Here is a 71,850-nt window from a genome sequence, read left to right as displayed (position 1 = left end):
GTTCTTTGACAACAATGGGTGCGCACGGCTGAGGGCGCTTGCACTTCAAAATATTCCACAGGCTCATATAACGATAGATAAACTATATTTCAAATAACTATAATACAAGCCAATAATATTATCAAACCATCCGTGCACTTTAAATCCATTAAATCCATCGATCAAATTTGTCGTCCTCTGTCAACATCGCCGCGCGTGCGCCCTGACGTCAGCCTCGTCTTTATTCCACAGATCTACTATATAACTATATTGTAGCGTTAACAAAGTACAAGGATAGATGTGGGTTTGGTAAACGGCTCTTTATTAAACAAAACAAACTTCCAAGCGTGTGGCGGCGTGGACTTCCAGACACGAGAGCTCCATAGCATAGGACCGGGCGTGCGTAATGGCCATGTCCGAGCCCCACGCACCGTTCGCGGACAGCCACTCGGCCGAGCGCCGGTCCCCGACTCAGTAGAGCAGGACCGGGCGTGCGTAAAAGCCATAATAGTTTTTCAAACCTTCTATGTCACTCCAAATCCTTAATTCCTTCAAACTCTTTGTCCTCCGTGTCACTTAGAAATGATCACCGCTAACGATGCCGGTAGTCCTTATGTGGGCACGTTTGTATGTAAACAACCGCCGCGCCGCGCCACTGACGTCACTTGAAATAGTAATCCATTGGTACATCACGGTTCTCCAAACTTTCTTTCTGCTGCTCGATTACTGTTTTCAGCTGCATATTTTACAACTTGAAGTTTGTAACCTGCAAAATATGAGTTTCTTTTTGGTGCCATTTTTCTTAAGCCCACCCAGTTGATGAGTCACGGCCAACGGTGAAATTTAGAGCGCCCTCATCCAGTTTCGTCTGAAAATATATATTTTTTTTGGTTGTTTTATCAAAGTCAAAGTCTGCTTTATCGTCGATTTTTTTTTTATATACTAAGACACACAAAGAGATTGAAATTACGTTCCCACTATCCCTCGGTGAGATAGTACACATATGCATACAAGCAACACAAAAAAACCCAAGAAGGCACAAACAATGAATAAATAAGTGTTGAATAAATGATAAATAAACAAATAATAATAAATAATAATAATAAATATGAGAGGAGCAAAAATGGAGCAAGTGTACATACAGCAGACAGTGGACTTGGATATGGTGCTTTAAAGTGTTAATTGCTTTATTTGATGTTTTCTCTATTTTTTATGTTTTGAATATGTTCAAGATAAAGATATAAAAGCATGTGAAGTGATCAACTATACTAAAAATAACATGGGAAGTGGTCAACTATACTTGTAAGCCAGTGATGTCTTAATGATCAAGTAAAAATTTGTGAAAAAAAACATATATAAGTCGCTCCTGGGTATAAGTCGCCCCACCACCCAAACTATGAAAAAAAACGCGACTTATAGTCCGGATATTACGGTACTTTTAAGCTGCTCTGGCCTGACATCCCCGTTGGCTGGCTTTTTTTTCTCTCAATCTCCGCACCACCGCCAGCTCCCTCCTGAGGCAGCACTTCGGTCACATTGGTTATTAATACGCTGCGTCACCCAGCAAGTGTGCTCAGCACTGGAGTGAAAACATCTGACACAGGCTATTTATAGAGCCTGCAGGCAGACGGGTAGGAATCCACGGCAACGCCATCCAGCCTTTTCTGGAGTCCTGTTCCACAAGAAAAGGCCTCGGCGGGAAAGCGGCGCGGGTCAACGGTGGAGCTTTTCGCCATGAAAGGGAAAGCGTGCAAAGCGGAAGCACCTGCTTGGGGCTCGGCGACCCATCAAGAATATTTTCACACCTTCTTTCATATCACTGGTATGAAAGACGCATGTTCAAGTGGAACGTGACGCAACGTGAGCGTAGGTGTGTGCGTATGTGTCACTCGCGCCGCCTGCCTCACGATGGTCCCGTGATGACATCCTGAAGGAATGTGTGTGTTGTTATGAGCTCATGCTTCTCAGCAGGCCCGTGTTTAAATTGCATGGCAACTGCCTCAGGCCAAGAATGTCGTGTCACAGGCAGGTCAGCTCGCTATGCGGCACCAAAAACGTAGCCCATTTAAATTGCCAATAAAAAAAAAAAAAATCTGATTTCTGGATTTTATGTGTTGACAATTTTCCTCCCCGATTTGCTCCGAAAACATTTAAACAGACAAAGGTCTTCCCCTGTGGTACCAGATGTCTTGCTAAAATAAAGAATTAAGATTAATAGGCATCTAAGGGGCTAACCCTGCTCCGTATTGATTATTATATTGCTTGGGAGACCTCTCCCAATAGGGTTATCCATTCGGTAAATGGTATGTATGGATAACCCTGCCGCCACCAAAGATGTTTCCTGTTAACGTGGCACCCCTGGGAATACTCAGCAGAATTTTTGTCAAACTGTCAGGCTTTTAATGCCGAGTGGTAAAGGAGATACATATATTATGCTTTTTTTTTTTTTTTTTTTTTTTTTTTTTTACACAAATTAAATCAATTCCCGGGTGTCTTAATGAATTGTCTATCATGTTTTTCGATCACAGAGACACTGGAGTAAAAATTTGGGGAAGCAGTCGCGACAGGTAGACAATAGGCCATAATGCCAAAGGACTAGTTTTGTCTAAATGAAGTTCATGCCCCCCTGTACTTTTGTACCATATGTCGCCACGTAGATCTGTTTCATAAACGACCTTTTTCCCTGTCGCTGTGTCCTCTTTTTTGCTGTTGTAGCGCAACTGGATTGATGTTCAGTGCTTGTGACACATCTGTTGCCCCCTTGTAGTCCACCCTTCTCCTCCTTCTGCGCCTCTCTTTTTTAAATACACACACAATCTACTTTGTGACACACACACAGCGGCGAGCAGACGGACTGTCAGATGGCACATCTTCCTTTTGTGGTGACGACGCCGTGTACTTGCAGGCCCGAGCACGTGGAGCGAGTCACGTGTTTGCGTCATGCCTGTCTGCTCACCTGGTGGTTGCCATGGGAACAGCCAGACAGTGGCAGACCTTGCACCCGCCTCCGCCCCGCTACCCCCGGGGGGATTGTGAGAACACAGAGGAGGTATAGGGTCGAGGAATCACTCTGGGAGTTTGCAATAGAGGGGAGGGGGCGAGCGGTGGAAATTTTCTTTGCTTGTGCATTTTAAAGCCGTTAAATCTGTGACTGTGTGTCTTTTGACTGCTATTGAAAGAGACATCTTAGTTATTTTACAGCTTCCAGGTGTTTTAAAAAACATGACATGCTCTCGAAACATGCTCCTCACTGTTATGTCACACTGAGGTAGAAGTGCAGAACAGCTCAGTTAGATATTTTCCAAAGTCCAATTCTTGCGCTCGTGGGTTCAATGCGGGCCCTTTATTTTGATTTGAGGGCCGGACATAACGATTTGGTCCACTAGCAGTTTTTGCCGAAATGGTCATCACAAGACTGTGTTGAGGAATGTTGTCTTTGAGTAGATAAGGACAAAGGTGCTAATGTTAGCACATAATGGAGACCTCGCAGTAATGGAATAAACACAAATGCTTTGTTGTCTTTAAGTGCTGTCGCTGTCTCATCATTTGCATCCTTTAAAGAAAAGGAGCAAACACAATATTTTTCCTGCACCACCGTGTCCTGACAGAAACCCACAACTGGCCTTTTTTTTTTTTTTTTTTTAAATTTTAAAACGCTCAGCACTGCTGCACACTTGTTCATAGGGTTGTTCCCCCCCCATCCTTTAATTATGCTTCCATTTTTTTTTTTTTTATGCTGACGCCTGAATAGCAAGATGTTTCAGGCTTTATCGCACCAGTTGCACACTTCTCTCCTTTGTGTTTTACCAGCTGCCCTCCGAGAAGGAGGAGGCGGTGCGGAGAGTTGAATGTGGCTCTTGTGTGCTATGTGTATGTGCAGTGTATGAGGTTAATGGCGTGTAGTAAATGATGTTAAGGCTATCCCAATAGATTTGTTGTTTTAAAGCACAGCTGATGTCCCATGAGAGCCCCTAAACATTGGACTCCTTAATTTATAATCCATAAACATTTTATCAAATTATATCTTTCCCTAAGAAGTGTATATTAAAAAGGCAAGATTTTTTTTAATATCAATGTGTTATGTTGTCAGGCTTTTTTGTCACACAATAAAACAATAAAAAAATCTCAAATGTGTAATGAAAATATGATAGCAAATATTGTAAATATACACGTGTTTATAAAAGAAAATGTCAAATAATCCCAAGCAAAAAAGTATATAAACTTATTTAAATATTATGCACAGGTGCAACAAAATATTGCTAACAGTTAAAAATACAAATATGCAAAAAAAGTCAAACCATTTTTTTTTTTACAAATTAACACAAAAAGAAAAAAAAGTACCCAAAAGATTCCTGTGCTGCTAATGATCCACTAACATTGTAAACTAATGCTAATCCATGCATCTCATTGCAGCTCTGTTTACGTTTTGGTTTTGACATGATAAACTGGGGGTGTTTCACCCATGGGTGCTGTCACTTGTTTTGCATGACAATGCCTCAGACAGTGCAGGTCCCCCAGGGACTGCTAAAATCGAAGGTTTTCTCAGATGTTTCAAAAACCTTGACCCGGATGTCCACTTAGTAGTTTAGGTGGTGCTTTTTCTCAGCCTTTTATTTGCTTGGCTGTATTCCTCCCCCATCGCAGCTGCGAGCCGCCGACATCCTTGGCCGAAGTGGCGGCAGCAGGAATGCAAAGTGGGACGGAAGAGGAAGGGAGTTTTTTTTTTTAGCTAACGGAGACTCAAACAAAGGAGATCAGATTGATACAGCGTGGTAGCATTCGTTTTACCGTATGAGATGACCACATGCGCGAAAAGCACGAGCGAGGCATCCCCCCCCGGTGGAGATACTCTTACATAAAATAGCTCTCATCACAATCTCACATGGGGGAACATGTGAGCGACACTGTGACTCTCCTTCCCACCGCTTTGTCTCGCACTGTGCCAGACAGCCACACAAACATTCCGGCCGGCCGGCCAGCCAGCATCTCCTCCGAAACACAGCCGCTTGCTCTTCCCAAAAAGTTGCCCTTATTACTTGCTCTCTCTTCCCTGACCTGTGTTGGGATGGCTGGAGGTCACCGTGATGTTCAGCTGCGAGAGCGACACCAGGATAGGGAGGGTTAGGGAGTTCAGAAAGTGCTGACTGCACAGGAAAAGGGCCACCCACGTGACGGCACGCTCGCGGCATTGTGTCTGTGCCAGACTCCAGTGTTTCCTCTAGGACGTTCCCCTCTCTCGCCTGCAGGGAAAACCACTCTGCTTGGAACATGAGCACAAGCAAGCGGAGAATGTAGTATGTCAAGACTGTAGAAGTCGGTTAGGGTTATGGAGCTTTTACAAGCCATTGTTGAGTTGATACGATTTGGATAGTCCTTGGTTTACCAACAGTCCTGACGCAGGGTATTTCAAGGCTACGAGCGGCGCGTGGAATGAGTAAACATGGTCACACATGCCGGTCATAACCTGTAATGCCAGTTGTAAATAGTTGTATGAAAAACACTTGTCGGCAATACTCGAGATTAGATAGTGAAAACGTCTCCAAAAGATAGGCCAATTCTTGCTTAAAGACATTTACCGTATTTGCCGGTGTATTGGTCGACCTTTTTCGATCCAAAATCGACCGAAAAAAATCGACCTCGACTTATACACCGAGTCATAAAATTTAACTTCGTATTCATCGCTTCAAATGTGATGGTAACCAAGGCCGTTTCTCATGCATCTCATTGTGCGTGGGTGTGCGTCCGTCAGGCTCATCAAACAGCGAGAAACTGAATCATTATAAAGCGTTCGTCGCTTTAACACGCATCCTCAGCAACAATTTCAAATATTCTCACCTCAATAACGGACATCGAAAGCCAGACAGCGACGATGACTGCTAGGGGGAAGTACTGGGTATTGAGCGAATGTGCGAGTCATCACGCGTCAAGCAACGACAATAACTACCGAAACGTAAACATTCAATCGCCATGTCTAAATGAATGTCGTTGGCACTTAGAAAATATTCGCCAAACTTGGCCAGACTTCCAGGGGAAGAGGCCGAATTTTCACTTGTTCTGGCCGACCGGAGGAACCAGCCGAGGCGGACACTTTACGGCGGTTGAGTCGTTAGCACTTAGAAAATATTCGCCAAACTTGGCCGGACTTCCAGGGGAAGAGGCCGAATTTTCACTTGTTATGGCCGACATGGGGAACCAGCCGAGGCGGACACTTTACGGCGGCTGAGTCGTTCGCACTTTGAAAATATTCGCCAAACTTGGCCAGACTTCCAGGGGAAGAGGCCGAATTTTCACTTGTTATGGCCGACATGGGGAACCAGCCGAGGCGGACACTTTACGGCGGCTGAGTCGTTCGCACTTTGAAAATATTCGCCAAACTTGGCCAGACTTCCAGGGGAAGAGGCCGAATTTTCACTTGTGGTGGCCGACATGGGGAACCAGCCGAGGCGGACTCTTTATGGCGCAAGAGCCGTTGGCACTTAGAAAATTTAACCGGGCGGCGTGCGCGAGTGCGCGGTCCGCTGGAAGTCAAATGAGGCTCCGCGATTTCATCCGCGGTGCTTCTAAAGTGCCGATCCGCTCGGCGGGAGCTATTTTCGGCCACTTAGCGCGTGCGCACGGCCTCCCGGATGTGCCGGGCGGCGTGCGCGAGCTCGCCGGCCGCTGGAAGTCGAATGAGGCTCCGCGATCTCCTCCGCGGTGCTTTCAACAGCCGATCCGCTCGGCGGGAGCTATTTTCGGCCACTTGGCGCGTGCACACGGCCTCCCGGATGTGCCGGGCGGCGTGCGCGAGCTCGCCGGCCGCTGGCAGTCGAATGAGGCACCGCGATTTCATCCGCGGTGCTTATAAAGTGCCGATCCGCTCGGTGGGAGCTATTTTCGGCCACTTGGCGCGTGCGCACGGCCTCCCCGATGTGCCGGGCGGCGTGCGCGAGCTTGCCGGCCGCTGGAAGTCGAATGAGGCTCCGCGATCTCCTCCGCGGTGCTTATAAACAGCCGATCCGCTCGGCTGGAGCTATTTCCGGCCACTGCGCATGCGCACGGCCTCCCGGAATTTGAACACATTTCGTCAATAAATTTTGCATATTTCTGATTGAAATTTGAAGTTTAATATAATGCAACAATTGAGCTCGACTTATACAAGGGTATATCATAAAATCGTAAATTTCCGTCGAATTTTAGGGGGTCGACTTATACACCGAGTCGACTTATACACCGGCAAATACGGTATTTTCTCTCCTGGTTAAAGTTGACTGTAAAACTAAGGGACAGGGAATGCCACGTTGTGTGTTCACTAGCTAACTTAAATGCTAACACACAGTGCTAATGAGACCTGCTAGTGTGAATGTGGCTGTAAGACACATTTCTGTTGGCTCACTAGTTGCTGGCCATCTTTGCGCTCGTCATGTTATACTTCTGTAGGGACTTTGGCAGCTAGCCAGTAGCATGAGCCAACACTTCACTGTTCTTTCTCCATAAGTAGGTCTAATTGACATCAAGAGTGAATTAATCCACTGTTCTTCCAAGAGGGGTGAAACAAGGAAGCATCTGCGCCGCTTCCCGTTACCTATCCAGACAGACAGTCAGCTATTCTGCCTGCGAGAGAAAGATCCCCGAGATTGTTTTGGGTCTGTACACACATTCTGGGCGCGCTTCCCAGTCGGCAGGACGCCCTTGGCACAGATGCGGATTCGGGAGCGTTCCTTCCCAACGGCCGTTCCCCGCTAACCCCGCTAACCACGCTCCAGCGGGCCTCGCCACTAGCCCAGCGAGGCACTCTCGCCCAGGCAAATACAGCAAACTAGACGGATTATCTTTGTCGAGGGAAGAGATCGAGACAGATTATCACATAAGCGTTCCCACCATCAGCATTCTGACTCCCTCCAGGGAACCTTACAACAGTCTCTTGATTTGTGCGGATGATTAGCAGTGGAATACAGCAGCGAGGATGCTCTCCGAAAAGGAGATATCACTGGGGTAAAAAAATGACAGCCATCCGCAATCGGACTGATAATCTAATTTCTGATTGTCTGACATAAATTGCCGGAACGTGACTATGAATATTTGATGAGAATGTGGGAATTAAAGCAGCTTCAGCATGGCCAGCCTTTTCTTTTAATCTCAACAGAGAACATTGTCAGCATTTTTTTTTCTCACCGTACCCCCCCTCCTGCCTTCGTTTACCACCATTGGCCTGGGAAAACACACTTGCATTGTAGCAGCCATTATAAGCGCGTGTTTGCAGTTCATAAGAAAGCTGGCGCTACCTCGGCACCTTAAGTCAAGAGGTCAGATTTATCCTTTCAAACAAAATTCTGTGCATCACGAGCAGCTTTTACTTCGGAATGTGAATCGAGTTGTCGTAAAGCTGTTTGCGTACCGTGCCAAACGGTCCTCTGAGGATGCCATCTGCTCTGCCCTCCACTCGGCCCTCATCCACCTGGAGAGAAAGGACTCATATGTGAGGTTGCTGTTTGTGGACTTCAGCTCTGCCTTCAACACCATTGTGCCGCAGCGACTCATCTGCAAACTCAACGAGCTGGGCCTCAGTACCTCCCTCTGCAACTGGCTACTGGACTTCCTCTGTCAGAGGCCTCAGGTGGTGCGTGTTGGCGACAAAATCTCCGCCAGCATCACGCTGAGCACGCGGGCCCCCCAGGGCTGCGTGCTCAGTCCACTGCTCTTCACCCTGCTGACGCATGACTGCACTGCGACCTACAGCGACAACCGCATAGTGAAGTTTGCTGACGACACGACTCTGGTGGGTCTCATCACGGAGGGCGACGAGACTCGGTACAGGTCGGAGGTTGACCTTCTGACCACGTGGTGCAGGGACAACAACCTCCTGCTGAACGTCAACAAGACCAAGGAAATCGTTGTTGACTTCCGGAGGGGTCAAGCAAAACACCATTCGCTGATCATCGACGGTGCTGTGGTGGAGAGGTTGAGCAGCACCAAGTTCCTGGGGGTGCACATCAGTGAGGACCTCTCCTGGTCGGCAAACACCGCGTCACTGGCAAAGAAAGCTCAGCGCCCACTGTACTTCCTGCGGAAACTCAGGCGTGCTTGTGCTCCTCAGGCAGTCCTGTCTACATTCTACCGTGGCACTATTGAGAGCGTCCTCTCCAGTTGCATCTCTGTCTGGGGTGGTAGCTGCACTGACCAGAACTTGAAGGCCCTGCAGCGCATAGTGAATACGGCTGGTAAGATTATTGGTGCTTCGCTCCCCTCCCTGAAGGACATTTACACCTCCCATCTCACCTGCAAGGTAACCGATTGTGAGTGATGTGAGTCACCCAGCTCACTCTTTGTTTGACCTTCTGCCCTCTGGGAAGAGGTACAGGAGCCTGCGCTCCCGCACCACCAGACTCGCCAACAGCTTCATTCTCCAGGCTGTTAGGACCCTGAACTCGCTACCCCCTTCTGCGTAGCGTGCTGCACTTTTGCGCCATTTTCTGGAATGTCTGCTGTACGCTCACTTGCTCCTTTTTGCTCCTTTTTGCTCCTCTTATTTATTTGTTGTGTTATTTATTCATTATTTATTCAGCACGCTGTTGTTTACTTGATTGTCTATTGTGTGCCATGTCTTGTCACCGTGGGATAGCGGGGAACGAAATTTCGGTTTCTTTGTGTGTCTTTGGCATGTGAAGAAATTGACAATAAAGCTGACTTTGACTTTGACTTTGACTAATGGCAGATGTGAGTGCGGTGCAGTCGTTTTTGCTGGTCGCACCATTTCAAAGGAAGTGCAAGGCAACACGGAGGGTAGAGAATGAGAAAGTCACTGTCTTGGATGGAAACAAGCTTTTGACCGCATAATAAAGTGACAAGTGCAACGTATGAGACATATACCGTAATTTCCGGACTATAAGTCGCGTTTTTTTTCATAGTTTGGGTGGGGGGGGGGGCGACTTATACTCAGAAGCGACTTATATATGTTTTTTTTCACAAATTTTTACTTGATCATTAAGACATCACTTACAAGTATAGTTGACCACTTCCCATGTTATTTTTAGTATAGTTGATCACTTCACATGCTTTTATATCTTTATCTTGAACATATTCAAAACATAAAAAATAGAGAAAACATCAAATAAAGCAATTAACACTTTAAAGTACCATATCCAAGTCCACTGTCTGCTGTATGTACACTTGCTCCATTTTTGCTCCTCTTATATTTATTATTATTATTTATTATTATTTGTTTATTTATCATTTATTCAACACTCTTATTTATTCATTGTTAGTGCCTTCTTGTTTTTTTTTTGTGTTGCTTGTATGCATATGTGTACTATCTCACCGAGGGATAGTGGAAACGTAATTTCAATCTCTTTGTGTGTCTTAGTATATAAAAAAAAAAAAAAAAAATCGACGGTAAAGCACACTTTGACTTTGATAAAACAACCAAAAAAAATTATATTTTCAGACGAAACTGGATGAGGGCGCTCTAAATTTTACCGTTGGCCGTGACTCATCAACTGGGTGGGTTTAAGAAAAATGGCACCAAAAAGAAACTCATATTTTGCAGGTTACAAACTTCAAGTTGTAAAATATGCAGCTGAAAACAGTAATCGAGCAGCAGAAAGAAAGTTTGGAGAACCATGATGTACCAATGGATTACTATTTCAAGTGACGTCAGTAGCGCGGCGCGCCGGTTGTTTACATACAAAGTGCCCACACAAGGACTACCGGCATCATTAGCGGTGATCATTTCTAAGTGACACGGAGGACAAAGAGTTTGAAGGAATTAAGGATTTGGAGTGACATAGAAGGTTTGAAAAACTATTATGGCTTTTACGCGCGCCCGGTCTCCGCTTAGTCGGGGGCCGGCGCTCGGCCGAGTGGCTGTCCGCGAACGGTGCGCGGGGCTCGGACATGGCCATTACGCACGCCCGGTCTGTCTGGAAGTCCACGCCGCCACACGCTTGGAAGTTTGTTTTGTTTAATAAAGAGCCGTTTACCAAACCCACGTCTATCCTTGTATTTTGTTAACGCTACAATATAGTTATATAGTAGATCTGTGGAATAAAGACGAGGCTGACGTCAGGGCGCACGCGCGGCGATGTTGACAGAGGACGACAAATTTGATCGATGGATTTAATGGAATTAAAGTGCACGGATGGTTTGATAATATTATTGGCTTGTATTATAGTTATTTGAAATATAGTTTATCTATCGTTATATGAGCCTGTGGAATATTTTGAAGTGCAAGCGCCCTCAGCCGTGCGCACCCATTGTTGACAAAGAACGATCGATGGATTTAATGAATTGGAGTGACACCGATGGTTTTATAAACATGTTATTCATGTAATAGTTGTCCTTAATCACTCTATATGTTACGTCAGGCCCGTTCTCAGCTCTTTGTTTGTGTTTGTCACGTTAGCATACCTATCGTTTAGCCTGTTGTTGCTATCGTTTAGCCTGTTGTTGCTCGTTCATGACTGTTTTTGGTGTGGGATTTTGTCGAATAAATTGCCCCCAAAATGCGACTTATACTCCGGAGCGACTTATATATGTTTTTTTTCACTTTTTGGGGCATTTTATGGCTGGTGCGACTTATACTCCGGAGCGACTTATAGTCCGGAAAATACGGTAGTCGGTAATGGGCCAGGCGTTGACACAAAGTGGAGAGAGAAATAATGTTGCTGTAAATCTTGTCCCACGTTCTCCTTGTGGAATTTTAAGTACACTGGAAAGTCACAAACGTAAAGTCACCGTGTCTCGAAGGGCGACAGCGCACCGAGCACCGCGACTTAACTGAAAAATCGTAAAGCAATTACAGTCGGCGTCTCCCCGCGGCACTTCTGTTCGCAACTGAAAAACTGCAACCCCGGTGTTGTGAGCGGTAAATGAACCACTTTCTGAGGTGTGAATTACTAAATTGTATATTTTGATTGCACTAAAAACATGGTGCAATTGTAAAGAAGGAACACAGATCACCCTAGAAAAATAAAGGAGAGATCATCTGAAAATCTACTGGCAAAGCAAGCCCCATTCGTTCACTTTTGTGTCAGTGACAGAGACTCTCCACGCTTCGCTTTTTTACCCACAAGCACATAAAAAATGAATAAAGTTAATTATTCTTTTAAAACGCAATATAAAACAATATTTTTTATTCCTTTTTTTTCAAAAGGGACATTCTGCCTGTAACACACACACACACACACCCCACCTTAACAGCTTCATTATCTCAAATTCAATTTCTTACCGATAAGAAAAATATTTTTAAAAGAAAAAAGGCCAAATGTGTTGATAGTGCTGCTGGTGCTGCTGGCTGGTGAAAAAGTCTCATAGATTGTTAACAGTGGTGAAGAGTTATGGCGTCTCGGTCATACGGTTGCCGCAGCAACTGTGACATTGGTGCAGACATTGTGATGCATGAAAAACTCTTAAAAGCGAAAAGTGGGAGGCGGGGGGACACTTACTCGACTACTCGGACTCAAGGCTGTCACGGGGGTTGACCACCAAGGTCTCATGAGTTAGGGGACCAAATGACTCAATTAAGTTTGCAGTTTCAAATAAAGTGAAGATAAATAAAATGATCTCGGGACCATTGTATCACACTGCTCCACTTTTACACCAAAGATAAAGTTTTTTTGTTCCATTTGCCAATGTATTTATTCTGATCCTGTTAATGAATTGCGAACATTGTGTAACCTGTTACGTAAATGCAAATACAAGCTACTGACAGAGCGAGAGACACACTCCAGACAAGTCTTAGAGCCGTGGCCTTGCATCCCATGATATTAACATAGTCGAGGATGACTAGAGCTATGTTGCGTAATGGTATGAGGCTTAGGTTTGACACTTTCAGTGCACCTATTGTGAAGCACAGTGGGACATTTCATAAAGTTATTTCATTGAGCATTGTTGAGTTGCCTTTCTTTAGCAGTTCTGTTTCTGTATGTAACCTGTGTGCAGACGTATCAAGGTGCAAGTATGACTCAGACTCAGACCCTCTAACAATAGATGAACAGCTGATGTGATGCTGTCAGAGAGCACTTGAGTCAGAAATGGAGCATTTTATGAATGGCGACTCACTCACGAAGCTAATTAGTGAGGGAGTCATGATTACAGGGTTAGTCATCGCAGTCGGTATGATGAGCATAACACAGCGCAAAACTATGGAGGGCCTAAACTACCAAACAAAAAGCAAATAAATGTAAAAATAAATATAATAAAATGACAAATAAATTAAAGATATATATTGATATTGATATTTAATTATTTCTATATTTTGTGTTTATCCATAAATTTATTTTGTAACTTTTTTTCACTTTTATTTTGCAGCACATAGTATGTTTTATTTTCTTTATTTCCAAAACTTTCATTTCAGTTTTTGATATTCATTTTATTTTTCTTAAATTAGCAAAATAAATGTGGGAAGAAATACTAAATTAAATAAATATACTATATAATTAAAGATCTATGTATATTTTTCAATCATAGAGTTTATATTTGTTTTTATTAATTTTCTATTCTGCCAGTTTAGTTCCTCCATACAAAACAAATCCAAAGAGCGTGTGCCAGAAACGGAACAAATTTGTGTCCCACTTTTGAGCCTTGGGCTTGAACATCTGTCCGATCCTGACGGGTATGTGGCATCATGTGCTTGACCTTATTGAGCAACAGATGCCAAAAGTGAGAAGTTTAAAAAAGGAAGCTCTCAATGGAAGATGGAAGCGCTTATGTCATCCTTATGACTCGGGGCGAGTCTATTTATAGCGTGTGCACAGGGGCCCTTGCATATCAGCGCCAGCCTCAGTGGCCTTTTTAGCCTCCGCAAACAGCGTAGCCTTAACGATGGCTTGTTGATGCTGCCGCAATTTAGCGACTGTAAATGACGATGCCCCTGAAATAGATTTAAACTTTTTCGGGAGAACTATTTTTGAGACTAGCCACTGGCTATTGTCTATAGCAGTTCCAAAAGAATAATATTGAAATATTACCCATAGTTCCCGTATGTATTAGATTCTTAAAGAAAACAAGTAAAAGTGGACCTCCTGCCACATAGCCGTTAGCAAACATGTCACTTTGGCCTGCTTGTTTATGCTCTGCAACACGATAGCTCTTTTGGGATCCGCTCCGCCGTGGGATGTCTCGGGAACAGAAGGCGGCACGTCGCTCTCACCTTCTCGTTATTATTCTGCCAACTGCCCTGCTGGTTACCATGACACCATAGGGGAGACTCCGGGAAGCCACCCCTCTGCGCATTAGGGACAAAACACCTTATGGACAAAAAAATAAATAATAATAACCACCTAGCGTCCTGCATGGATTCGGTTTCCATGGAAACTACATGCTTGCATCTCTACCAATCTAAAATAATTTTTAGAAAGGTATCATAAAAGTATTTTTCAGACTATAAGGTACTTCGGATTATAAAATGGAGTTTCAAAAACAGAGCAAAACTCAGGTAGACCTGAGCTAAGCCCACTTGTACTGCACTTGTCTCTGGCGCTAACCGCGTCTGTTAGAGATTCGCTCACTCCAACTTATTTTGCAAGAACCATAGGGGAGACAAGTAAGTCCTTTTACACACCTGCAGGTGGAGAGTCCATTCGTCGCTGTACGTACAGCGATGTTCGAATGGAGGTCTGACTCTGGACTCCTGCAAGAGCATTTTTATTAAGAGAAACAGGGTGGGGGTAAGAGTAAGCTGAATAGGAAGCCCTTGTCCTCTAGTCAAAACATATCAGGGGGTGTTTTACGACGTTGTGTAGGATGGGACAAGCTAGGTTATTTATTACCGGTTACATTCCAACATAATCATACGATAAGGATAATCTGAAAAACCCTGACAGCGTCAATCCTCATCTGAACTCTCAGCAGTGACTCACGTGCCTCCCCACAATGCCCAAACTCGGACCGATTCATGACTTGCCGATTGGCGGCCAGCTTTGCGGTGTGGTGCGGCGCATGCCTCCTCCTCCTCCTCCGTTTTGTGCTTTTATCATCACTTCTGCATATGCCCGAACGTACTGTTCTTCAGGGAGAGTTGTTAGATGAAACTTTTTTTGTGCATATAAGGTACAAACAAGGCATTGTGAACAATAACGGAACGTTTTTTGTAAGCTACGTCATTCCTCTCATACCTGGCTGTTCACTCGTCAACCACTGATTTGAGTTCCTCAACTTATTTTTTTTTTGACAGATAGTCGACCACCGTAAGCAGTAAACAAGTATAGATGGGCAAACATACAAAAGCAGCAGGAGCCAATCAATTATTGTCCGTTTTTTTCTGTATCTTGGTGCCTGTGTAAATACACAGTTTTCTTTTCTGCTGGGTGTCGCGTTTGACTCATTTGTTCCTCCGACCGACTTTGATGCGTTTATGAGGATTGCCCGGCAACGACTAAAACAGTGTAAACTTTTCACGGGACTTAGAGTGCTCTTGTTTTATCGGGCGTGTGAATGATTCATAAATGATTTTCCTAAAATAAAGTCGTGATGACGTGATGGTTGGGCTTGCTTGGAGTTGAGTAAAATCCTGGCGAAAATGAGTCTTCATGGTCGGAGTTGCCAGGATTTGTGTGTCATTGTGCTAAAAACAACTCAAAAGCACGTGGCCCAGGTTTTCATAATCACCGTTGCTATAACACCGTGGGAGGCTGCAGCTTTTGATTGCGTAAGATTCCCCGCGGCTGCAAATCAGCTACTCTAAAATATTAGCAAGCCCTTAACCCTTGAAATATACCCTTATGAAGAGCGAGGGTGCCATTTTTTATTTTATGAAGAGCGTCCTCTTTGCCTGCATAAAATAGGTTTATAGTCTCTCCTCGAAGGGCTTGTCAAATATATTTCATGTGTATTATTCATAACTGAAATCTATTCCTGACTCCTTGAATGTTATTTTGCATGTTTTATTGACCAATGGTGTGGTCGGTGCCACCTGCAATGGAGTCATCACCGAATGACGCCCGCTCCATTAGCTGATATGGAAAACCGGGTCAGAGTTCAGACATCAGGCTCCTGGTGAGGCAAAAGGGAGGGGGGGGAGAGAAGATTATTTTGTCATTTTTTGAAAACCTTTGGAAAGGGGTCGGGGCATGGGCCAAAGAAGACATTTTTATACGGATAGCAGGATCTTGTCTGGTTTTGCGGCTTGTCACAGAGCCCAGACGGCGTCGGCAGCCTCCCTTGCGGCGTCTAGAGGGGGGAAAGCTCTTCTTATGCTTTGCGGAATGTGTGAATAAAGAATGTCCACCTCCGCCTCTCCATGGGCGCCCACATGTTGCAAAAAAGTACTCACGAATGAGAAAAACAACCAAACACTTCTTAAGTCCCAATTGCCACCTAGGAAAATATTATGCTTTAATTTGATTTATTTACCTGTTATGACCGATATGCGTCTGGAAAATTACCCGAATATCTAAAAGTGTAACGAGAGGATTTAGCGCCAAGCTACCGCCGACCTGGACAACCATTTATCTGAGATGGGCTAAAAAAAAAAATGTCAGCACGCTTGTGACCTACAAAGGAATTGAGGGATGCGTTTCCTGTGACAACACAGATGGACAGTGTGGGAGGAGGAGGGCAAAATGGAGATCTGCAGGTTTTCTCGGAACCGCCTGAGGCTGCTGTTTTTTTTTTCCCCTTTTAATCTATCAGAGGTCAAGATTTGCCGTGAGCGTGCACGGGCATTCTTTTTACGTTTCCCCCCCACTGCGGATATGATATATCAAAAGCATGCGGCAATCACAGACAAGGAGAGTAATCAGCCAGGCGACGGGAGGACATATGGCCGGATGATTAGACTCGCGGAGCCGATTGAGATGCTGGATGACATCCACATCCATCTCTCTCTTGTGTTTAGAATTCAGGGTCATGCCAAGGAGGAGTACGCATCGGCTTACGTGCGGCGTTTTGTGGTTTTGTAACAGGCTTTGGTTGTGTAGATGTAAGTGGCCCAGGCAGTGTGGGTCAGCACACCTAATCCGCTGTGTGATCCGGAGCCATTTGATTGACTTAGCAACGAGGAGACTAGTGCTGACCTGGCATACTTTTGTTTAAATGAGCGTTGATACTTGGAAGACGCGACGTCCAACGAGACAACTTTTCAGACTCGTGTTTTGATCGTAACAATCGAGTCCCGCCTTGTAGTTACCTCATTTCTTCCCTTTTGATGTAATGTGAGCGTTGGAGTCCTGAATGACCCTTCCTCACTGGGGGGGGAGGGCTTCGCATTCCCTCAAGAGGACATGCCATCACTCCTTATTACACACTCTGTGGGGGAAATAAGTAGGCCGCGCCGGCATTATGTGTGTTTTCCCTTGCCAGCGAGTGCCTTTGGAGCAAAGACGACAAGGGCTGTACGTCCGCCGGGGATGTCAGAGGTGGTAAATAGACAATGGCATGTCTTAATATGCACCTCACTTACACTCTCCGTGGGAAAGTACAGTGAACCGCCCTTTTTTTTTTTTTTTTTTTTTTTTAACGGAGACAGGTTTACGAAATATAGTTTTATCCATATCCGTGCTTGCTAATAGCTGACCAAGCAAATATTCCACATCTGAGCTGTCCGTATTATTATTTAGCTCGTGCTAACCAGCTTGCTGTTTTTACATGTGTTCATCCTGGGAATGCCTTCAAAGCGCTCCGAGGCAGCTGATAGTCAACAGATGCACCGTTGACCTCCCAATATGCCTTTTTAGGAGAAGATCTCTCCATTACTGTTTATTATTCCGTACGCGCTAGCTTCGTTGGCACACATCCCGCCGCTCCTTGCATCTGTCTCAGTAGTAGACAACGCCTATAGCCAAGGAGCCCAATGTGAATATGATCCAGTTTTTAACTAAATATTATATTTTGTCAAATATTGCTAGGGAGTCTTTTGTCTGCTAATCTCTGCTAATCTTTGCGGAAATCCTTCAGTATCTACTTGGATTAAGTATTCAGATGAAGATCCAGCTGGCTGTTATTAAATGTTAAAAGAGTCTAAAGCCTAATTAGGCCAAGGAACCCACTCCTGGGATGGTCCTTGGCAACATTCCTGACCACCAAACAGAGAAAGGACTGCATATAACGTCTTGTGAATGCAGACCCCTCCCCTACCCATCCTATCCGCTTCAGGAAAATGCTGGTATGTGCCGAAGAGTGCTTATTTTTCTCATCCATTACCAGATTAATTAAAGTGTGGCTCTTGCCAATGCCCAGATGGATCCTCAATACTTCAAATGAGCTTAATCACCATGCACTCGCTAATCTCGGGCTCATTTAAGGAATTGCCTGGACCATACAGATGACTGGACTTTTGCAATTTTGTACCAGAAAAGCTTTATCTGGACGAGTTCTGCTCTGGCGCTCCATCAAGTCACGTCAGTGCCTCCCCAGTCATGAACCTCACTGCATGTCACTGCTCCAGGAAAACACAAAGCCAGCCTATTGTGCTTATTTCGCACTTGGTGTAGCGGCGTGGTGGCTAATCCAATACGCTAGGCCCGCTGAAGAGTCATGGATTTAATCAACACGGGGAAATGTCGAGTTTATTTTGTGGTTTAAGTCAGGGATTCTCCAATTTTTTGAGAACAGGGGACATTTTTGGTATGTAATATTCAGCAAGATTCACCCTAGCTAGTTATATTTGTTTACTATGTTGTGTCATTTAATTATTCCCATGCCCACAATATTATTTATATCTCTAGGCTATGTTATAATTCCAGGGTAGGTAGAGTAAATAAATAATGGATTGAGTAATCTCTCCGGTTAAAAGTTTGTGCAAATAATAATATATTTAGATTTTCTATTCCCAGTTTGGGGCCTTGATACTGGGTGGCCCGGGGGTGGGGTGGTGGGGTCTTCAACATCCCTGTCCTGATTTAAGCAATGTGCTGGCTGTCTCTTGCCTGTTCAACAATTTCTCACCAGTTTTTTCCCCCGTGTCTTTGTCGGGGATAGATTTGTTTAAATTGGAAAATTGGCTGATTCATCAGAAAAGGACAAAAGCCCTATTGACGCCATCCATCTCTGACAGTAGCAAAGCCGCAGGAATAAATCATTCATCCCGCTGTCAGTTAATGTAACATGCATGCACAGGACACTTAATGGATCCCTGTTGTTGTAAGAGGTGGTGGGGGGGGAATCGACTCGTCCTAGAAGCCTTCAAAATGGACCGGGCGGGTTAACGTCGCTCGTGACTGTTTGCGAACGCCATTGGCTTTGCCTTTGCTTTCTGCGTGGCTGACCGTGTTCAAGCCCCGCGGGGCATTGCAAGAGAGAACGGGGTCACATTCTGCAAGCCGACCGGGTCTGATGTGCTGCGATCACCCCCACCAAGGCTCAGGTAGAAGAACCTTCCCTCCCCCATCTGCTTCTCCACCACGGAGCAACCCAGGATGGGGGCAGATGGGGGCGGGTCGTAATGTGCACCCCCTCAAATGTATCTCATGAAACAAGATTTTTTTTTACGCCCAAATCCGCCATGTACATGCTGTCGGACATTAGATCCCGATTAACACAACGCGGGGAATGTAATGGCCTATTCAGACTCCCGCTGAGGTTTGGGATGGAACGACGGCACAGCCTGACACAATCTAATCCCACTTTTAACAAAACACAAGCAGCGGAGGAGGTGCAGATGATTGTTCATTAGCGCACTCAGTGGGGGTGTCTACCAAAGAGCCAACATTTGGATTTCCTGTAAAAGCGTTCGCTTGCGAATGCTAGTTTTCGAGAGCATCCATTTTGTTTGTAAACAAAGGAATCATTTATTTTGTAGTGCAAAGCGCACACCAGTCGAGCCTAAAGTTATTGATGTTAATGCATGTGTGTGTATGCGTGCGTGTGCTAGCATTCCCCACGTGGCGCTATATATAGGGCCATAATGATAGCCGGCTCGGGGAGATGAGAGCAGTGAATTAATAAGCTTGGCAGAAGATCTCCCCAACCCAGTCTCTAGACAATGCCCTCTGCGGGGAAAACGGAGGAGAGATGAGATATTAAGAGCCTTCTTTTTCATCATTCTTGACCCCCCCCCCATCCCCCCCCCCACCCCCCCCCCACCCCCCCCTCACCCACTCCGGTTGAAAGCTGGAAATGAATTGAATTCAGGCAGGAGGCACAAATGGTTCCATTTGAGCCAGAATTTTATTTCTGGCCCCCAAATTGTGAAGCGAAGGTATGATTTATTGATGAGCTCGGTGACCGTTCTTAACTTTGCAGGTCACATGGTGATGAATAGAGCGTGAGGGCTAAAATGTTCGCCATCAGTGCCCATTTTAGGTTAGATAAATATTTTAATTTAAAAGCATATAATATAATGGCTAATCGATTTTTTCTTTTTATATGAAGTGTATATTCGCAACAGGTTTGTGTGCTGCATCCTCTTTTTTTTTTTTCCCCTATAAGCTGTTTTTAATGAGAGGACAGAATTCATCAGAACGGACCCTTTTTAATAAAACTCATTTTATGCATTGTGTGCATGTATATGAAGTCTTAATTCCTGTCTTTAAGTCATATATCACAGCAACAATGAGAAAAAAAAGCCAGCGTGATCCCGCACGTGGCGCTGAGCCCGGCAATTTAGTCGGCACTTCCTCTTTAGGAGTTTGAACCGTCATCAGTCATGAGAGAACTGCGGAGGGAGGGATGCGGTGTGAATGCACTTTTAAGCTGGCGAGGAAAAAGCCATCCGTTTTCCAAAGCGCTTGTCCTCATTAGGGTCACGGATAACCCGAGCTAGATGCGAGATGCAGGGTACATCCTGGACTAGTAATTTTTCAACTAATAACATCATGTGTTATGCTTACATTTGTGTCATTGCCTTTCACTACCATTGACGGATATAGACGTCAAAAATCAATTTTCCCTGAGCCAGCAGTGAATGAGTTAATTGGGTGTGATTTAACAACTAGAACCCCTCCCTACATTTGCGATGGCGCTGATGTGGAGCCACATGAGCCAATGTCCAACTAAGCTCGGGTTGATCTGAGGAGAAGATGCCTGCGTTGCACGGAGTGAGCGACTGTCTGCGTTTCCCTCCAGTGTGTGTGTGTGTGTGTGTGTGTGTGTGTGTGTGTGTGTGTGTGTGTGTGCGATGCGTGCGTGTGTGTGTGTGCGTGTGTGTGTGTGTGTGTGTGTGCAGGTGTGCGCGTGTGTGTACGCAGAGCAGAGCCGTATTCTGGCAATTTAGTGGTGAATGTTTTGCCGACTTGTCTTGGACTTGACGCGCTCCCCCCCCCCCCCTTCCCACCGTTTATGTGCATATTAATGGCCTGTTGACTCCATGTGATCATCTTTTTTTTTATGTAATCAATTCAGTCCTTCCTTTTTTCTCTCTCATTTTTTTTTACATCATCAGAGAATGTCTTGATATCAACCATCTCTGTAATCCCTTTCCAGCAGAGAAAGAACGTTCTGTCAATCTTCCGAAGGCAGCCTGCTACATTTCATTTGTATTTGGAGGTTGTTCTAATCCTCTAACAGCACTTTTTCGCCGGGTTTAAGAAATCTGTGTTCCAGTGGATGAATCACACCGATGCAGAATGGACCATTTTGTTGATACTGTATCGATCCTCCCCAGAGACGCATTATTTGTTGTATTTGTTTTGTTAATCTCAATTCTCTGATAAGGCGTAAGGCAGGGGCGACTCCCCACCCCCCTCCCTTCCGGAGAACGTCAAGACAACGAACGAGTGAGCGACCTGTTTGCTCGGCGGCAACCATCTGTTGTATGGACGGACTTTAGAGGAAAAAAAAGCGTGGCAGTGTTAGCGGGGTTAGCGATGTGAATCTGTCACTAGCAGATGAGGCAGACACGCACATGGCAAAGAGCGGCACCACCATCAAGCCACTAACAAGCTGATTGTTGTGAGAATGGCGGGCTGGCGTTTGGAATTAGACCACAAACGAGCTCAACCTGACCACCAAAATTTCACCAGACGAGCCGATGCAGCGCCATTCTTTGCCCTCGCCATTTATTCAGAATAATGACTAAAATAATCTTTTGAATTTTAAAGACGGCGTAAACGCGGCGAGCCATTAAAGCAAAATACGACTAAATAATTGTATTTGCCCGTTTTAATGAGCGCACTTCCACCCCTCCCTTCCCCTCCCCTCGCCTCCTCCCAGTCTCCAGTCTGTCTTGTGTTGGGTTTTTAAGAGCCAATATAAGCGCCGAAAGAACCTTTTTATTCAAGGCCTCCCACCGACTGCAGTCACAGCAGCTCTTAGCTTTTCAAAGGGGACCTTCATCATTTTCATATGAATACCGTTAATAATCACTTTGATGAAATAGAGGACATTTGAAACAGCTTTTCACCCCCCTGCCTTTAATCAGTCTTCTCTTGCTCCATCCCCACGGCGTACTAATTCCGGACCTTGACGCATCTAGTCATTTAGTACACGATTGGAGAGTCTGTGTCGCAGGTCCTCGCCCCGAATCGACGAGAACGAGCATTCCGAGGAAATTTATTTTCCTAAGACTTGTCGATGTTCATATGAATAACTGGAAGATGGACTTTTTGTGTTTGTGTCAACACGTTCATATTTGTTATCTCAGAATTTACCCCTCAAAAATCGTTAGCTTATTAGGAAAACAGCCCAAGTCGTTTTTATTTGAATATGATTAATTTCTATATTAAATATTTATTTTGAATCTCAGAACTATCAGTGAAGTCTTCCCAAGGACATTCGTGTCTCATTGGATTTTGCGGGTTCGCGTTACAAAGGAAGTTAATAATTTGGGTCTAATATGAATAATTTGCAATGGATATTTAGCGACGTAGCGCAATCTCCTTGCAAAACGTAGGCGACGCGTTTGCAGATGCCTGCTTTGTCGAGTTCAAATCCCTTTTAGCGTAGCGCCTGCCACGCTGATAGCGATGAGCGGCAAAGCAGTGCAAATGAGTCTTTGTTGACTTATTTATCGCTTTTGTGTTACCTTGCGAGATCTGGCGTTGGCGAGCTCTCTCTGCCTTTTGGCACTTGTGCTGCCTTGTGGTTTATTCATAGCGCATCTCATCACTTATTAAAATTTCAGTCAGTGGGGTAGGCAAAGAACGCATTAAGGAGCAAAGTCGACAGGCTGCTTGGAAAATCATCCTTCCCCGGTGCCGAGAGGAGCTCCTCCTGCCCTCGTGCTCCAAGACAAAGGGAGGACGCCGTCAGTCGTCTGAGGGAAATAACACATCTCGGAGAAAAATATAGACGCAATTTTGACAGTCTGCAACTAACCTTTGTTCGCGACACAAAGATGGTCTGAATTTGGAAGGAGTGACCCTTTTGGTGGCTTTTAACATTCTTTTCCATGACTCCCCGAGGACAGGAAGACCAACAAAGCATAATAAAAATTCTTTGAATCTCCCAAACATCAATGGGAATGAACAGACCCTGCGCTAACCTCCGAGTGGAATGTCGCAGGGGTGTCAGGTCCTCCCAAAACGGGAGTGAGTAAAAATGTCACTTGTGGCAAAGGAAATCCCAAAGAAGATATGACAAGGGACAAGGTTCTCCACCATTCTGTTTTGTTTTAGGACCACTTGTGACCACAAAACCAAAGACAATCTGACATGGCAGACTTCAAATTGTAAATTGTAAGAAACTTTAAATGTAGAAACTCTGTCCAAAATGCCAAATATTTGCTTCCCTAATTAAATTCGTGATGTCCCATGTTTCTCCTGTCTGGATTTGGATTCTCGTGAAATCATAGTCAGAAGTTGCCATGGCTTGCGAAGGTCATATGACCAAACGATGAAAACAGGTGAGTTGTGATTGGTTGTGACCTGAGCACCACTCTGATGTCATATTTGGCTGTAGCAAAATGGCCGCCCCCTGGGTGGATTGTAAACATTTTTTCACTTGTTTTTCCTTTTAATTGCTACCGACACACATCTTTCCGTGGACAGTCAGATAAAAGCACTGATTATGCACGCAATAGAAAATACCAGCAAAAAAAATCCCCAAATGCACCCTGAGCAGTGACGTGCGGTGAGGTTCATGACTGGGGAGGCACAACGTCCCCCAAAGAAGCTATGACTACAATGCGGCCGCGAAAAAAGTGAGTTTGACACCTCTGATCTAAAGAAATACGACGTTACAGAGAGATGACAAAAAACACAAGATATTATATACACCAGCTTAACTACGGAAATTAATTAATATAGCCACAGTGTTTGAACACTCAAACAGCGACATAAAGACAGAGAGCAGTTCAGTCTAACTCAGGGGTGGGCAAACTTTTTGACTGGCGGGCCGAATTTAGTTCTAAATTTTGATCGGGGGGCCGAACCAGGAGCAGATGGATGTAGTGTTTGTGCGAAGTAATAGAAATGACATGTAAAGGTCATTGCATAAAAGGTTTGTACTTTTAGTAGGTAGTAAAGCATGGATATTCAAAAAAAGCTTTTTGAAAACAAATGCATTTATTAACAGCATTAAAAAAATATTTCACCAAAAGCCTACTATCAGTAATTTTCATTAAATACGACACTAATAGTTTCCATCACTTCAGCGCCTGCAGGTCAGATTTATGAAATATGTTTATCTAATGAGGCGAAATCACATCAAACGGCAACATTCTGACCAAATACATCATCTTGAAGAATCAGTGAAAGAATACTTCTAAATAAAGTAATAAAGGAATCAATAGTATTGTTGGTCTCCCTTTTTTGCTAGTGCATCATGGTCTGGAGTAAAATTTGTTGTGGTAATTCTTAGGATAGAGCTGAGGTGTGGGTCCGTTAACCTAGAGCTGTGATGGGCTTTGTTGACGTTCATGTGGCGGAACGTCTGCTCACACACGTAGGTCGAGCCAAATTGTCCTCTCTTTTTTTTTTAAACACTCGGCACTCAGTGTCCACCTTTTTTTTCCTCGGGCCACTCATTTTCGTGGAAGGATTCCAGGGGAAGGTTTGTGGGTAGCATTAACGTAAAACTGTATCTGAAAGTTCAGCGCGCAAATTACGAGAATGCTGACGTCACAGCCCACACTCGAAATTCGGCACTGATGGAGTGCGCCGGGTCCATACTACTTAGTTTGTACACGCACTTGTGAGTGTGCGCCAAGCTTTCTGACACGGCTTCGGGGAGTAAATGTGCGGGCGGGCGCTTCCCCATCTATTGGAAAAATATACTAATTGCAGGGAAAATTACCCCCCGAAAAGTTCAATAATACAATTTATTCAGGTTTGGCGGGCCGGATTAAACGGCCCTGTGGGCCGGATGTGGCCCGCGGGCTGTAGTTTGCCCATGTCTGGTCTAACTGCATAGCCTGTCAACATAGGCAGCCGTGTGATTACGCAATCCTCAGAGGAGGCTAGACAGGACGTTGGCTCCTCCGAGCGAATTGTCTTCAGTTTTAAAATGACTATAAAAATTCAGCGACTTTTGTTCAAAATGATACAAACTTATTGAAATTAAAAGGAAAATGACTTTATAATAAAAACAATTGAATTTGTTTTTCCCCTTTTCATGATGGCAGGGATGGCTGACCGCACGTCCCTGACCCTGCGTAATGTTTACTTGAAACTTGATGTAATCGAAGCCACGCAGTCTATCGACCTTTGGCCGTCTCCAAGTTATTCAAGGCTGGCTTTCCTTCTTTCCCCTTGTGCTCTTTTACTGTTGAACAGCTGTCTCGTCTGAGCGGCATATAGATAGCTCAAAGAGGGGAAAGAATCACTGGGAAGCCATTGGTCCAGCCTGTCCACTTCAAAGGATAGTTGGGGCATCGCATGGAAATCTGACTTTTTAATGGCTTGTCAAAAAATAGTCCCCACAAATGAATGTTTTTGGAACTGAATCCATTTTTGAAATGTGTTCGTGGGTGAGCTCTTCACAACTGTGATGTCACAATCCCGCTACAAGGTAAGCAGGGCTGCCACCACATAGGAAAAAAAAGGTTTTATTGACTTTATAGATGTTTTTCCCCCCCTATTTGCCCTGGTTGTCATGGTAACGGAATCTATAGTCCCCATTAGCCCAGTGGTATATTGGGTGGGTCATACATATGCTCATTGGCATGAAACCAAGCTAACCTATAAAAATCCGTCCAATTGCAGAGAAATGGCCTGTGTAAAGTTCTGTAATTCTCCATCCTTGAGGCATTTTGACAAACGCGTGTCACATGGTACCAACACACAATGGGGTCTGTTTTAAATTATAGAGGGGGGAAAGAAAAGACGTACGGGAGCGCTCGATGAATATCGGTAAAAACTCGGCTGTGTCACGGTAGGCTCTTGGTGTGATTTTCCTGGAAGGTCAAATTTGGTCCATGGCCTCGTTTTGAAACGGGCCCCAAGTGTAATGACAGATGACAGAAAGCAAATAAAAGGGCGTAACACCGACGTGCTTCGTTTCAGGTAAAAAAGCATCTGGCTGCCAGAATCGGTAGCGCCACGGTAGCCTCCGAGGCAACGTGCACTTTAATAAACTTTGGTGACTCAGCGAGGCATCCTGCACAGCTTGAAGTGCGGCATGTGTTACGCCCTCCAGGTGAAACCTTATCACTGGAAGATAAAAAGCAAGCTGCCGTATTTTCAAAGGGTGGAAACGCGCGGCCCCGTCCCCCCTCAGGGTGCGATTAACCAGCAACAGCGCTGTCAGCCCAGCTTTAAAGTCATTAGTGAGGGAATTAGCCGAGTTGTTGCAGTGACAGCACGTGTGACGACCAAAAGTCATTGCAAGAAATGTTGAAAGAAGAATTGAGTTGATGGCTGCAGGCCGACAGCACACCGTGTTTTTTCATTTACCTTTTTATGCGGTTTCATAATTACGGCCTACAAATTTTCGACATGCTTCATTTACTTCCTGTAATTCTAATTTCATGACGTTTGAACTAGGAAAAAACTACAAGCTTAACCAAACTATATGAATAGAAAATAAAATTAAATAAAAATATACCGTATTTGCCGGTGTATAAGTCGACTGGGTGTATAAGTCAACCCCCTAAAATTCGACAGAAATTTACGATTTTATGATATATCCTTTGTATAAGTCGAGCTCAATTGTTGCATTATATTAAACTTCAAAATTCAATCAGAAATATGCAAAATTTATTGACGAAATGTGTTCAAATTCCGGGAGGCCGTGCGCATGCGCAGTGGCCGGAAAAAGCTCCAGCCGAGCGGATCGGCTGTTTATAAGCACCGCGGAGGAGATCGCGGAGCCTCATTTGACTTCCAGCGGCCGGCGAGCTCGCGCACGCCGCCCGGCACTACCGGGAGGCCGGAAATAGCTCCAAGCCGAGCGGATCGGCACTTTATAAGCACCGCGGAGGAGATCGCGGAGCCTCATTCGACTTCCAGCGGCCAGCGCACTCGCGCACGCCGCCCGGCACCACCGGGAGGCCGTGCACACGCGCCAAGTGGCCGGAAATAGCTTTATAAGCACCGCGGAGGAGATCGCAGAGCCTCATTCGACTTCCAGCAGCCGGCGAGCTCGCGCACGCCGCCCGGCACATCCGGGAGGGCGTGCGCACACGCCAAGTGGCCGGAAATAGCTCCCGCCGAGCGGATCGGCTGTTTATAAGCACCGCGGAGGAGATCGCGGAGCCTCATTCGACTTCCAGCAGCCAGCGAGCTCGCGCACGCCGCCCGGCACAGCCGGGAGGCCGTGCGCACGCGCCGGGTGGCCGAAAATAGCTCGGGCCGAGTGGATCGGCACTTTATAAGCACCGCGGATGAAATCGCAGAGCCTCATTCGACTTCCAGCGGGCCGCGCACTCGCGCACGCCGCCCGGTTCAAATTTTCTAAGTGCCAACGGCTCTTGCGCCATAAAGAGTCCGCCTCGGCTGGTTCCCCATGTCGGCCAGAACAAGTGAAAATTCGGCCTCTTCCCCTGGAAGTCTGGCCAAGTTTGGCGAATATTTTCTAAGTGCCAACGACTCAAACGCCGTAAAGTGTCCGCCTCGGCTGGTTCCCCATGTCGGCCACCACAGGTGAAAATTTGGCCTCTTCCCCTGGGAGTCTGGCCAAGTTTGGCAAATATTTTCAAAGTGCGAACGACTCAACCGCCGTAAAGTGTCCGCCTCGGCTGGTTCCCCGTGTCGACCACCACAAGTGAAAATTCGGCCTCTTCCCCTGGAAGTCCGGCCACGTTTGGCGAATATTTTCTAAGTGCCAACGACTCAACCGCCGTAAAGTGTCCGCCTCGGCTGGTTCCTCCGGTTGGCCAGAAAAAGTGAAAATTCGGCCTCTTCCCCTGGAAGTCTGGCCAAGTTTGGCGAATATTTTCTAAGTGCCAACGACATTCATTTAGACATGGCGATTGAATGTTTGCGTACCGGTAGTTATTGTCGTTGCTTGACGCGCGATGACTCGCACATTCGCTCAATACCCAGTACTTCCCCCTAGCAGTCATCGTCGCTGCCTGGCTTTCGATGTCCGTTATTGAGGTGAGAATATTTGAAATTGTTGCTGAGGATGTGTGTTAATGCGACGAACGCGTTATAATGATTCAGTTTCTCGCTGTTTGATGAGCCTGACGGACGCACACCCACGCACAATGAGATACATGAGAAACGGCCTTGGTTACCATCACATTTGAAGCGATGAATACGAAGTTAAATTTTATGACTCGGTATATAAGTCGAGGTCGATTTTTTTCGGTCGATTTTGGATCGAAAAAGGTTGACTAATACACCGGCAAATACGGTATTAATTATAATGCAATATTTTTGCTTCTTAGTTGGAGCCAGATTATAGGAAAATAATTTTTTATGGAAAGTTTTTGACTAATTATCTTACATGTGGCTTTGATTAAAAAATACCAGTGACGATTATTTCCAGTGGAACCTGTTTGGTTTTTATAAGGTCTTTTTGTAGCAACCTAAGATATTACAAGAAGCCAGCAAACGCCTGGATATTAGGAAAGTAGAAATTGTTGTCAGGATCTTGAACGTCCCGTGTTTATAAACCGCGGCGCTAGCTAAGTAGCAATCGTCGGGAAACACAAGACGTCGCTTGCTCTGCTTTCCTTTGAACTTTCCCCGCCATCAGCAGAAATCTTTCCCTATCATTCCCCGTCTCACTCTATAATAGCTTGTTTTTCAGGGGGTGATGACATCATGCATTCCGTTTGCGAAAATCACCTCCTGCAGCAGACGCCGTAGCGTGCGCGTGATGTAATCGTTTCATCTGCCATGCAGGCAGCGAGTCGGACGTCATCGCATGATTCATCCCAGATTTCCACATTTGACCCGCAGCTGCCAATGGAATCCGATGATGTATTCTGCTATTTTTTTTCCTCGATTCTCCTTTTTCTTTCATGATTTTTATATTTCTTCCTGGAACATTGCGTTCCCGCTTGTCCGCCACGTTGCTTTGATACTGCAGCTGTAACAGCCCAATGGATGCCAGCAATAACTTGCAGAAGATTGAGAGGATAACGACCGGGAACGCCATCCGAGGAAAGACGCAACAAGCTAGCTGTTAGAATGGTTCTCGTCGAATTTTGGAGATGGGAGGGGGGAAGCAAATATGCCTTATGATGAGGGATAAAAAGTTGACTTATTTGTAAAATTTTCTTTAATCGGCAAACATTTCAGATATAATGGTTTCATTCTCTCCTCCGTAACACCCCTCCGTAGGAAATCCATTTCTTGAGAATGATTCTTCATGGGTGACATTTTGATATGTCACAGTAGGAAAAATAATTGCATTCATCTCTTTTGAAAGGAGATGGAAGTCTTCTCTTGCCTGTTTTAGAAGCCCTCTCTGTTTCATGCAAATGAGTTCAAACTCAAATTTTGTTACCATGTCAAAAGGGGGCGGAGCTAAAGGATTTGCAAGAACAGAAAAAAATAGTTGTAATTTTCACACATGTGGTGCAAAACTCAATGCAGCTCTTCTTACCTTTTAGCATTGACATGATAGCATGGCCAGGTGAAGATGAGAATTTAGCTTTAGCTCATTTAAGATTCTAGTTCAGCAGGCATAGACATTTTTCTTTTCCACCGTGCACCAAATCTGTCACTCAAAGGTCGCGTGAATAAGGAACAATACTGCCTCCTTGCAACATTTCTACTTTTCACACACACGCACACAGACGCATGCGAAGAAAGCAAGTCTGCTTTACAGTAGCGTGTTAATCGTTCAAAGGCTTTTTTGAGCGTATTGCCCCCCCCCCCCCCCCCCCCCCTCGCTGAGCATCGCTTGCGGGGCCTCGATCTAATGCGGACCGCATGCCGTGCTCGTGCGTGACGTTATTGACTTTTACATTCTGTCTCGCAGGAGAGGTAAAATAAGGATGGCGGTGCTTTGTCGCACCAAGCTCACAGTGAGTTTTGGCATGACGAGCCAGGTCTGCGTCTAGAAAGAAAAAGCAGCCTTCATTGCTTTTCTATTGACAACTTTTCCTGACCCGTTGATGGCATGGCGGCTGTGTGAATGGTGATGTCATGTGCACATAAAAAAAAAAACGAAAAAGGCTGAGTGGAGTGAGTGCCATAAAGAAGGAGCGTCTCGCAGGCTGAGCATTAGCATAGAGGCCAGACAGGTCCGCTTTCAAACCCAATCACCCGAGCTGTCATCTTTCTTGTCGCTTCCAGCCCGTACGACCGACATCAATTTGGAAATTGCAAATCCAAAAGTGATTGTTGTTGTTTTTTTTTTTTTATTCAATTGATTTAAGTTTTTTTCATGTGGTTGCAAAAGTGTGCACACCCATTGACAGCTAAGTATGCGGCTCTATTCAGATTGAATCAATCCCATTCAAATTCATCAGCTGGCCACCAACTTAACGACCAATTAAATATTATAATTAAGCTCGATTAAACAACAATGCCCCATTGAAATAAATTTCTTCCAAATATATTTGCTTGTCTGTGCCTCTCCGTAATTGGGATGTGACCTAAATATCTGACAGCAAGCTGCACTTGAGCGAGAGCGCCGCCTCATTGACCCACATATGCAGAGAGCATCGGAGCTTTTGCACGGCGATCGATACGGCGCTGTGTAACGTCCTTGCACTTGGCCTTGATCAAACCTACTCGATTCCTTTGCAGGCTTTCGACGTCCCTACCCCATCGTCCTCCAATTAAGCATCATTAAGTAAATATTTGTAATTAAATATGCAAGCAGGGGGTGGGGGAGAATGCTAATTACCATTTTGACAAGTACAAGTGCAAAGGTTCAATTGCAAATTGGGGTGTTGTGATTCAATTAAGTGGCAACAAATTAGCCCCAAGTTTGATGACACCGGTTTTTCTAAACGAGCCGATTCAGAATCCACCACCATCATCATCGCAATTGTAGAAACTATGATACGCTTGCTTGCTTTTGACCTATTTGTTTCATTTTGATCACTGTTGGTCTCGCTGGCTTTTTTTTTTTGTCCTCCCTGAGGCAATTGCACGTGGACTCGGGCTGACAGCTTGCCATTGGTTACATCTGAGATCATATCTAACACGCCGGCAGATAGTGGCAATGGCTAGCAACAGGGCGCTAATGGAAAATGTCGGGCTTTTTCCCCTAATGAGAGCTGCTTAATGTAAAGCTGCCCCAAAATATGTTTTCATAAGACTCTTATTTTGATTCATCTGCGCATTAACACTATAAATGCATGTGTTAAAACTAGCAGAAATGTCCCTTTCAAATCGATTTTATCGGGATGATTTTGTTGTCATTTGAGCTTGATTTTTAAAATAGACTGGTCATCAAAATCCATTAGGTCTAATTCCCCCCGCGGATTTTGTAATTGATTGCGACACGTCGTCGGCAGCCTGGTCCCGAGCGAGATTGATTTAGGACTTCCTCCCCGCGCTGGTCTCGCCAGCCTTGGCGACAACAATAACGTCGGCTCCGGCCTGATGTTCCGGTGTCCTCGTGGGATGCGATTCATGCGGTCTGTAATTTTGAGCATCCTCGGGATCTTGGATTGTGAGTTAGGAGGCGACTTGGTACCGGAGTACAAAAAAAAAGCACCCTGCTTATTCTACTGCATGCTAACAGCGGCATAGCTAAGGCTATGTTTTTTTGGTTTTCAGGTTAGAGTGGTGCAATGGTCAACGTTTTTCGTGAATAGAAATATTTTTGAGGCAGCGAAACAACACTCTTGATCTAAAATAGCATCTGTAAAAGTGTCTTGGCCCTTGGAGTATTTTGTCCAAAGTGTGTCACAGGCATGTTATAAAAGATACCTGAGAGCCATTTTGTCTTGTTTCTGTGCCTTTGTGAGACATGACAGAAGTGCGTAAAGATTGTCTTTTCCCGAGCGCAGACAATGTGTCGTGTTTTACAGTGTCGGGTCAGCTTGGTTTCTGGTGAGAAGTTCAAGTCACGCTGCGGTCACGCGCATTTACAGATCAACATAAAATGACAAGATGGGCGGCAGCTGGGTGGGAGTGGTTCTGTTGTTTTTTTTTCCGTTAACAGGACGCTAACTTCATTTTCTGTTCAGTTCGCCGACCTGGAGACGAACGGGGGAGTGGAGGGGGTGTGGCTTGTATTTAGTTGGAAAACTAAAACAGCTTGCGTGAGCTTCATGGCGCCGAGTGGGGGACGGGTTCCGCAATACAACTTGCTGTCTTCACACAAAACACCACCAAGCGCGTACACACCCTCTGGCACAAACTCTTAATTTCCTGCCTGCAATTCTGGCGGCTAGTCAGAGAAAAATCTGCTTCCCCTCCAACAATTGCACCTCTCAGTTCATACGTAAATCATCGCACAACGGGGATGTTACGCAAGGACCGAGCGACGATTGTTTGCGCCGACCGAGCGACATTATCTTCAAGACCGGACATCACCTAGAAATGGATTCCATTTCAGGGTCAATTCCGTGTGCCGCCGCCGTGCTTTTTCTGGCCTTGAATCAGCCAATAAAATCAATTAAAGCTCTTAGAGGATAACAGCACTGTGAATACTTCCAATAGTTCCCCTTCCTGATTATTTATCCCATTGAAATGTTTTGGCTTATCAAGCAATATCTTGACAGACTTTTTGGAGAATCCTCTTGCTGCAAACGGTGCTCAAAAGAACATCCTGCTGGTGGTGCCGGACTATTTACCCCTAATCTTAAAGACCAGGGAAAGATTTAGGAGAAGTCATCTGAGGCGAGTGGCATCCGACCAGCTCACGGCATGTCAATCCTCCACCCGGGCCGATTGAAAGCAAATGCTACGCATCAGTAACCCCCACGACCGGCTAGTAATTCGTCCGCGTGAAATCTCGGAATTAAGTGGCGCGGAAATTGAACCTTATTGATCGGATTCTGGGCAGCCAGCGAAGCGGCTTGCGATATAACACACTATTTAAAGTATTCACGCAAAAGGAATGTCATCAAATGGTTATTTTCAATTCGGGCTGGAGTCCGCACGGAATGACATCCGTGTTCGACAACTTGGCTCATTCGCCTCTTTCATGATTTCTGTCATATTTAGTTTTGTGTTGTTTTTGCTGACTTGGTTCATTTCTGTTGCCAGTTGTCTTCTCATACCAAAGTTACTACCTTTGTTTTAGTCGGCCAGTTTCCTCATCCATCAGTTTGCGTTGCGATGGCCTGATTGAGCTCAATCCTCTCCACAGGGGGCTGCAAATGAAGGAAATGTTGATCAGGGCAACACCAAAGCAAACAGCCCGAGTCGTCTTGTCTAAATGATCGGAGCAGCCTGATCTGAGCTCATGGAGCTTTTGAGGTTAGATTGGACTCAGCAGCAAGTGGCTTGCCTTAATGTGATTAGGGCTCTTTGAACCCTCGCAGGAGCACTGGGAAACCTTTACTGATGCAGCCTGTCCCAATGGCTGCCGCCACCACGTTGAGCTTGCAGATTCACTGTTGTTCAAAGAAATCTAGTCCGGTCGTTGGGTCATAGAAGACTTTTTATATCGTGTCTGTTGATGGGGTGGCAATCACTTGGTCCAGTGAGCTGAGTTGTCTCAGGTACTCATCTGCAAGGTCTCTTCAGCCGAGTAGCCCCGCCCAAGTCCTTATCCACATCATTGTTGTGTAAAGAGACGCCGCCTAATCCTATCTGGATCGCAAATCCTCTTCAATTTAGGTCCAGACTGTATGGAAACATTTGACTTCCTGAAACTCACCTGGAGTTTTGTCCATTCTTGTTACATATAGCAATGAGATAGACAGAACAGCAACTGGAAATGAAAATGCAGCGTTTTCATCTGAAATGATTAGCACAAACTCCTAAAGTCAGAAGAAATAATTCCATCACATCAAATTTTTTCATTTGTATTAATCCCAAATCAGCGCCATGAATTGGGATTAAAACCCCCTGTCCCCCCTCCCCTCCCACACCCCACTTGGATAAGAGCTGCTCTTTATTCCTCTGAGGGCTTATGCTCATAGTGGATCTATCTCGGCTCTGCAGAGCCCATAAATTGTGGCTAAAAAGGAGAGGCAAACACAGTGGGCTGCCGGTGTGGGAATCAGGCAACATAATCCTTTGTCATTATCTGACAGTCGCAGGCATCGCACATCTGCTGCCGGCTGCGCTTTCAGGGGGAGGAAAACAAGGCCTCTTTGGGTTAAGAGGGTCAGGGACACTCCTTCTGAGACTTCGGTGTTCTTCGACAACAGCCGCCCAGTCACTGATAGCTTTATCTCGGCGGCGGCTTAGTAGGCGCCTAATTGTGCCAGAGAAGCCACGCTCGGGAACAAAAATAATAATACAACTTCCTGTGCTGCTGCCATTTGGGCGGCAAATATGACAGTTTAATGGCACAGAAAAAGGCTGATTCATGTTCCAAAGTGAGAACAAGGAGTTTGCCACTCAATTTTCAGTGACCAGAAAATATCCTCTAATAATTCTTTTCAATTTTAGTCACTAACTGTGTGTTTGGAATTATGCCATCATGACGCATCTGTCATTCGGAGAGCAAACAAAACATAAATCCCGCTTTAGCGTTGTCTCGAGACGTAATGCAGACAATCGCTAGTTGAAAACAAGTTGTACGATTGAGTCCAAGACAAAAACAACGCAGGGGAAGCTGATCCTGTTTGTTTCTTCAAAGGGGACCACTGCAAAGGCAGCGTGGCGACAGGAAAACAGTCAGTGGAAAGGATACTAATCTACAACTAATCCCCTCAGCATCTGCCACCAGTGCATTAATCAGACAGAAAGGAAACATGTTATTTCTCTAATACCAAACACACACACCTGAATCAAAGCAGTTGAAGAATTCAGTGTCCTTTTTTTTCTCAAAACATAATATTTGTTGTTTTGTTTTTGTTCTGTTCTAACCAAACCATGATTACTGCTGCCAAAAATCAACAGCGTAGGAAATGTACTGTACTTGAATTGCTCCTAATAATGATAAATCTAGATTTAAAATGGCTTTGTAAAGGGTTTCCCGCTCCTAATTTTCAAAGTTCAAAGTTCAAGTTCAAAGTCAGCTTTATTGTCAATTTCTTCACATGCCAAAGACACACAAAGAAACTAAAATTTCGTTCCCCGCTATCCCACGGTGACAAAACATGGCACACAATAGACAATCAAGTAAACAGCAGTGTGCTGAATAAATAATGAATAAATAACACAACAAATAAATAAGAGGAGCAAAAAGGAGCAAGTGAGCGTACAGCAGACATTCCAGAAAATGGCGCAAAAGTGCAGCACGCTACACCGAAGGGGGTAGCGAGTTCAGGGTCCTAACAGCCTGGAGAATGAAGCTGTTGGCGAGTCTGGTGGTGCGGGAGCGCAGGCTCCTGTACCTCTTCCCAGAGGGCAGAAGGTCAAACAAAGAGTGAGCTGGGTGACTCACATCACTCACAATCGCGGTTGCCTTGCGGGTGAGATGGGAGGGGTAAATGTCCTTCAGGGAGGGGAGCGAAGCACCAATAATCTTACCAGCTGTATTCACTATGCGCTGCAGGGCCTTCAAGTTCTGGTCAGTGCAGCTACCACCCCAGACAGCGATGCAACTGGAGAGGACGCTCTCAATAGTGCCACGGTAGAATGTAGACAGGACTGCCTGAGGAGCACAAGCACGCCTGAGTTTCCGCAGGAAGTACAGTGGGCGCTGAGCTTTCTTTGCCAGTGACGCGGTGTTTGCCGACCAGGAGAGGTCCTCACTGATATGCACCCCCAGGAACTTGGTGCTGCTCACCCTCTCCACCACAGCACCGTCGATGATCAGCGGCTGGTGTTTTGCTTGACCCTTCCGGAAGTCAACAACGATTTCCTTGGTCTTGTTGACGTTCAGCAGGAGGTTGTTGTCCCTGCACCACGTGGTCAGAAGGTCAACTTCCGACCTGTACCGAGTCTCGTCGCCCTCCGTGATGAGACCCACCAGAGTCGTGTCGTCAGCAAACTTCACTATGCGGTTGTCCCTGTAGGTCGCAGTGCAGTCATGCGTCAGCAGGGTGAAGAGCAGTGGACTGAGCACGCAGCCCTGGGGGGCCCCCGTGCTCAGCGTGATGCTGGCGGAGATTTTGTCGCCAACACGCACCACCTGAGGCCTCTGACAGAGGAAGTCCTGTAGCCAGTTGCAGAGGGAGGTACTGAGGCCCAGCTCGTCGAGTTTGCAGATGAGTCGCTGCGGCACAATAGTGTTGAAGGCAGAGCTGAAGTCCACAAACAGCAACCTCACATATGAGTCCTTTCTCTCCAGGTGGGTGAGGGCCGAGTGGAGGGCATAGCAGATGGCATCCTCAGAGGACTGTTTGGCATGGTACGCAAACTGGAAAGGGTCAATGGTGGGGGGGAGAACGGATTTGATGTCCTCCATGACAAGTCGCTCAAAGCACTTCATGATGATGGGCGTCAGGGCCACGGGGCAGTAGTTATTGAAGCAGGACGGTGCAGGTGTCTTCGGCACAGGAACGATGGTGGCAGCCTTGAAACACGAAGGGACGATGGCCTGCTGCAGGGAAACGTTAAAGATGGCCGTGAAGACACCCGACAGCTCGCCAGCGCAGTCCTTCAGCGCACGACCCGGGATGTTGTCAGGGCCCGCCGCCTTACGGGTGTCAATAGCGGCTTGAAACACGAAGGGACGATGGCCTGCTGCAGGGAAACGTTAAAGATGGCCGTGAAGACACCCGACAGCTCGCCAGCGCAATCCTTCAGCGCACGACCCGGGATGTTGTCATGGCCCGCCGCCTTACGGGTGTCAATCGCGGCAAGCGCCCTCCTCACTCCGTCGGCAGAGAGGCACAGGGGCTGCTCATGTGGGGGGGGAGTGGTCTTCAGCGGGCAAGTGCTGTTCTGGGCGTCGAAGCGAGCAAAGAAGCGGTTAAGATCGTTCAGCAGACGGACGTCGCCCTCACAGCTCCACGGCGCGGGCTTGTAGTCCGTGATGGTCTGAATGCCCTGCCAAAGGCTCCGTGCGTCCTTGCTGTCCTCGAAGTGGGTGGAGACCTTGCAAGAGAACGCCTTTTTCGCTTCTTTGATGCCCCGGGACAGGTCTGCCCTCGCTGTCCTCAAGCCAGCCTCATCCCCCGCTCTGAAAGCTTTGTCCCTGGCCCTCAGCAGTCTGAGGACAGCCCCTGTCAGCCACGACTTCCAGTTCGCACGAGTGACGACGGATTTTGAGCGAGTCACATCATCGATGCACTTCGCGACGTAAGAGGAAACAGAGTCAGCATACTCCTCTATGTCCGTCCGATCGTTGTAGGTGGCCGCCCGCCTAAACATGTCCCAGTCAGTAGTACCAAAGCAGTCACGATAAACGCATGAACCAGGCCCTACCTACTGGGAGCAAAATTAAGTTCAGTGTCTTGCTCAAGGACACTTTGACGTGATATCTCGTCGCCTGATCATATCTTCACTCAAGCACACCTCCTGCATCCATAAGCGGCCTTTTTTTTCTTTTTTTGATGAATGAGACCGCATCATTAGCATACATGTGAGTTTGCGGATCATTGCACAAATCGTTGCCTAACAAAGACTTAGTGATACTTGACTCGGCATCCATTTTGTACATCACGGCTTATTTGAAGGAGGAGGACCTAGTTTACCAAGAGAGTCAGTATTGCCAACTTGGAGATTTGGCCTCTTTATTTAGCGTAAATTTCGGGCTATAAACTTTTGAAACCCGTTAGTGATGGTGGATTTTTTCACACTGCTTCACGCTGTCAGGATCCGCTGGCAGACTTGTGCGAAAGTTGCTCTTCGCATGCGTCCAGTTTTTGTCAACGATTTCTTGCCGGTGGTCATCCAAGCCTCCCATTCAAGTTGGAGGACCACTTTGAATCGATTCATTTATTCAGAGTTTACGTGCAACCACTCCGTTTCCTTCTTTATCAGCCAGCTCAATGGCTTTTAACTTGAAAGCTGCGTCATATACACGCCTTCCAGTGTCTTCCATCATTGGGCTCTGTTTACGCTAACTTTCCTCGTGCACAACGTGCCACTACTGTCTTCCTCGACGCATATATTCCACCTCTGTCACTCTTACCTTTTCTGCTCGAGCCCCCCATGATGGCCGTTAGAAAATATGCATGTAAAGTCGCCGCATGATCGTGTAAGGTTTTTAATGTTTAATTACCATTTGTAAGAGATTATACACAAAGATGATTGTCAGGAAAGAGATGGGACGCATAACTTTTATTAACATAACAGCACAACAGCGGTTCACAGTCTTTTTATTAGTGTATAAGTGTATTAGTCATGAGAAAAATCACGGAAAAAATAACTATATAAGCCACACCGGACTATAAACTGCAGGGTCCAAAATTTGAGAAAACAGTAGCGGTTTATAATCCGAAATTTACGGTAATCACTTTTCCAACTGCTCATTCCACGATTGCTCAGAATTTAATCCCCCGCTAAGAATGAGACATGTTGGAAACTTTTGACCTGAGGTATGTGGACACAATATTATTAAAGCTTGTTGGTATCACACGTAAAACATAATGACATCATTAAGACTTGCAAAGTATTTGTTGCAAATTTTGTGCATCACCACAGGGTTAGTGGCGAGTCTCGGCGTATTGTTAAGATGATTAACGCCACCGAGAATGGTGAGCGGACAGGTCATCGATGGCGCTTAATCAACAGGAAACAGGTTGTGCTGTCGCCGCTTTCCTGAAGCCCCATCAATTAGGGGAGGGGGGGGAGCTTTTGTCGAGGTCCTATTCCACAGATGAGGGATGAGCTGGTGCATCGGTGTCGGGGGTGTTTGGGATGGCGCGACTCGTCTGTTATGATGTGAAAGATAACACAGCGGTGCATCTGTCAGCGCTGATCAGTGGCTAGAAAAACAAAAAAGTCTTCATGACGGTCAACAACAACTTAGCTCAGTTCTTTTCATTTGTTCTCTTAAAGGAGATAGTATAATGTGCATATTTTTCACAGATTTAAGGCATCTTAATAACTTGTCGGACTTGTGAAAGTACACCAAGGATATACCTTATGTACCCTTTCTTTTTTATTTATGTTTTATCTTTTCCTTCATGTAAAAACACCTTAATGATATTATTCATCATGTTCCACAGAAAGCGTAGTGGTGGTGGCTGTGGTGGGTTCCGTCATTTGAAAATAGGGGATGACCTCAGTCGTGTCCTTTCCAGGCTCCAACTAAAAACGCACTGTGCACACATGGACTCGGTGCGCTGGAGGCAGCCGATAGAAATAGAATTGCTGCAGGGATTCCTCCACCAAATGACCTGGAAAACATCAGCTGCTCCACTTGTGTGAGGAATATCGTGTTTATGAGACCAGGGAAACAAAATGATAAAAACAGTGTTTGCAGAAAATATCAGATGACTGTTTTGTTTTGTTTTTCTCTTCTGCTATCCTACAATGGCAATAATATCAAAATCTGTCTTTACACCAGTTCTTCATGTTTGAATCGCCGCATTAAAGCAACAAATTCACTTGGTGGGCGCCAAGAGGAACTGAAGGTTGCTCGCATGGACCGACTCCAACTCAACATTCTTTCCTCAAAGGCCCAAAAAAAAAATCATGTGGATTTGGGAGAGCGTGCATAGGAATTTCCTCACCCGTTGTGCCGCTGTTGTTTGTGTGTTGTGCGAGTGGAAATCAGCGTGTGGGGTCTTTGTGTTCACCAGGCAGGGAGAGGGAGACCTGCATGGGTGATTAATGGGGGGCTGCTTCTTGTGTGAGGCGGCGTACACAATCGGCCAGGGCCGGACCGCAGCTCCGCCGGGCTTGTCCTTCACATGAGGAGAAGGAGAAAAGGCGAGTGATGGGGGTGGGCTTGGATGGGGGGGGATGGAGGGGCTTTTCCTTCTGCCCATCCATCTCGTTTCCGTTGGCCCCCCTGTCCTCAGCCAAACCATATCCCCGCCCACTCTCACTTTTGCAGACACGTTGTTTAACTGGTGGGGGGGGGGGGGGGGGGGTTGACGACGCAAAAACACTAGTTCAGCAGCAAGTGCAGAAGAAGGCAGTGGGGGGGGGGGTAGGCAGGTTGCGGACCCCAGCCGTGAATCAGCCGCCCCACCTCCCTGCGCTTTGGGTATGCGGCCCCTCTTTTCCCCTCTATGTTAAACAAGTCTTTTTAAATGGGCCTTAACCTGGGGTTCGCCCAAAGGGACCATTGTGGGAACGGATGTGTGGACACTGGTGCTCGGTAAACACTCCGACTTGTCCCCTTTCTCACATTCTCAGACCATTTCTTTTTTTTTTTTTTTTTTTTTTTGCCGGCCAGCCCGGAAACTGGAGTCTCTGTAATGAGAATGTATTACTGAGGCAAAATAATATATTATTGCAGAAACACAGCCGCCAAGTTATATAGATCACATTCAGCATATGTTGATTTTTAAACTGTCTTGTTGGTGAGCACAAATAATCAGATTACATAAATCAAGTCAGACAAACTGGTGTGTGGAAGCAGTCGAGGGCTGATTTGCCGTCACCGGCGACACACTTGGCGACTCACACATCCAGTAAAGTTCATCTCAAGACCCCCATGTGACCCTCGTAGTGTTCCTGGAACGTTATCATTTCGTATCAATATTCGTCATCTGACTGGACGCCGTGTTTCCTTGTAAACTCGTCTCGTTCCCGGCAGTTTCTATTTCAACACTGATGCTTTGATGAGAAAAAAAAAAGAGGAAGTTCACGGAAACATTGCGACTCCTTGGTTTCCTCCTGTGACGCGGAGTGGGACTTCCAACAAGCCCGCTGCGTTGTCACAAAAACATTAGGTACACATTCACCTGGCTAGCTTATCAGGATATTTTGCATCCGTACAAATAAATACAAATTATATAAAATAAATACAGATGATTCTATTCTTATTAATGAATGAATAATTTATACAACTGGTAGTAGTTTTGCGACAGTTTTTGCTGAGAGTAAATAAAACTGTTTTGTTATGAGTACTGGGCGCAGCAGTCGTCCACAGCTAAGCACTTCCCGTGTTTCACTGGCCTCTCGTATTTCTTTGAAAGCACGTGTGGGGCATGTAAACATCTCAAGCAGAAAGTACAAGGAAGGGGAGGTCGGAAAAAAAAAAAAAAAAGAACTTTAGTTGTCTGACACTCGGCGGGATGCTCGTTGCTATCCGCTACGGAGCCCGATGTCGCCATAAAGGACGTCCTTGCTGTTGTATTGATTTCCGAGCATAGCAGGAAACCATCAAGAGCTATAAATATTACGAGAGAGACGCCGGAGAGCTGACAATAGAATTCCTACAATTTTATGGCGAGTCAAAGAAAACGCTACAAACAATAAATGGAACATCCGAATATTATCATACAGACTTCCAAGTGTTGATTTTTTTTTATTCTGGATTGGCTTTGAGGTCCGGAGACGTTAATACGCTGCTTCTTCTTCAGCATCTCCCGGAAGTATGTTTCCATCAATATTCGTAATAAATATGTATATATTTTCTCCCTATAGGAATAATGTTTACATGCTTTGTGCCTGCTACGGCTAAATCAATTTTGCATCTAGACATCAATCGGTTAATCAATCACACGCGGGCAGGAAGTCAATGCGCTAGTTGTAAAAAAGATGTTTCTGTTGTTAAGTGAGCGACATGAAAACATATTCCCCCAAAATGTGATGGTAATTAGCCACGGCGCCATTTTGCAGTCATTTCATTTGTAAGCGTAAAGGTGCCTTTAGCTCTTGATGCCCTGAGTGCGGTCGTTCTTTTTGATGGTCTATTAAGCAATCAATAATATTGTGTCCGAGGGAAGTCTATAGCGCATCACGTCCTATGAATAAAACATCCAACAAATGTCCTGGGAGAGACAGTTCAGCATGCATTAGCGCAGACAGCCCAGTCCAAAAAAAACAACCCCGAAAAAAAAATACACTGGCAGCTTTTAAAGCCAAAAGCACAAAGTGGAGAAAACACACGTAGAGTTTGCGGCGAGCAGAGAGGGCGACTCGGACATAGTGCTTGTTTGTTAGCCCGTGAATGGGAGCTTTGTGCATTTCTGCTCTCCAAGGAATGGCGACAATGGCAAATCGGACGATTTATGAGTCGCGCCTGACTCCGAGGCCAGCCGCGATATCTGGACTTGGCTGCTGCGGAACTACAAGCGGAGTTGCTGTTTGGGCTAGCATAGATATTTTCACCTCCACTTTTGCTGTCCAGCTTCACATTTTGATACTCATGGCGAATCTTGTTTCTTCTGTCTGAGCGCTCGACTCCCAAAGTCAAGCAGGATGAAGTCCGCATTCAAACAATACCATGGCCCTCCCTCCATTACAGTCACGTCTGGCGCTACAGGTGACCAGCTGTCCGCCTGTGTTGCACTTTCCTCCGGGACAGCTGCAGCCATCAATCACGCCCTCCCTCCTCCTCCATTCCACTAGCCTTGAAACGAGTCGTGTCCGTCTGGCCGCTCTGACCGCAACAACATCAGGCTGCCTCATCTGGTCCCACGTCACTCCTCCAGGCAGTGGGGGGGGGGGGGGGCGCTGTTCTCGACTTCTACCTACCGACACAGATGTCATGAATTTTAAGCTTTAATGAGGCGGCTACAAGATGTTGGAAACCTCTGAACAAGGCAAAGAAAAATAAGAAAAACAAAGCTCATGCAGAAGACTTTTCACACAACCGTTTTGTGTAATTATGACTTTTTACTACCACGATAGTAACAAAGCCTTTTGGGAAATGCCCTTGCTGGTGTGAAACTGGAGAGATTTTCAAATTTCACCTGTTTTCTTCCACTTGAGCGCGCCAGCACTCACATTAGGAAGAGTTTTATGAGGCCGTAAAATGATAACACGACCGCGGCGTGACGCGTGCGTTCAATAGCCGCAGATGGAAAGCATTGAAGACCATTATTGTGTTCCTCGGAGGGGGCTGGAGGTCGTCTTCCGCCGTGAACTCTTTGGTACACTTTTTAAAAGAGAAGGGGCTCTTAACATATGCAAACTTTTCTCAGTTGCAGCCCATCCCCCTCCCCTGTCAAGATCCAGCCAGCCGACGCACAGTTTCTTTTCTCAGAAATGCTAAAAGGAAGGTTCAGTCATTGTGTTCCCTGGAACGTCTTCCTTGTTAATCAGAAAGAAAGAGAAAAAAAACAAAAGGAGGCGCTGACAGCCACGACAGGCAACTTCAGAGGCCAACATGAAACGGGACTCGAATTCTGTACTCCGTGTTTATCTGAGGAGGGCTTGGCCAAAGACACCTCAATAAACAAACCAATGTGGAGAACTCACAGCGGGGATGCGAGTAGCCAAACAACATTGCTGCACATGTGTCGCTATAATTAGCCTTGAAAGCGGAATTGAAAATCCCAATGTCTGGTTGCTCTGTGAGACAGAGAGCTAATTGTTAATATTTTCAAGTGATGACTACGAGTTTTCATGCGTGGCTCATTGTTGTGTCTTTGGGAGTGGACGGTGAGTCGGTCGGGGAAACTGCATGGGTGGAGTCTGTCTGGACGCTCAGACACGAGCACATCACTTCACATTCATCATTTAACGTGGAATAAAAATTGTAGAACTGGTTGACTAGATACTGAATCAAGATCTTCCATTGGCCATCTCAGTCCCCAGACCTCAACCCAATTGAAATTTTTTTGAGTGACCTAAGAGGGCAAAAAAAAAAAAAAATCAGGCTGGAATGTGCAGGCCAGGCCAGTAGTTGGCGATAGCGTTTTGTAGCGAAATATAGCTAACCACTCATTCACAAAAGATTTTTTTTTTTAATTCTATAGAATTTCTAGTCCTTCAGTAATGCCATGCGTCACGTTAGCAAGGTTTGTACTTTATTGATCCCTAAGGACATTCTGGAAATGAGTCCTGGACACTTTTTGCTGGAGAAGCATTACGAGCACATATGCTAACATTGTTACATGTTAGCATATTTCAGGCTAGTCAAGTTTATTTGTACACTGCTCAAAAAAAATTAAAGGAACATTTTTTTATGGCATGAATTCAGTTAGGTTTTTCTGATAAGGTTTTGGTCAGGTACGCGGCAGAGGGGGTTGTTAATCAGTTTCAGCTGCATTGGTGTTAATAGAATTAACAACAGGTGCACTAGAGGGGCAACAACGAGATGGTCCCCAAAACAGGACTGGTTTTGCAGGTGGAGGCTATTTCAAGTTCCTCCCTCTTGATCTTTTTTAACTGGTATTCCACAAGTGTTGGCTTTAGCTAGTCATTATCACGACTAGGAGCATGAGGCAATTTCTTAACCCTCCTGAAGTTGAGCAGATTGTCCAACTCCTCCAGGATGGCACATCCATGCGTGCTGTTGCAAGAAGATTTGATGTGTCTCCCAGTACAATCTCCAGAGCATGGAGGAGATTCCAGGAGGCAGGCAGTTACTCTAGGAGAGCTGGACAGGGCCATAGACGGTCCTCATCCCATCAGCAGGACCGATATCTGCTGCTTTGTGCAAAGAGAAACAGGTTGAGCACTGCCCGAGCCCTACAGAATGACCTCCAGCAGGCTACTGGTGTGAATGTCTCTGTCCAAACAGTCTGAAACAGACTTCACGAGGGTGGCCTCAGGGCACGACGTCCTGCAGTGTACCCTGTGCTCACTGCCCAGCACCGTGGAGCTCCATTGGCATTTGCCATAGAACACCAGAATTGGCAAGTCCGCCACTGGCGCCCTGTGCTTTTCACAGATGAGAGCGGGTTTACCCTGAGCACCTGTGATAGATGTGAAAGGGTCTGGAGAAGCCAAGGAGAGTGCTATACTGCCTGCAACATCATTCAGCATGACCGGTTTGTGGTGGGTCAGTGATGGTCTGGGGAGGCATTTCCATGGAGGGACGAACAGACCTCTACAGGCTAGAGAACGGCAGTCCGACTGCCATTAGGTATCGGGATGAAATCCTTGCACCCATGGTCAGACCCTACACTGGTGCAGTAGGTCCTGGGTTCCTCCTGATCCACGACAATGCCTGGCCTCATGTGGCAGGAGTATGCAGACAGTATCTGGAGGATGAAGGAATTGACACAATTGAATGGCCCTCACAATCACCTGATCTAAACCCCATAGAACACCTCTGGGACATAATGTTTCAGTCCATCAGACGCCGCCAGGTTGCTCCTCAGACTTTACAGGAGCTCACTGATGTCCTTAGACAGATCTGGGAGGACATCCCACAAGACACCATCCGTCGTCTCATTTGGAGCATGTCGCAACGTTGTCAAGCATGCATACAAGCACGTGGGGGCCACACAAGATATTGAAAATAATTTTGAGTTGCAGAAATTGAATTTAGGCAAAATGGACGAGCCTGCCACATCATTTTTTCATTTTGATTTTTGGGGTGTCTATATACTGAGCCCTCTGTAGGCTGAAAACTTTTATTTCCATCAAATGATGTGGCATCTTTTTGTTCCTGAGACATTAAACTGTCCATATCAGTATAGATATCCAACATTTTTGTTGTCACCATTGAAATCTGATGTATTTTCAAAGTGTTCCTTTAATTTTTTTGAGCAGTGTATAATATCTTAAAGGGCTTCACATGAACAAAGTACAATCCCTAGAATTTACCCAAAACTTTCCATTTTGAGGGGGAAGGGCTGTTTGGAACACCTCAAATTGTCACCAGGATTTTCACACAAGCTCACATCATTGAGTTTTAGAAACACGAATGGGATACTTCAAGCTGTCACTCATCTGGATGTGCTTGGCTGGCCTCCCGTGGAGGCCGGGAGTGGGCGATTCTGCTTCGGGGTCATAATTAAGGCCCTAAAACTCATCAAGTGTGAGATAAGCCCCCGCCTCTCCTTTGCAGCAAGACAATTAACATAACTCCGTGTACACAAGTCTCAGGAGCTGAGCACCTGTGTTGACTTTGGCAGAACCCGTTGCCGCCACTGCATTTGGGGCCAACTGGGAATGAAAGCAAAGTCGCTAGGGTGTAAGAAGGGGTGGGTGTGGGTGTTTGTGTGTGGAGAACAGTCCTACCCGCATTCCATTCAATGACTCAGAACGTTAAATAAACTCGGGCAGGTAAAAACAAAAAGCGACTTGGGTGCACTTGGAATTAATTGCAGTTTGTATGTAATTCAATTTGATGCTTTTAGTTGCAAAATCTCATCATGGTCTTATTCATTTAAAAAAAATGCAATCGACAGAAGCACTCTCATTCTTCTTCATACCAAAGGAGCTGACTGTCGGTGTTTTTGTTACAGTAGAAAGAAGTTGAGTCACACATTATTGCAAAACGCCTTACGTCACTCTTCACAAGTGACGTAACTCAGCACTTCCAGCATTGCACTGAAATCAAGTCTGGAACAGAACAAAAAAAAAAAATAGTGTTCAACAGTTAAGTGGTCAGAAGAAAATAGTTGTTTTAATGATGGACAAAAGTTGTAATTGTAAGAGGAAAAAAATCATGACAAATTTTATCATCATACAATAGTGTAATTTTTTTTTTTTTAGAAAACTGGTAATCATTCAAAAATTCAATTTTTCCAAGCAAAGAGTTGTGATTGAAAAAGTCATATTCTTTTGGTAAAAACTTTAGTTCAGACTATACTTTGAGAAAAACGTTTGAGACAGTTTTATTTTTTTCGTAAAAAGACAGTAAAATAGGTGTTATTTTTTCGAGAAATATAGTAGGAAACGTAAATAGGTCATATTTTTTAATAAGAAAAGTTGTAATTGCACAACAAAGTGCTATTGTTTCCAAGCAAACAGTTTGTACAAGTGACATTTTTCAGAACTAGTTGTATTTTGTTTATGTTGTAATATTGCAGTAGTCGTATGTTTTAATAAGATTACCGTACACAGTGATACTCTTCGCCTTTTTTTAAAAAAAAATGGCGTACTTTTTAATAAGTTAAGATTTTAGTGTCTCCCTTTTTTTGGGAGTTTTCCACCTCACCCAATGATGTCAAGCCTTCTGTTCCCCCCTGCAAGCTGCTACGCGTAATACAGTCACGCAGCAGGAGGAAGAGAGAAGGCGGAGGCAGGAAGCGGCGTGGGCCGCCTCCTCTGCTGTGTGTCACGGCCTGCGTCACAGCCACACGCCGGGAGGGAGTTTTCCACTGACGAGAGAGAGAGAGAAAGAGAGAGAGAGAGAGAGAGAGAGAGAGAGAGAGAGAGAGAGAGAGAGAGAGAGAGAGAGAGAGAGAGAGAGAGAGAGAGAGAGAGCCCGAACTAGTCGCTGCTGTGCTCCAGAATAGGACGCGCTCGAACCGCACCAAGGCAGACAATAGCCGCGGAACCGACCGGGTGAACATCTTCGTGTCCGTGGGGAGAATCGGACAGTCAACCATCCACGATCCGCTTTATGGTTTCTCACGAAGAATCCATTCGGATTAATCCCATCATTTGCCACTCATGCTGATCGGACAGTCAGACACTTGCTGGTGAGTAGTGCTTTCATTGTACTGGATGTAACGTGCGTGCTTTAACGTGCGCAAATATGTCACGTGTGGATTTTTTTTCTTTTTGTTAAAGTCAGTAGGATAAAAGGGGTGAGTTTTTATTTTAACGTCAGAGGTGCATCAAATCCAAACTCAATCCGTGAGATGATTGCATGTTTTAATAATCGGACTACTATAAATTATGCGTTATTTTTGCCCACGCGTAAGGCACTAAAGCTGACACCGGCGCTGTCACCTGCACACGACCCACGGCGGCCCCGCGTGATTCCTGCCATTTAAAAAAGGCATTTAAGAATAAAAAAAAACACCACTTAGCTTTCCTCCCTTTCATTATTCCCCCACCTTCCACTGTTCTGCTTTATTGGCACCATCGTTTGATTTTATAGCCCAGTTTTATTTATCGTGAAACCCCACGCGGGTTTTGCTTTCTTTAATTGTGGATTCTGCCTTAGTTTGTAGCCTCATTGTGTGTGCGTGCGTGTGTGTGCGCGCGCGCGTGTGTGTGTGCGTGTGTGTGTGGAGACTGGAGAGGACTTTTAAAAGTGTCTCTAGCGCGACCTCACTCGGATCATTTTTGGAAATCAGGCTTTCTGGAATGACACACACACATGCATACACACGGGAGGAGAATGATCCTTTGTTTACTGACACAGCTTCCATTCCTTGTGCTTTTACTCCCACCACGCACACACACACACCCGCACACACGCACACACGCGCACGCACACACATACACACTCACACACACACACACACACACACACACACACACACACACACACACACACACACACACACACACACACACTCCACTTTCTCCAGAATGCTCAGCAAGTAGCTCGTCTGGTCCAATATGGGGAATTTGTTGCATTATGACAATGCTTGCTGTGGTATTCAAACTGTGGTTCCCTCACCACTGCTGGTCCCAGAGAACATTCCAAAAGTGGTCCATGAGATAGTCAGTAAGGGAGTTTTTAGACAATTATATACAGCAGGTGTTGGCTCAGCTCATCGCGTTTGTCATTATATTGGGATTATTTAAGCAAGGTACACACATACAGATTGTTATTGATACCAATTTTTAAAATGTGAAGCATAGCACAGACAAGTGTCTCTTAAACATTAAACAGGTTGAGAAAAAACTCCTCTTAACACACCCCACACCGCAGGATAATCGGTCAGGATAATCTTTTACAGAAATCTGATAACAGGGCTTTTACCTACTTTGACCAAAAGGGGGCAGCAACGCGCACTCTGTGCGATTATCGGTATATCTGGACTTTGCTTTAAACTGCACTTGACTCAGCCAACAGTGCCTCTGTAGGTTGCACTACACGTTGTCTATTTATGTTTGATTGAACACTGTCACGAATTCCTGACAAAAGATGAATTCCGCCTGGCAACCATCTCGATGAGCACACGCTTACGTTGAGTGGTTGCAGTAGCAGTGTTGGGTTCAAGCGAGGTTGCCTTGCTTCATTTCGCTCACGCAGAATGCCCCCTCTCTTTTGTGCTTTGGAAACAGGAGGGGAGGGGAAGGGGGCCGGCTGAAAGGAATCTCCGCAGCACCCCCCCCCCCCCCCCCTTGCCCACCCACCCTCAACACAGCAACTTGCTTCCATCTGCTTCGTCCCATTTAGGCTCAACTTCTCCTCAAATCGATTTTTTACATGTAAATCTCAATTAATTTTGTTTGATTTGAAAAATGGAATTTCTCATAGTTTGACATTTGTCCTCCTGGGCAGTAGGTGGCACTATGGTGTCATTTCGACACATCAGCAAATCATCACCTGTGTCTTTAAATTTTGTATATCAAAAATACGACAGGTATCGGAACTTGGTATCGGTGAATTCTCCCACTGATATCGGTTTGAAAAAGTGTGGCACATCCCTAATATTGAAGTTTGAAAGTTTCACTGGGTTGACAAATGATGAATCAGAACTGTCTCCCGACTTAAAGGCAGCATGTGAGCTGCACGTGCTGTTAATTCCCCAGTCAGGTGTGTCCCGCATGCGCCCTCGCCCGGTACCGCGTCGGACTATCCGAGCCCGGGGAAGAAGCAAAAAAAGCCCACATCTGTGTTCGATTGAGCTCCTTTACAGCGAGAGCGGCGCCGCTGCCAGAGATGGAATTCCTGCGGCTTTGGAGACATGACATTATTTATTTGCTTTGCGCTGTGCTCCCTCCCTTTTCCCAGTACCTCTCCTTTTTGGAAAGCGGTGCCACGGGTTGAGGCAGGGGAACAGAATGTTTCTCTGGCGGGCCTCGATGGGAATGACACCAGAGCAAAAACTTTGAAATTATATTGGTCACACCTCAATGTAGTAGCCCCGCCCTCCCATTTGCTCTTGGGGTGTGTGTGGGGGGGGGGGGGGGGGTGTCTGCTGTAAGTAATTTACACCATCCATAAGAACCGTCATAATTGCCTATATTGCTAGTTTTATCGCCGATGTTGTCGCTAAGTAGACTTAATTTTATCGCTGGGTAAGAAGAGTCTGAGGAATTTGGCCTCCCGTCATTTCGAAGAATTTGGCTGCCGTCTTTCCTTGTGACGAAGTGAGAGGTGGGGTGCCCCGGGGCCTTGAGTTCCAACCTGCCTTGACATGTTTACACACACACACGCCCCCCCCTCCCACACACACACACACATTCGGGCTCATCATTACTACATTTTATGAGCACTCGCCCACTCAGTTAGACAGTAAGACAGACAGAGACTGTGCCGGGTTGTCAGTCTGCCATGTAAATGCTCTCAACCGGCTAAGATAAGTGCCCCCCCAACACACACACACACACACACACACACACGCTTGCACGCACTTTATCGTTATCAGCTACAAAAGGGCAGAACAAGGCAGCACAAAGGGGGCAAAGTCAAACTGTCTTGTCGGCCCATCAGATCAATCGTGCTCCCGAATTAAACTTGCACGCGAGTTGCTGTGTATCGCTAACTTACTTTAGCATTTTGTGATTGTCAGCCATGATAATAGAGGAAACAATTCTTAACACACGGCAGGATAATCCATCAGGATGATCATTTGGAGACTTCCGTAGGTGTTGTTAATTTCGAGCAGCCGTAGCGACAAAGCGCGGCTAATGTCATCGGGTGGGGCTGACATGGCGTGCCTCTCGATTGGATCTGCGTTGTGCCTTTTAGTGACAAATCTTCCCGAGGTGGGAGATTTATCTTTCCCCGAGTGTGCGCATCCCTTTTTATCCCGCCACTGATGGAATGACAGCGATGCATAATTCAATGCGGGGAGACGCCGGCGTGCAGTGCTGCCACTCCAGGCACTGATTACCTTCAGGAGAGCCCACCGTGTCCTGCCACACTTGATTTTTATTTATTTTTTCATTATAAATAATAATAATTTTCTTATCATACTACAAATGAGCAATAGCAGCCTTGTTGTCTTCTTTTCTGGCAGATCCACATTGACCACAAACTAGGATTAACCTCTCGCCATTGTTTCTGCCCGTTGAACAGGATTAGCAAATCAATGTGTCAGGTAGGCTGCAGTCAAGAGACAATGACCCACTTCTGACACCACCACCAACCCTCCTCCTCCTCCTCCTCCTCCTCCTCCTCCTCCTGTCTCCCTTCTGGCTCACTGCAGCTTTTAATTAAAAAGACTATGCTTAGCCGGCGCTCTGCTCTCCCTGGAGGACACCTCAAAGCATTGTTTTTTTTTTTGCCATTTTAGTTTGTTTCTCTCGATTAGGCACAAGCTCGTATGGTGTGGTTAGCTTTTCTTTGGTATCGAGGTGGTCTTTGTTTGTCGCAAGGTGATTCATTCAGCATGGGAAGCCCCCCTGCATGGCTTGTCAGCCTCCTGCCCTTGACTATCTACTTTAGCATTGTCAGAGGGTCGACTGCCCTTTTTTGTTTCCCCCTTTTCCGTCTTGATGCACTGTGGACTAATGGTTAGCGCGCCCACCTCTCAAAGTTCTGGGTTTGAATCCCGGGCTTGCATGTTCTTCTCATAATCACGTCAGATTCATTGAAACGGCAGATTTGTGCATAGGCGTGAATCTAAATGCCCGTGGATGCTCCCCAGCGCGGCGCCCCTCCCCGCCAGGTGCAACACTGACACTTGCATAACACGTCCTGATAAGACACAGGCGGTATGCAGGTCACACTCTTCTTGGAACTCACGGGGAGAATCTAGTTTAGCCGCCCGCTTACGCCAAGGTCGCTCGCAATCTGCCAGCCTCCCGACAGGCCTCTCGACAGGCCTCTCAACAGGCCCGGCTTGGCTTTGTCTTAATAGCCGCCACGCTGGAGAACCGACATTTAACGTGCCACGCGAATGCTTACCCTGTAATTATCCCCTGAAAATCACTCTGCTTTTAAACAATAAGCAAAATTACAAGTATGCCCCCATCCAAAAATAATAAAAATGTTCGCCGAAACGCCATTTGAAAATCAGCTGTAAGTGATTAAGACGCCACTCCGAAGACATCGTCAAACGGCGGCTTTATGGATCGTCATAAAAAAAAAAAAAAAACTGCTTTCCTCTCCCCTCACTTCCCGTCGAGGTCAACCTACCACATTCCAGTCTTTCGTTTACACCACATACCGACAACAAAGCATCCTTCTTCTATACACTGTAAAATTCCATGGACCCCCAAGTGCAAGGCTAGATAATTGACTTTCAGAAATAGGGAAATATCTTATAGGCAGAATTGCAGACCTTTTGCAATACCCTTGCCCCCCCAGGATAAAAAAAATTCTAGCTCCGCCACTGCACATATGTGTACTGCTTAAATGTTCCTATTCACATTGAGACTAAAATTTGCTCAAATTTAGTCAATATGCACATTTGGACATCAATAATAGCAGTATTTGAATAATTTTTAAAAGTAAAGAAATGGCCTTCCCTCATCAAGAGCTCTTTTTGTGCATGTTGTTTTTTTTTTTTGTTTTTTACCCGCATGTGCATGTGTGCGCCTCTCAAAGGACTGATTGTTTTTATCGCTGAGGCAGCAGTCCCTATCACGGGAGCGCTGAACGCACGCTCGCTCGCACGCACGGCGGGCAGGCTGGCGCAACGCAACATCTTCCAAGAGGAAGCGGACTTCTTTGTCTGCGAAGATGTCACGAGAATACGCGATGGGGAAGGCCAAACTCGGGTGGCATTTCTTCTAATCGATGCTTTTTGATGGCATGTTTTTGAAGGGGTGAAGGGGTTGGCTCGTTGTTGACTTATGCAAATGAGGGATGATTGATTACTTCCTGTGGCTGACTAGCTGCAGGCAGCAGTGATGTACATTCCAGTTCTTTTAGGTGAATCTTTTGAGTGAACTGATTCTAAAGATTCAGTTCACTCAAAAGATTCGTTCAAACGAATCGTTCAACGAATCGTCTTCCCCCACACACACGCTGATCCGTTTTTTTTTTGTTTTTTCTTTGTTTTTTTGTTTTTTTTACACACAACATCCCGTGGAAACAACCCATCCACATCAAACAATACAACTACACCCCCCCCCCAATTATTATAATAACACATTTCTTTCTATAATGCAACACCTACACATTGATTCGTTGGCAACAGTCGCTCACCCGGTCGTGAACGGGAAGTTGCGTCACTGACTCGTTCGTGAACGGGAAAATACGTCACTGATTCGTAAAGTCCCGCCTCCATCTATCACTCGCTGCTGATTGGTCGTTCGCGAACGAATGAGTGACAGACAGCTTTGCCGCTATGCCATTATAACCACCTAAAACACATACATATTGTCATATAAAGCAGTTTACCAAATGTCTGATTTTTATGTTTTGATTGGCGAATATAAAATTAAGCAATAAAACACCAGACAAGTTATAACATAAATGTTTATTAAAATAATGATAATAATAATAATGATAATAATAATAATAATAATAATAATAATAATAATAATAATAATAATAATAATAATAAAAGTACATCTCAAACCAGCAATCTAATGTGAAACTGCAGTCGATATATTGGATAACAATATTTAGGCATATATATGCATACATGTTATTTAAAACCTACAATAAGTAAATCGTAAATCTACATTCTGGCTTACATAGTTTACTCTAGGAGACGCAACACGTTCACTGACTGATCCGGTGATGCACGGAAAGGCAGTTCACCCAATGACTCGTTCGCGAACAGGAAAGTCAGGATTCGTTCCCTCACTGATCCGTTCTCGCGATGAACTGGAAATGCGAATCACTCACTCACTGATTCGTTCACTCACAGATTCGTCCGTTGGTGAACGGGAAATGCAATTCACGACTCGTTCGGGAAGTTACGTCATTTTCTTCTTCCTTTTATTTTACGGCGAGGTGGCACCAGCTTCAATGGGCATTACCGACACCTCTCGTTCACTAAAATGATTCGTCCGTTTGAACGAATCGTTCACTCACGTGGCAACACTAGCAGGCAGCACTCGTGGACTCACATGGGCAAAGCACGGGGCGACCACAGCGTATTGACAAACGTGTTCGGAGCTGAAGCTTTTTTTTCCTGCAACGTGGCTGAATTGTCCTCTTTGTTGGTTAGGGGAGAAATGAGTGTGTTATTTTATCGGGTCTGACATTAATTAATCGTTGCCATTATCATTAGCAACTTACAGTGGGGGAAATAAGTATTTGACCCCTTGCTGATTTTGCAGGTTTGCCCACTTGCAAAGAATGCAACGATCTATAATTTTAATCATATGTACATTCTAACAGTGAAAGACGGAATCCCAAAGAAAATTCCAGAAAATCACATCATATGAATTTATAAAAATTGATAACCGTCTGATGAGGAAAAACAAGTATTTGAACCCCTGGACAAACAGCATGTTAATATTTTGTAGAAAAGCCATTATTGGCCAGCACAGATGTCAAACGGTTTTTATAGTTGGTGACAAGCTTTGTGCACATTTCGGCAGGGATGTTGGCCCACTCCTCCCTGCAGACAGCCTCCAAATCATTCAGGTTCCGAGGTTGTCGCCTGGCAACTCGAATTTTAAGCTCCCTCCAAAGATTCTCAATTGGATTCAGGTCTGGAGACTGGCTAGGCCACTCCAGAACCTTGATGTGCTTCTTCTTCAGCCACTCTTATGTTGCTTTGGCGGTGTGCTTAGGATCGTTGTCGTGCTGAAATATCCATCCTCGACCCATCTTCAGCTCTCTCACTGAGGGAAGGAGATGTTGGTCCAGAATTCTACGATACATGGCCCCGTCCATCCTCCCCTCAATACGATGGAGTTGTCCCGTCCCCTTGGCTGAAAAGCACCCCCAAAGCATGATGTTGCCACCACCATGCTTGACGGTGGGGATGGTATTCTTTGGGTTGTACTCTGTGTTCTTTGCCCTCCAAACACGACGAGTTGAGGCCAAAAAGTTCTATTTTGGTCTCATCTGACCACATCACCTTATTCCAGGCCTCTTCTGAGTCGTCCAGGTGCTGATTGGCGAACTTCATGCGGGCCTGTAGATGTTTCTTCTTGAGCAGGGGGACCTTGCGTGCGCGGCAGGATTTCAATCCATGACGGCGTAGTGTGTTACCAACCGTTTCTTTTGTAACTGTGGTCCCAGCTACCTTCAGTTGATTCATCAGTTCCCCCCTTGTGGTTTTGGGATGATTCCTCACCATTCGCATGATCAGGGAGACCCCATGAGGTGAGATCTTGTGTGGAGGCCCAGACCGAGGGAGGTTGGCGGTGGTGTGGTGCTTCTTCCATTTCCTGATAACTGCACCAACAGTTGATCTTTTCTCTCCAAGTTGCTTTCCGATTCTTTTGTAGCCCATCCCAGCCTTGTGCAGATCAACAATCCAGTCTCCAGACCTGAATCCAATTGAAAATCTTTGGAGGGAGCTTAAAATTCAAGTTGCCAGGCGACAACCTCGGAACCTGAATGATTTGGAGGCTGTCTGCAGGGAGGAGTGGGCCAACATCCCTGTCGAAATGTGCACAAAGCTTGTCACCAACTATAAAAATCGTTTGACATCTGTGCTGGCCAATAATGGCTTTCCGACAAAATATTAACATGCTGTTTGTCCAGGGGTTCAAATACTTGTTTTTCGTCATCAGTCGGTTATCAATTTTTATAAATTCATATGATGTGATTTTCTGGAATTTTCTTTGGGATTCTGTCTCTCACTGTTAGAATGTACGTATGATTAAAATAGTAGATTGTTGCATTCTTTGTAAGAGGGCAAACCTGCAAAATCAGCAAGGGGTCAAATATTTATTTCCCCCACTGTTTGTCCATGAGCTTAATGCTAAAATGCAATGGGTAACTCCATAAATAGGCTAGCGGAAATTAGCATGGCTTTTACAGTCATTTTAAATCTTTTCTTTTATCTTCAATACAGAAAAATGAAACCTACTGAGAGGCATTTTTATTATTAGCTCAATTTTGTGGAAACATTTTGAAGCATGCAGCTTATACTTCTCCATTGACGCCATTTTGTGTCCACAGATCGTCCACGCAAGCGCCATGAGCGGGCTTCTCAAGAGGAAGTTCCAGGAGGTGGGCGAGGACCTGTGCTACTCGTCGCCCTCACCCTCTTCGGTCTCGTCCGCCTGCTCCGCCTGGGACTCGGAGGGCGAGAGCTGCTACTCGGACACCCTAGATTCCACCCCTAGCAACCCCGGCTCCCCGGCAACGCATTCCAACAGTGAGTCAAGTTGGCTGACGGAAAATATGTTGTGTTTTTACGGCTGCGCTGAGGCTCTGATAATAAAAACCCACAGAACAGGGAGAGAGCTGAAGGAATTTGGTCTGCTGGCAGCTCATGAAACACTCAAATAGCTCTTAAAGCAGGCCAAAGGACCCTATCCCTTCACACGGCGATTCCTCCAGGACAACTGGTTGCAAGCCATTAGTTGTTTTGACCCTTGCCCATCCAAATATGTTTTGGACCTGAAACCTGATTGGCCAAAAAGCTCGGCGACCTCTGCTATAGGCGACGGTGGCAAATGAGGTTTCCTGGAAGAGCAGCGATGGCCACTTGCCAGAACGCTGGGGAACACACGGGCCGTTGTGCGAAGGAAGGGGCTGGGCGCGCACCCAGCACAGGTGCTGAAAGAGGCCCGGCGGGGCGTGGGATGCGGAGGAGAAGGCGTGCAAACACAAACTTGGGGGAGCAGATTGATGTCGTAGCAAAGGAGGTGGAGAATATGGCAAAGGTGCTCATTAGTTCAGCTACTAGAGCCGAGATTAAGGACCCTCTAGGGATTGCCTTCGCAAATGTTCCCACCTTCTGTCCCACTCTGCCATTAAATAACAATTAAATATATATAGCCAGCACATGTGGACACATGGCACTTTCCGAGTTGGGGGGGAGGGGGGGGGGGTTGTTGTTGGAAGACGTGGAAATTCTAAGAACCGTCCAATAGTTGTTCTTCCATTGTGTGCACGTGTACCTTTGAGCATTGTCCTGTTCTGGCACTGTTTCGTGGGAATCTCATCATCTTGCAGGGATTGCCCGACAACCCCCCTGCCTCTCCCTCAGTTGATTTTTCATTGTGCACAATGCAACAAAGCCGAGCGGATAATTTTTCACGGTGGCGTCACTTTTACGGGACGTAAATGCACTCCAATTCATGTTTTAATTGGGTGGCCGATAAGGCTCTGTGAAAGAGCAGAACAATGAATCAGAGGCGCGTCCTTTTTACTAGGCGCTTGTAAATTCCAATGCAGGGATATTCCAACCTCTAGTGGCACGCAGAAGCAGTGCATGCAAAAAAAGAAAAGAGGAAACCAAATCCATTTCTTCTTCCTCCCCTCCGCAGCGACATCCATCCTCAAGAAATCCAAGCGGGCGCGACGGAGCAATGTCACCTTTGACCAAGTGACGGTCTTCTTCTTCCCACGGTGCCAGGGCTTCACCAGTGTACCCAGCCGAGGGGGGTGCACCCTGGGCATGACGCCCCGGCACAGCGCGCACCGCACGTACACGCTGACCGAGTTCGCCGCCGAGCAGCGGTTGCTGCGCCGGGAAAAACTGCTCAACCGGCTACGGGAGGAGAAGCTGGGGGCTCTTAAATTAAAGGTGAGTGAAGACACAGACCCAGACTCAGATTTGAGGGTTTGGGTCTCCCTTTGACCAATCGTGTCTTCTGCAGTTGACCAAGAACGGAACCCAAGACAGCGAAGAGGCCGAGCGGCTGACGGTGGACGACATCCCCGAGCGGGATGTGGACGTGAGCAGCTCCGACCTGGAGGAGGGCTCGTTCCTCCAGCCGTACCCGTCCAAGCAGCGCTACGCTCTGCTGAAAGCCGCCGGCGTTAAGAAGGTCGACAAGGAGGAGAAGAGACAGCTGCACGAGCTGCGGATCTCCAGGGAGCGTTGCGGCTGCGACTGTCAAGGCTTCTGCGAGCCCGAAACGTGCGGCTGCAGCTTGGCTGGCATCAAGTGTCAGGTAAGAGAACCTTTGAGGAACATTCAGAATGTGGGCTTCTTTTGGACAAGTCACGTAGTAGCTAAGGAGTAATGGGTTCTTCCTCCCTCAGATGGACCATTCGTCGTTCCCGTGTGGCTGCACCAAGGACGGCTGCGGCAACACGCAAGGCCGCATTGAGTTCAACTCCACCCGGGTGCAGACGCACTACATCCACACCATCATGAAGCTGGAGCTGGAGAAGCGACTGGAGGAGCAGTACGGAGGCGAGGAGGCAGCGGTAGAGACGACAGATGCCATGGCCGCTCCCCCCGCTCGCTCCTTCCCCTTCGGCTCGGAGCTGGTGTCCGCCGGCGACAACAGCTGCAGCAGCGACATGACGGACTTGTCGGACTCGTCCGGCCACAGCGACGACTCCGAGGGTGGCGGGAGCCCGTGCAGGCGGCGCACTCCGCTGGACGTGGACGAGAAAGGCCTGAGCCGCATCCTCAGCTTCAACGAGGCTGGGAACGGGGACGCCGCCGAGAAGGACTCGTGTCCCCGGCAGGCAGCCACGACGGCTGAGATATTCGGCAGCTTCAGCATGGCGGACTTTGCTGACGAGAACGACAACGCGGTGCCGTTGGTCAATCGGACCGGGTCAGAACTTTTGGACGAGAACGCTAACCAGGGCAACGGACTCTTCAACTGCGACGGTGTCCCGCACACGCCCTCGCCGACCGTGGACCGCTCGGCCAGCTACAACATGGACCTGAGCCTGTCCTCCGAGTCGGACCTGGAGTTCTTCGACGGGTTCCCCTGCCTCGGCCCCAGCTCACTCTACAACTCGCTTAAGGAGTACGAGCACATGGACAACTTTTTCCACTTCCAGCTGCCGAGCTACCCGAGCCTGCCAGCGTCTGGCGATCCGGGCACCTGCCTCCTAGAGTCCCTCATCGGCCTCTCGGAGTCCGTCCCCGAGCCGCCTCCCGCCTTTACGGACAATCAGATGTTGGAGGAAGCCATCAAGTTGTCTGTAATGGAGTCCGTCAAAGTTTGACATACAAACAGCTTGGGCTGTGCTGAACCAGAACATTGTAATGGTTCTAGAGCCATTTGGGTTCACCCCAAAGCCCAATATCCCAAACTTAGTGTCAAATTTGGAGGAAGATGCTTGGTCGAACACGTCGGAGTTTGGAGGATGCCGTGATCTCCTTCTTAGCCTAAAGTCCAAAGTCGCCTTTGGGCGCTGGCGTGAAGGCCCGCCGACACCAAAACACACTGAGAGAACTCTCAACCAAACCCACGAACGAGAACTGGAAGGAGCTGTAACAACACAGCCGAATGTGCACCTCAGGGATTCTTTTGTTCTGGCTTTTCGGAGGCCATTGCTGCGACGGTTTTTGCCTTTCTCGGACCCCATCAAATTTTTTGCGTGGAATCACAAAGTTAGCGGACTCCCGAGAGGTTCGCATGGTACAAGAAAATGGAAAAAAAAAAAATCCCGTTCGATCAGCACTTTATCAAAGGCATCGTTTTGGTCGCGTGGGGTTCAACTGTTAAATTATCGACTCTTGGCTTAAATGATTTCAAAGCTGTACTGTTTTTTTTTGTTTGTTTTGCCTTTTGTCATAAGTTATTTCCTGCAAGGATTCATATTTATTTTCCTCTCGAGAAGCACTGTGCTTTCCTTTCTTTCACAACCGTCAAGTGCAATCGTCCTCATTCACATTTTTTCTTTTTTTTTTTTTTTTAGGAATCCTTATCGGAAAAAAAAGGCCATCAGGAAAATATTTAATATCTATTTGCTGATTAACTTATTATCTCAACGGTTATTTCATTATTTTGGCAATAAAAATGGAGCTGTGGAAGCCGAGCAAGAAAACTGTCAAATCTCCCTTTTAAAAAAAAATCTCTAAATTATGGCATTTATTGTATTTCTCCCTATGTCATGTAACCATAGAGAGAGAAAATAACTAATATTTTGTAACTAATTTATGTAGATTGACAAAAAGAGAATTCTAGTGAAACTGACAAATTGACTATTTTATTAAGCAGAAACATTTTCAATCAACAACCTTTATGATATAGAAAACTATATTACATTTATGGTGTGAAATATTTTTCACAGGCAGTTTTCGACTATGTGCCGCTCAAAACGGATCTGATTTGATTGTATTCTGAATTTTCCTCGGAAGTCTGTGACTCGGGTCACAACGTGTTTTATCCATTTGAAAACGGGATTTTGCTGGATAAAAATTGCATATATTATACGATTTTTATCGTGCGTGCAGAACCCCCATTGCGAAGAAGTTGCCTCGTTTTAAAGGAGACGTTTTATACAGAAGGACGCAGTCAGACATGTTTTCAGAAATTTCTGAGATGGCAAAATATTTGCTCGGTTTAATGTCACAACGCGTTGTTAAGCGTGCCAGAGACTTATTTCTAGACAATTCTACAATACGTCACCTTTCAAATACTGTTCAACAGTGAGGAAGGCTTAATCTGACAGGGGGTGCTAGAGAGCCGATGTACATATCTCACTTATGTTCTGCAGCTTTTTCGGGACCCCTTTTGACCCGGCGGGGTGGGGAACTCGGGGCATACGCCAGAACATTTTGCGGCAGCGGCCCAACCGTGCATTATTTTTCCAAAAGCTTCCCCAGCCCTGTTTTCCAACGTAATGCATGTCGGTTCCCTGCTCGTTGAAAGCTGAAGTCTCAATGTATACTTTTTGAAAAGTGCAGCACATTGGAAGTGTATCTGCCTTTTGCCTTCTTTTTTGTATTAATTTTAAAATCCATCCGATGATGCCAAGCGGAGTTGTACAAAAACATGAAGAAATGACAACAGTGAGTGTTTATTGACGTCATTTATTAATTAACCGTACTGCCCCCCCCCCCCCCCCCCCCCTCTTTTTCCACTTCAAGGAACGTGTCTTACATTTTTTTGATACATTTTTTGGACCTTTTTTTTCTCTGTACATATTTCTGCTTCAACGCTCCCACAGAGCAAACAAAAGCTGCTTTATTTTTTACATGCTTTCACTTAAACCTGTCTTTTCATCCAAGCCATTTTGACAGCCTGTCCCTCGATATAATAAAATGTTTTCTAAACTCTTGACTCCTGTCGTCAGTGTTTGTATAGTTCATTTTGTTCCCTGAGGGAGACGTATTAAAAAGAGTTTTCTTTTTAATTTGCAATACTTTTACGCTTGCGGTAAGTTCAACTGAGTGGCAGGTAACGTTTTACCACGAGCAGTTGCGGTTCATTGATTTTAACTTAAATTTTGGGCGCTGCTCGTTAGTAACTACGTTATTTTCTTCCACTCCATTTCAAATTTGTTCCTGCAAGGTCCAAAACCTCCATGAATTTGTCCACCCTCAAGCCTAATTTCTTTAGATTTCGTCAGTAAATTTGACATGTAAGAATAGGCCGATGGTAACGGATATGAATCATTCTTGGCCTCTTGTGGCTATGACGTACTACTACAATCCAAGTCCAGAACGTAAAAACCCCACCAGAGTTTGGCTTTAGCGACAGGTGCTTTTCCTCAACCAGTAGGTAAACTGCGCATGCTCGAACTCGTTTACCTGCTCGAGTAGAAACACCTGTGGGGAAAACCAAATGGTGGCACGGTTTTTACTTACTGGATCTGAATTTCCCCATATCTGTGAATTTCACGTTATCTGTTAGCGTTTGATTTTCCACACTATGTCCTTGGTTGGATAACTGTATTTACGTTACTGGCTACGTTTTACTTTTGATTTATTTATTCAGTTTTTTTTGTCGCCTGAGAGGCGCATACTGCAGTATACAGCTCATCTGAAAAACCATTACTACTTAACCTAACGCACATGTGTCAAACTCAAGGCCCGGGGGCCAGATACGGCCCGCCACGTCATTTTATGTGGCCCACGAAGACAAATTGTGCATCAAATTCATGTGTCATTACTAGAATTGCAAATTGTCTTCACTTTTAATAATATCTTTTTTATGAAAAAAATTTGACAAGTTTTTACTCGTCTGATTTGAAAACGAGTTATTTGTTTTGTAGCTTTTACTGTATATTAATATGAGGTGCTCATACATTTATTTGGGTTGACAGTCATAATGGCCCTCCGAAAGAAGCTATCACTACCATGCGGCCCGCGAAAAAAATTAGCTTGACACCCCTGACCTAAAGGGACTTTGCTGTGGATCCTGCAGCCCCGAACATCAGCTATGGGTGAGACAATTTAATTATTAGCGGAGGTCATTTACATGTATTTGTGTAATGACCTCTCTAGGCGCCCACACATCAAATGAAACACTTGGAAGCGTTTTGAAATGTTTTAATGCAGGCATGTCAAACATACGGCCCGCAGGCCGGATCCGGGCCATTGGATCATTTAATCCGGCCCGGCATAAATTTCTGAGTATGCCAAAAAAAGAAGCGAGTCTCTAGCTCATTTCTAGCAAAAGTTATGATTTTTTTAAAATAAATACAAACCAAGTGCTCCTTCCGGCCACGGGAGGGCAGTAAATGTATAAAAGAGCTCACGTCCAGCGGCATTGACACGAGTTAGTACTAAAACCAAACCGTCAATCTTGCTTCACAATTCACCACAAGTTATCGGTCAACACACCCTTCCCAAAATGGCACTGTCAAAAAAAAGAAAAGTGGACACGAAGTGCAGAGTTTTCAAGGAAAAATGGACTGAGCATTATGTATTCACAGAAGTTACTCTGCGCATTTCTCTTGTCTCACAGCTGTTCGTCCGGAGGCACCGGACCGTCCCGATAATGATTTGAAAGTCAAGTCAAGTCAAGTCAAGTTTATTTGTATAGCCCTACATCACAAACAGTCTCAAAGGGCTTCACATAGCCAAAATTGACAATTATTCTCAAAGCATCCCCTGATCTTAAGCTCCCAAAAGGGCAAGGAAAAACTCAAAAAACCCCTGCCAGGGGAAAATGAGAAACCTTGAGAAGGGACCACAGATGGAAGGATCCCCCTTTCAGGATCACCAGGTTATATAAAAAATATAAAGACAGCATAACAGATTTTCTGCGAGAGTTTGAGCAGAGGTTTCAGGTATTCAGTGAACTTGAGAACAAATGTGGCTTTTTTCGCTCGCCATTTACAGTGAAGCCTTCTGATATGCCAGCTGACATTCAACTCGAGCTTATTGACTTGCAGTGCGATTCCGCTATGAAGGATAAATTTGGGTCCGTGGGATTGGATACGTTTTATCAATATCTCGTGCCAGGTCACCCCAAATTAACAGCCATGGCTGCAAACGTTCTATCCATGTTTGGGACTACTTATCTTTGTGAACAGGTTTTCTCCGTAATTAACAATAATAAAACAAAGCAGCGCTCAAGGTTAACAAATAAACACTTGAATGATATTGTTAAATGTGCTGCTACTCAGGATTTGACACCCAATATTGATACACTTGTTGTTAGGTCTAAATAGGATTAGACATTAAATCACTCGCTGAAATGAAGAGGAGAAGACAACCAGAACAGGTTTACTCGCGAGGAGAACGATAGAGAAAGCAATCTCAGTTACAACCTCCATCAGTTCTGAGTCCTTACTCCACGTGCCCCTCTTTTTAATGTTATGGTTGCCCTGGTTACAGAGGCGTTGCTACACTAAGGGAGGGGAGATTGTGTCTGTAGCAACGTTGATTAGCTAAAGAATGTAGTGTGGTGTGAATTAGCACTTCATTGTTGGCTCGTGACCCCTGCAGAGGCCGTTGTCTTTCCTCAACCAGCCGTCTTCCCTCACAGTTGGCTGACTCGTCCTCGACTGTGATCAAATACCTTGAAGCACGTTGATTGCCGCTTTGCTGTGGAACAAATGCAACTAAACCTTTGCTAACTTTATCTACTTGGTAAATTAACTCACAATAATAATAAGTAACTTGTCCTAAACACCTCAACACACATTAAGCAAACGTGAGGTAACTGGTATGCAGTTCCTTAAACAAACATTGAGTAAATATGGGATAACTTTTATGCAACTACTTCTAACTGTATATAACCCTTGACAAAGAAAAACAGCTCTGATCAACTACAATCTATGAACCAAACCTACAGCTAACTAAAAGGAATGAAGTTCCTGTGAATCAAACAAAGAACATGTCACCTATGCAAATGAGCCCTGCTCATTGTTAGTGAAGGCCTCTTACGGGAACGAAAACATACAGACAACATAAGGACAGGAAGGATACAAATGGCTGACAGGGATCAAAAGACATCCCTATCACTAAAAAGGAAGAACCTAGATCAAAGGAAAGATAAACTCGTAAAGGCGAGGCCTCCAGGTCTGGAAGGCCAAGGCTTCACTTAAAATTAATCCAACACTTGTGAAGGCAAAAAGATCCCAAGTTTCAGGAGCCAGTAGCAGCAAGTAGACTGCAGGAGTGCAGTGAAAGAGAAAAAAAGTGTGATGACACAAAATTTGTTTGCACTCATTAATACAGATCATTAAAAACATGATTAATCTGGTTTCATATTAAAGACAGTTAATATTGTGCAGTATATTCTCAGCTTCAGTAGGCCCAGCCTAGTAGTTTGATCGGATGTAGTATAAGCATGCACTGCTATAACTTTTATTTTGTATTTCTTTTTTTATTTATTTCAAAGCAGTACGGCAATTAAGGCGAGAATATTTTTTTCATAGCTCCCACTTGAGTTTGTTAAGTGTGGTGAGTTGGTTCAGATGTAAAACTGCATTCACTTCATTGTTAAAATAAACCAGTGAACCATGAAATCATTTTTTTTCATTGTTTGTGAAAAAAATGTGTTGTGCTTAGAAAAGATTCCTTGTCATCCGTGATTATAATATGTAGGGTAGGCTACAAATGTAGGCTGAATGATAAAGCATAGTACTGAAAAACAAAGCAAAATATTTGGAGTTGACATTCTTTTACTGATCCGGCCCACCTGAGAACAGAAAGTCTGGATCTGGCCCCAGAGCCAAACTGAGTTTGACATGCCTGTTTTAATGTAAAACGTTTGGACCACAAACTGAGCCAGGGTTCTCATATGTGATCCCTTTTTGAGAAGTTTTACTACACACGGAGCAAACAAAAGGTTTCTCTACCGTGTGTAATGCATGCTTAACCTTTCGTAGGCTTTCCCACAAGTTGAGCAACTGAAGGGTTTTCCTCCTGTGTGTATTCGTATGTGCTTGTGTGTGGACAACAATGCACGCTTTGTAGTACACTTGGATGCTGACGTAAACTCACTTCCGATCGTCATCTTCTTCGTGTTTACTAGCGGTTCGCAAAGTGAACTACGCATTACCGCCACCTATTGGTTTGTAAGGAGTACAGCTTTTGGTCACAAATCAGCGAAAATCATGGCTAATGAGGATTCGAGTCTAACCTCAATTGTCAGCCTACCTGGAAGTAAATCGAAAGTGTTTACAAAATGCTAAATAAAATTCTGTCAGCTTTATTTTTTTCACACCCAGAACGGGAGAATTTACAGCTTTTCAGAAGAATACAAATTCCATTGTTATAATATTCATGTGACTTCTGTAAAACATTTCTTTTCCCTTAATTATGTGTCTGCGTATGTGCAGCTAAACTGCTAGGATGAGCATAGCTTCCACCGCAAACCGAACAACTGAAAGATTTTTCTCCTGTGTGTGTTCTTACGTGGTATTCGAGATGTCCCCTTTGATAGAATGTTTTATTACAAAACGGGCAACTAAAAGGTTTTTCTTCAGTGTGCGTTTTCATATGCGCTCTCCAGTTTTGCTTAAAAAAGAATGTTTTGTCACACAATGAGCAACTAAAACCGTGTGTATTATCATGTGGGACTTGACGGTTTCTTTTCGAGAAAATGTTGAACCACAAACTGAGCAAGCAAAGGGTTTTCCTCCGTTGTGCGTTCTCATATGCAATCTTAGATGTGCCTTTTGGGAGAATGTTTTGTTACACAATGAGCAAACAAAAGGTTTTTCGCCTGTGTGATTCCAGATGTCCCCTTTGATAGAAAGTTTTATTACACAACGGGCAAACAAAAGATTTTTCTCCTGTGTGTGTGTTCTCGTGTGTGATTCCAAGTGTGTGCTTCGCGAGAATGTTTTATTACACAACAGACAAATAAAAGGTTTTTCTCCTGAGTGCGTTCTCCTGTGTGCCTCCATGCTTATTGTGGTATATGGTTTTTGTTGCTTCGCTGGTCTTCAAAAAACACTCGGTGGTCGGTGGCTGTTTCCAGAAAAATAAGCACTTCAGGGACCACGGCTGATTGGGAAAAGATTTTATTCAACCGATGTCAGAGTGAAGTCTTTCCAAAAAGTTGAGTGGCCCAAGGCATGGATGTAAAAAAAGCCCTCCCCCCAAAAGAGGGAGCGAGCGAGCCCGCCGCTAGAGCGAGCCCCCGCTGGAATGAGAGACCGCTGGCACCCGCTAGAGCGACAAACGCCCCCGCTAGAGCGAGCCCCCGCTGGAATGAGAGACCGCTGGCACCCGCTAGAGCGACAAACGCCCCCCCCCCCCCCCCCCCCCCCCCCCTTGTCAGGCCCGTAGCTTTTATACCTGACAAGAAGCTGATGTCACGGCTTTGGGTAACAGCTGTAGTTTTCAATCTACCAGTTTACTTCAGTCCTAAAAAGGAGATCTTGACCAGCGCTGTTGGTGATGGACGACAACAGCCACTTTACCTTATTATAGGATTGCACACATTGCTGAAACTGAATTCTCCCTGGTCACGGACAACTGGCCCTTCTATCTTCTACTAAGTACTTATCCATTACTGAAACTAAAGCTTCTCTGTACAGCAAATATAGTTTGATAGTCTTACTGCTACTATTGGATCATCTAATGCAACATACAGATACGCCTAAAGTTCAAAATTCACTTCATTATCTTATAAGAGAAGGTTTTAGCACAAGTTGAACAATTCAAAGTTTTTTCTCCCGTGTGTTTAATCATGTGTGTTCTCAAGCTTTGCTTAAAAAAGAAAGTTTTGCTAAAGGGTTTTTCTCCTGTGTGCGTTCTCATGTGTTTTACCATGCCGTCTTTTAGCGTGAAGGTTTTTGTGCAAACTGAGCAGCTAAATGGTTTTTCTCCTGTGTGTATCCTTATGTCCGCCACCATGTTTGGCTTTCGGGTAAACTTTATACCACAAATGGAGCAGCTGAAATTGTTTTTAACCAATTTCTGATTTGTCTGCTTTTCAGAAGTTCCAGACTGTTTGTCTTCACTTTCATAGTCTTCGTTGCTCTATAAAGGTTCTTCCATGTCGTCGCTTTCTGACAGCGGCGCTAAGAGGTTGCCTGGTGGTGGTGATCGTTTAGGTGCTTCATTATCTTCACTCTTTACAGAGATGATGTTAAGTGGCAACTTGCTGACATTAAACTCCTCTTCTTCCTCCTCTTTAACGTAGGCGAGGTCTGGATGATCCTCTTCGCTTTTGAAGTGGGAGGGGTATGTCACTTCCTCTTCCTCTTTAACATGGTGGAGCTTTGGAATTTCTTGATGGCTAATCAGCTGCTGGACATCTGCAGGATATGAGCAACACAAATACAGTTTGGATCGCAGAAACCTAACAGGTAATACAATTGTGGCTTTGTGGACATGTTTGTTAAATTTCCTTCTTGCAAAACGTTGTCTCAGCATTTCAAATGTTTGTCATCACCTCCACAGTCTTTGTTGCTCCTCCAAGATGTTTCCATATCGTTCCTATCTGACAGTGGAGAAGTTGCCTGGTTGTGGTCCTCCACAGTGGTCTTCACTTGGACTGTGAAAGCTTCGACCACTGGAGTAGTTCGTTTTGAATCTTCATGGAGACAGCAGTCGGCTGAGATCGACCCTGGTGCTCCCCCAATGGAGCTGAGGGCTTAAGTCCACATTCGAAGGTTCCTTTCAAAAGTCTCTCAATATTAAGAAGAGGTTGTTGTAGAAAGTTCAACGACAACAAGGACGGTCGCTCTTTGAAGCGTTGGATGCTAAGCTAACGGCAACCTTCATCTTTTTACAAATCGGCTTGAACGCCAGCTGGGTTTCAAAATGTACACCGCCATTTACTGGTTAAGAGTGATTACTGCTTGGCGTACAGTCTCGGTTTCATTCTAAAAAAATTAACCGTGCTCGATTCATTTTAATCTGTGTAACAATTTACACTAAAAAATATTGAGTAAATTTGAAAGCTATGACATAATTTATATTTATGTTGCGGCTCCGAGTCACGTCGAGGGGCAAGTTTTGGTTTTCAAGGGTGTTTTTATTCCTCTTCAACTTCTCTCCCATACAGAGCCGCCTTTTTCACACGTCGGTACGTCACTTTCCTTTTTTTGAACACCCTAACAGCCTAACTGATCGCGGTGGTGCCTTTTTGGGCAATCGGAGAAATCAACGTTAACAAAAAAAAAAATACATCCAACCTAGTTAAGAAATCACCAGAAAGATCACCATGACAATTGTGAACACACAGAAAGATAATAAATAAATGGAACATCACTCAAATATTGGTGATCCCGTTGAGAGTCTCACATTTACATCATGAACTAAGTAAATGTAATTGAAAAAATTAAGTAGATGCTACTCAACTACATTGAGTACCATGAAATATAAAATTGAGTTGATTTACTTGAAAGTTTAAGTCAATGCAATAGTAAACCCAAGTTCAAACCACAAAAAAAATCATATACTGGACTATCACATGTCGAAATAAATATGTTACATTTACTTAAGTTTTAAAACTGTATCTACTTTTTATTCTAGGAGTACTTTGGGTCAATAAAGCAATTTTACACATGATTTTAATTCAACATTTATTTGGCTGATTTGACAATTGTGAAACATCCACAGCGTCTTTGCAAATGACATAAAAATATTAACGCTTTTAAAAACAGCTGAATTTAACTCTTAATAAGGGGTTTGTCAAAACTGGGTGAAATGCACCAAGAACAACATAACAGCTTCCTCCTGAAATGAACTGTAAACAGTGATATTTCACTTTAAAGCATCAGAAAAGCTAACAATACCAGTCCAACAAGTAATGGAACTTATCTAAACATTAAGACATCTATACGTTAGATTTACCAATGAAAATTTCTCTGAACAGTAGCCAACAACTACATACTGAGTTAATTCTTTAGTCCCTGAAGCGTATCGGAAAGGTTTTGTTGGAATTGGTCCACAATTTGGGAAGCGCGCTATCCGCGCCACATGGCAAAAGCCAGAGCCAATCACCTGTTATCCAATTTCGTGCGACAATGCTTGTTAGAAAAATTGTATATATATGTTATCATGCGTTCTCTAATGAGTACCGTAATTTCCGGACTATAAGTCGCGGTTTTTTTCATAGTTTGGGTGGGGGGGCGACTTATACTCAGGAGCGACTTATATATGTTTTTTTTCACAAATTTTTACTTGATCATTAAGACATCACTTACAAGTATAGTTGACCACTTCCCATGTTATTTTTAGTATAGTTGATCACTTCACATGCTTTTATATCTTTATCTTGAACATATTCAAAACATAAAATATAGAGAAAACATCAAATAAAGCAATTAACACTTTAAAGCACCATATCCAAGTCCACTGTCTGCTGTATGTACACTTGCTCCATTTTTGCTCCTCTTATATTTATTATTATTATTTATTATTATTTGTTTATTTATCATTTATTCAACACTCTTATTTATTCATTGTTAGTGCCTTCTTGGTTTTTTTTTTGTGTTGCTTGTATGCATATGTGTACTATCTCACCGAGGGATAGTGGAAACGTAATTTCAATCTCTTTGTGTGTCTTAGTATATAAAAAAAAAAAAAAAAAAATCGACGGTAAAGCAGACTTTGACTTTGATAAAACAACCAAAAAAAATTATATTTTCAGACGAAACTGGATGAGGGCGCTCTAAATTTTACCGTTGGCCGTGACTCATCAACTGGGTGGGTTTAAGAAAAATGGCACCAAAAAGAAACTCATATTTTGCAGGTTACAAACTTCAAGTTGTAAAATATGCAGCTGAAAACAGTAATCGAGCAGCAGAAAGAAAGTTTGGAGAACCGTGATGTACCAATGGATTACTATTTCAAGTGACGTCAGTAGCGCGGCGCGCCGGTTGTTTACATACAAAGTGCCCACACAAGGACTACCGGCATCATTAGCGGTGATCATTTCTAAGTGACACGGAGGACAAAGAGTTTGAAGGAATTAAGGATTTGGAGTGACATAGAAGGTTTGAAAAACTATTATGGCTTTTACGCGCGCCCGGTCTCCGCTTAGTCGGGGGCCGGCGCTCGGCCGAGTGGCTGTCCGCGAACGGTGCGCGGGGCTCGGACATGGCCATTACGCACGCCCGGTCTGTCTGGAAGTCCACGCCGCCACACGCTTGGAAGTTTGTTTTGTTTAATAAAGAGCCGTTTACCAAACCCACGTCTATCCTTGTATTTTGTTAACGCTACAATATAGTTATATAGTAGATCTGTGGAATAAAGACGAGGCTGACGTCAGGGCGCACGCGCGGCGATGTTGACAAAGGACGAGGAATTTGATCGATGGATTTAATGGAATTAAAGTGCACGGATGGTTTGATAATATTATTGGCTTGTATTATAGTTATTTGAAATATAGTTTATCTATCGTTATATGAGCCTGTGGAATATTTTGAAGTGCAAGCGCCCTCAGCCGTGCGCACCCATTGTTGACAAAGAACGATCGATGGATTTAATGAATTGGAGTGACACCGATGGTTTTATAAACATGTTATTCATGTAATAGTTGTCCTTAATCACTCTATATGTTACGTCAGGCCCGTTCTCAGCTCTTTGTTTGTGTTTGTCACGTTAGCATACCTATCGTTTAGCCTGTTGTTGCTATTTAATGAATTGGAGTGACACCGATGGTTTTATAAACATGTTATTCATGTAATAGTTGTCCTTAATCACTCTATATGTTACGTCAGGCCCGTTCTCAGCTCTTTGTTTGAGTTTGTCACGTTAGCATACCTATCGTTTAGCCTGTTGTTGCTATTTAATGAATTGGAGTGACACAGATGGTTTTATAAACCTGTTATTCATGTAATAGTTGTCCTTAATCACTCTATATGTTACGTCAGGCCCGTTCTCAGCTCTTTGTTTGAGTTTGTCACGTTAGCATACCTATCGTTTAGCCTGTTGTTGCTATTTAATGAATTGGAGTGACACTGATGGTTTTATAAACATGTTATTCATGTAATAGTTGTCCTTAATCACTCTATATGTTACGTCAGGCCCGTTCTCAGCTCTTTGTTTGTGTTTGTCACGTTAGCATACCTATCGTTTAGCCTGTTGTTGCTATCGTTTAGCCTGTTGTTGCTCGTTCATGACTGTTTTTGGTGTGGGATTTTGTCGAATAAATTGCCCCCAAAATGCGACTTATACTCCGGAGCGACTTATATATGTTTTTTTTCACTTTTTGGGGCATTTTATGGCTGGTGCGACTTATACTCCGGAGCGACTTATAGTCCGGAAAATACGGTACTTATTCACAATGTTACTGTTCAGTATGCTTGCTGCTTTGCCTTGCTTATTCTTATCTTGTACAACAGAACAGAAGGATTACGGCTGGGTCAGGGGCGAGATGACGGTTGTGTCAAACAAGATGCTGCTGACAGCTCAGCGTCCACCAGAACAGATCGTGAAAACAACACGTCAAACGATGCGTCATGAACCTTCTGATCTTCCTTAAAGAACGTCACTTTCTGTTTTTATCTCTCGGAATATCGCTTAAACTGTTTTGCTGATATAGCCATATCTGCACGCAACACTTTGTGCGTTACTTTTTGTTTCTTTTCTTACGAGACGAAGCCACAATCTCTTTCCCCCCCCCCTTAAGGGCTAATCGTCTCACACTGTGGGTAGGGCATTTCCAAATAAAAAGAGCGAGGAGTGTAAAA

At 45.1% G+C, this 71,850-nt stretch overlaps 1 protein-coding gene, 2 long non-coding RNA genes and 1 pseudogene across 6 annotated transcripts; 2 read left to right on the top strand and 2 right to left on the bottom strand.

Moving 5' to 3' along the window:
- The first annotated feature begins 25,508 nt into the window (after positions 1–25,508).
- LOC148381195 (uncharacterized) lies at positions 25,509–39,570 on the top strand. 2 transcript variants are annotated; one of them, XR_015854595.1, is made up of 2 exons: positions 25,509–25,779; positions 39,383–39,570. It is a non-coding gene; the product is annotated as an uncharacterized LOC148381195 (long non-coding RNA). The 2 variants fall into 2 exon arrangements; XR_015854596.1 differs by having other exon boundaries at positions 39,308–39,570.
- Positions 38,399–42,702, bottom strand: LOC148381194 (uncharacterized). Its single transcript, XR_015854597.1, has 2 exons — positions 42,369–42,702; positions 38,399–39,064 (listed from the first exon to the last, which is right to left on the bottom strand). It is a non-coding gene; the product is annotated as an uncharacterized LOC148381194 (long non-coding RNA).
- Positions 42,703–47,415: 4,713 nt separating this feature from the next.
- csrnp1b (cysteine-serine-rich nuclear protein 1b) lies at positions 47,416–61,072 on the top strand. 2 transcript variants are annotated; one of them, XM_088363088.1, is made up of 5 exons: positions 47,416–47,584; positions 56,053–56,251; positions 57,369–57,628; positions 57,702–57,998; positions 58,090–61,072. In XM_088363088.1, exons 2-5 carry the CDS (start codon positions 56,071–56,073, stop codon positions 59,014–59,016), a joined length of 1,665 nt encoding a protein of 554 aa, XP_088219214.1. In that variant the 5' UTR covers positions 47,416–47,584; positions 56,053–56,070; the 3' UTR covers positions 59,017–61,072. The 2 variants fall into 2 exon arrangements, with proteins under 2 accessions (XP_088219214.1, XP_088219213.1); XM_088363087.1 differs by lacking the exon at positions 47,416–47,584 and adding an exon at positions 51,032–51,112.
- Positions 61,073–65,251: 4,179 nt separating this feature from the next.
- Positions 65,252–67,877, bottom strand: LOC148381192 (uncharacterized; annotated as a pseudogene). The gene is made up of 4 exons (XR_015854731.1): positions 67,602–67,877; positions 66,934–67,464; positions 65,487–66,077; positions 65,252–65,261 (listed from the first exon to the last, which is right to left on the bottom strand). The product of XR_015854731.1 is annotated as an uncharacterized LOC148381192 (transcript).
- Positions 67,878–71,850: the final 3,973 nt, after the last annotated feature.

This window comes from Syngnathus floridae, chromosome 20 (genome assembly GCF_059516105.1).
Source record: "Syngnathus floridae isolate MCC-2025c chromosome 20, RoL_Sflo_1.0, whole genome shotgun sequence".
NCBI classification, from domain to species: Eukaryota; Metazoa; Chordata; class Actinopteri; order Syngnathiformes; family Syngnathidae; genus Syngnathus; species Syngnathus floridae.
The sequence above is the reverse complement of the archived record's forward strand: the minus strand, read 5'-3'. Positions and strand labels throughout refer to the sequence as shown.

Bases quoted from the DNA above. Each gene is read 5' to 3' on its own strand.
- csrnp1b (XM_088363087.1), top strand. The intron at 57,629-57,701 runs GTGAGTGAAGAC...TGTCTTCTGCAG, and splicing joins TGGGGGCTCTTAAATTAAAG to TTGACCAAGAACGGAACCCA. The intron at 57,999-58,089 runs GTAAGAGAACCT...TTCCTCCCTCAG, and splicing joins TGGCTGGCATCAAGTGTCAG to ATGGACCATTCGTCGTTCCC.